The sequence below is a fragment of the Oryzias latipes genome, chromosome 3, assembly GCF_053564925.1.
Source record: "Oryzias latipes strain Hd-rR chromosome 3, Olatipes_Hd-rR_3.1".
Taxonomy (NCBI): domain Eukaryota; kingdom Metazoa; phylum Chordata; class Actinopteri; order Beloniformes; family Adrianichthyidae; genus Oryzias; species Oryzias latipes.
Genome location: NC_136239.1, coordinates 5,037,763 through 5,108,894, shown reverse-complemented (window position 1 = coordinate 5,108,894; position 71,132 = coordinate 5,037,763). Strand labels below are relative to the sequence as shown.

General features: G+C 39.4%; 2 long non-coding RNA genes across 2 annotated transcripts; both read left to right on the top strand.

The window, feature by feature from the left end:
* Positions 1-10,715: 10,715 nt before the first annotated feature.
* LOC144991140 (uncharacterized) lies at positions 10,716-26,995 on the top strand. The gene is made up of 2 exons (XR_013655060.1): positions 10,716-12,671; positions 13,698-26,995. It is a non-coding gene; the product is annotated as an uncharacterized LOC144991140 (long non-coding RNA).
* Positions 26,996-29,596: 2,601 nt separating this feature from the next.
* On the top strand, positions 29,597-45,876 carry LOC144991139 (uncharacterized). Its single transcript, XR_013655059.1, has 2 exons — positions 29,597-31,552; positions 32,579-45,876. It is a non-coding gene; the product is annotated as an uncharacterized LOC144991139 (long non-coding RNA).
* Positions 45,877-71,132: the final 25,256 nt, after the last annotated feature.

Below are 71,132 nucleotides of genomic sequence, written 5' to 3'. Positions count from 1 at the left end.
ACATTTCTACCCAGAATGCCTTGAGAATCTAGAGATTTCATTTTACTTTGCACAACTTCAAGACACCCTGTGGCAGATGCAGCAAAGCAGCCCCAAAACAGAACTGAGCCTCCTCCATGTTTCACAGTAGGGACCGTGTTCTTTTGGTTTTATGCTTCATTTTTGAGTCTACCAACATAGAGCTGATGTGCCTGACCAAAAAGCTCCAGTTTTGTCTCATCTGTCCAAAGGACATTTTCCCAGAAGCTTTCTGGCTTGTCAACATGCATTTTTGCAAATTCCAGTCTGGCTTTTTTATGATTTCCTTTCAACAGTGGTGTCCTCCTTGGTCGTCTCCCATGAAGTCCACTCTGGCTCAAACAACCACGAATGGTGCGATCTGACACTGATGTACCTTGATCTAAGAGTTCACCTTTAATGTCTTTGGAGGTTGTTTTGGGCTCTTGGATACAGTTCCAACTATCTGTCGCCTCAATTTGTCATCAATTTTCCTCTTCCGGCCACGTCCAGGGAGGTTGGCTACTGTCCCGTGGGTCTTAAACTTCTGAATAATATGTTCCACTGTGGTCACAGAAACTTCAAGCTGCTTAGAAATGGTTTTATAGCGCTTACCTTTACCATGTTTGTCTATAATTTTGTTTCAAATGTCCTGGGACAATTCTCTCCTTTGCTTTCTGTTGTCCATGTTCAGTGTGGTACATACCTTTTCACCAAACAGCAACGTGACTATTTGTCTCCCTTTAAAGACTGACTGATTATGGGTTTGAAAACAGCTGTGATGTCAATGAAAGGACATACCTGAGTTCATCATGACCCTCTGGGCAATTAGTTCTCAGTCTCTTATGGAGGGACCATCATTTTAGTCCAGCCCTATTTCATTAGTTTGTTTTTTAAAATAATTCTGTTAATCAACAACTCAAAAGTAATGGCTGATTTGATTATTTGATTTTCAATAAATTTTAATTAGGGCCCGAGCACGGAGTGCAAGGACCCTATTGTATCTGTTAGGTTTATTATTATTATTAGGGCCCGAGCACGGAGTGCAAGGACCCTATTGTATCTGTTAGGTTTATTAGGGCCCGAGCACGGAGTGCAAGGACCCTATTGTATCTGTTAGGTTTATTATTATTATTATTATTATTATTATTATTCTTCCGACTTTTCCGTCGCCTTTTTGAGGCCTTTAACATACCCCAAAACTCACCAAATTTTGTATACACATCAGGAGTCGCGAAAAATTTCATATTTTATAGGAGAACGGCATAGGTAAACAAAAATGGCTCGATAGCGCCACCTGCAAAATTTGTTTTCGCGAGCACCTCCATATGCTTTATAGTACAAACCTGATTTTAACAGGGCATGTTCATCGGATAGAAACCTACAAAAAAGTCTCTTGGGACCAAGCTGTCAGTCGCACAGGAAGTCTGATATTTTGATGACAATATGTCATTTTTGCTGTATTTTGGTCATTCGCAGGCCTCGCTCTAGAACGAACTCCTCCTAGAGATTTGAGAGTAATGACTCCAAACTTTGGTTTTGTAAACTATACACATGTCCGATGTTAAATTGCAAAGCTTTTAAGTTTTTATGGATGTTTGTGACCATGGCGGCGCGTCAAAATTGGAGGTCGTTTCGAAAACACGCCATGAAAAGAAAAATGGCCATTACTCAGCCATGCATAATCCAATCTGATCCAAAATTGATGTGCATGATTGTAGTCTGACTCTGAACACATCTGCAGTGAAAAAACCTGGAAAAAGTGTAGCGCCACCTGCTGGCAAGAGGAAATGACATGTTTTACTTGGAGCATCACTACTCCGAGTAGGATGAGCCGACACACCTGAAAATGACGTCCACCTGTTGAAAAGCCATTGAAGTTTACTCTGACAAAAAACCATAACTTTCAATGCGGGGGTGTGGTCGTGACAGAGCGGCAAAGTTGGGCATCTCGCTATGCACACAAAAGTTGCTCTCACGTGCACATTCCTTGTCCAATCTCACTGAAATTCAATGGATATGATGAAGCTTCTATTCTGAACCCATGGATATGACAATCTTGGACGAGCTCTATAGCGCCACCTAGTTATTGCATTGGGCACATTCTGCCCTGTATTTTCTCTTTGCTTTGTCCGATGTGCATGAAATTAAAACTGGAGATACTCAGAAGGGTCCTCTCTCATCATGTAAAGTTTCATGGGTGTACACCTGACGGTGCCTGCGTAACAGGAAGTGGTCGATTATGTGCACCCAAATAATAGAAATTTATTATAAATCAGCCGTTTGTCTCAGGAAGCTGAGATTTCAGAATTAGATGCCTTTAATAACCTCCAGCTTTGATATGTAACACTATAGGGTCTACGAGAAACTTCATCACTTGATTTTTTTAATGAAATTTTGGACTGAACAAAGATTTTTAGCATAAATTCTGTTTAGGTTATCAGCACCAAGAATTCAACTTTCATAGGCATTTATGTGCTACTGCTTCCTAAAAAAATTCAGAATGATTGAAGTTACAGGTGAACTTTTAGAGAACATTTCATCCAAAAAGGTCCGAAAACGTCTTTTTAGGCAAAACTACAAACACCTATTTTTTTTCATAACTTAATCATCATATATCAACACCATTTATTTTTTTAAATGTAGGGATCTGTGTTTGCTGCCTTCCATATTTTTTTCAGAAGTCCAGGTGAAACAGATGATTTTAAAAAAATCCTGATTCATCCCAAAACCTGTGCTTTTTCCGTCTGGACTCCAAACAAGTGTGTTTTAAAATTACTTATGCTTCAAATATCCACACCAAGTTTAACACGCATATAGTTGAACATGTCTAAATGCTTCTTGAATATTCTTTACAGATATAAAATGAACTGGTCAACTGTAGGATGTCATTTCCTCTTACATGGTTCAGTCTTTTTCTCATGCTGCAGCCTGCTCCTCAATCTTTCCTGTTGCTGGAGTCAAATTTCACCCCCCCCCCCCACACACACACACACCAGCTGCCTGTTTATATGCTAACTAACCCAGAAGTGAGGTGACAATAGTTTAGACACAAGAGGGAGGGCAGACTGCTTTTTCATTTGTTTTGTATGTCTTTCATAGATTTTTATGAATAATCATTGCTTTTCTAGTCATGTAAAATGCAATTAACTTAATATTTTATCTTTTTTTTTTTACAAACAAAACATATGAATGTGCTCCAAAACAAAACCCAACTCTCAGTACAGTTCTACAGATGTAACATAAGACTTAGACAGTAAATGTCTCTTTTATCCTTTTTTAATCAATGCTGCAACTTCTTTTCCTTAATATAAATCCAATGAAATTAAACTACAAAACCAAAAAACACAACCTATAGCAAATTTCTCTAAATAAATTATGTGTATATACAATATGTAGCACTTTTAAACAAAATAATAACAAATCCTTCCAATACAAGCACAGAAAAATGGAACACAAAATTTAAAACCCAAATTTGAAATGGCAATTTTAAAAAGATAATTTTTTCAGCCTGCTAAAAGTGCACAATTGTAAAAGCTCTTTTATATAGACAACTGTTTGGTTGCTTAGAGCTCTAAATATAAAAACAATGCCTTTATGGACGTGGCACGGATGGCACGGATGTTCAGCAGGGTAAACCCCAGGAAAGCGGCGGGACCTGATGGAGTTCCCGGAAAGGTTCTGCGGGCCTGCGCCGATCAACTCTCCCAGGTCTTCACAAAAATCTTCAACCTGTCGCTAGCTCAGGCTTTCATCCCTGCTTGCCTGAAGTCATCCACTATCATCCCGATACCCAAAAAGTCCTCATCCACAGCCTTCCTCACGGACTTCCGCCCAGTTGCACTCACTGCTGTAATCACAAAGTGTCTGGAGCGGCTGCTCCTGGGACACATCAAAGACTCCCTCCCTCCAATCTTCGTCCCCCACCAGTTTGCAGAACAGAACAGATCCACCCCCACTCTACATCGATGGAAACTGTGTGGAGAGGGTCCACAGCTTCACCCTCCTGGGCACCACCATCTCTGCTGACCTCACATGGTCTAACAACACCATGACTGTCATCAGGAAGGCCCAGCAACGCCTGCACTTCCTGAGAAAACTTAGGAGGAACGACGTCAGCCAGGAGCTGCTGGTAACGTTCTACCGCTCAACCATTGAGAGCATTCTGTCCTATGGCATCACAGTGTGGTTTTCCCACTGCACTGAAGCAGAACGGCAGAGTCTCCAGAGAGTGGTAAAGACAGCGCAGAGGATCATCGGCTGCCCCCTCCCCTCACTGAAGGACATTTACCAGTCTCGCTGCATCAGCAGAGTGACTAGCATCACCACTAACTCCACCCATTCTGCTTTCCCTCTGTTTGAACTGCTGCCCTCTGGAAGGAGGTACAGGTCCATCAGAACCAGGACAAACAGACTAAGAAACAGCTTTTTTCCATAGGCAATTATCATACGGAATGCACATACGTCCACCAACCACACCTCACTCTAATTTTACTACAATGCGTGCAATATCCTGACTGTCTAACCGGGTCACTGTGCAATAACTTGATATTTATTAAGCTGTGCTCACAGCAACTCATGTAATTCCTTTCTATTTTATTCACAAATATTTAATATTTAACAGTTTCTGTCCATATTGTTCATTTTTTGTTAAGAGTTGTAAATACAGTATTTCTTTTTCTATTCTATTTTTATTTTTATTTTATGTAACTCCTTCACTCCAAGGCTGCTGCAATTTCATTGTATCCCCATGTACAATGACAATAAACGATTCTGATTCTGATTATATCACTTAGACACAGATGGAGAACCATATCAACTGGATTGGTAACAGCAACAACCACCGACCAAGCCGGCAAGCCCTGGCAGAAAAGATCCCCACAAGAAACACTGCAGGCTGTTCCATAAAAAATATAGTTTTACCATTGCCTTGCAGATCACAGTTGAAGTGGTTTAGTTTTCCTAAAAAAATTCAGAATGATTGAAGTTACAGGTGAACTTTTAGACAACATTTGATCCAAAAAGGTCCGAAAACGTCTTTTTAGGCAAAACTGCAAACACCTATTTTTTTGCATAACTTATCTTTCAAATATCAGCACAAACAAATTAAAAACGGTAGAGATCTGTGTTTGCTGCCTTCCATATTTTTTTCAGACTTAAAAGTGTAACAGATGATTTATAAAAAATCCTTTTTCATCCAAAAACCTGTGTTAAATCTGTCTAGACTCCAAACAAACATTTTTTTATGGTAACTTATGTTTCAACAATCGACACCAATTTTCACACACCTATAGCTGAACATGTCCCATAGCTCCCTGAATATTTTCATAGATATACAATGAACTGGTCATTCTAACATCTAGCATTCTAACATCTAACATCTTACATGTCAAAGCCTCTCTCAGCCTGGCTCTGCTGAAGGAGTCGTGTTACAACCCCGCCCCCTCCTGCTGGGACCCCTGCTATGTAAATTAGCAAGCAGTGAACAGAGAGATGAGGAGTAAGAATGGCCATTACTCAGGCATGCATAATCCAAAGACAGCCAGTTAAACACTGAAAGACATATTTTTCGGTATGTCTTTCATACATCTTTAGTATTAAAAACTCTCCAAGATGAATGTGCCTGACTCCACCTGCAGGTGGATCACAGACTTCCTGACGGACAGACAGCAGTATGTGAGGCTGGGGAAGCTCGTCTCAGATACTCGGACCACAAGCACCGGATCCCCCCAGGGCTGTGTCCTTTCACCCCTGTTACTCTCCCTGTACACAAACAGCTGCACAGCTGGTCACCTGTCTGTCAAACTCCTGAAGTTTGCTGACGACACCACACTCATCGGCCTCATCTCTGACGGAGATGAGTCGGCCTACAGGAGTGAAATAGCCAGGCTGGTGTCATAGTGCAGCGCTAACAACCTGGAGCTTAATGCTCTGAAGACAGTGGAGATGACAGTGGACTTCAGGAAGGCCCCAGCCCCCCTCCCCCCTGTCATCCTCTGTGACTCCCCGGTGACCTCTGTGGAGTCCTTCTGCTTCCTGGGAACCATCATCAGCCAGGACCTCAAGTGGGAGCAGAACATCAGCTCCATCACTAAGAAGGTCCAGCAGAGGATGTACTTCCTGAGGCAGCTGAAGAAGTTTCACCTCCCTGAAAAGATGCTGGTAGACTTCTACGATGCCATCATCGAATCCACCCTCACGTCCTCCATCACAGTCTGGTTCGCTGCGGCCACGGCCAGAGACAAGGCCAAGCTGCAACGCGTCATCCACTCAGCAGAGAAGGTGATCGGCTGCCACCTCCCGTCTCTCCAGGAGCTGCACATCTCCAGGACCTGGAGGCGGGCAGCCAGGATTGTAGCCAACCCCTCTCATCCAGGACATAATCTCTTTCGGCCCCTCCCTTCTGGCAAGAGGCTCCGGTCCATCAGGACCAGGACCTCGCGCCACAAGAACAGCTTCTTCCCCACTGCAGTCAGCCTGCTGAACAGTACCCCAACTCCCCCAGGTGACCCCCCCCTCCCCCCCCCGCCCACCAAAGGACTGTCGGTGCCACTTACAGGCCCCACCATCCCAGCCCATCTGTGCTCCCACTTTAATTCACCTTACTCTACTGTATATAGTGTGTTGTTGTTGTTAACTTAATTTTTAACTTATTCTTAATTGCACTATACACCAAGTCAAATTCCTCGTTTTGTAAAGTGCGCTCTACTGAACCTGGCAATAAAACTTTTTCTGATTTCTGATTCTGATTCTGATTCTATTAATCATTGTTTTTTATTCATTCAAAATGCAATTAAATCAATATTTTATCTTTTTTCTTTTCCTTTTTCTTTTTTTTTATCTCTTATATCCTTTTTTATAATCAATGTTTGAACTTCTTTTCCTTTCTATTGTCATGGTTTCAGTTTGTTGTCTTGTTTTTCGCTTTAGTTCTTGTTCTGTCTTGTTTGGTTCTGTTTCCTGTTTTATTTTGAAAGGTTTCCTGTCTTGTCATGTTTCTTGAGTTTTACTTCCTTTGGTCCCCATCTGCCCTAATCGTGTTCACCTGTGTCTTGTCTGCCCTGTCTGTATATAAGTCTTGTCTCTGCCTTCCTCCTGTGCTGGTCCATTAACTTCTGCTCATGTTGATCACGTCTTCTTGTCTGGCGTCCATGTCCCTTGCCATGCCACAGTAAGTTTTTGTTTTTAGTTTTGTCATCCTGCTCTGCAGCGCTTTTTGTTAGTTAAATAAACCCACTTGCCCTGAACCCGTTTGCCTCCCGTCTCTGCGCCTGGGTCCTACCTGCTCTCGAGCCTCCCCCCCACACGACATCTATACATCCAATGAAATTAAACTACAAATCAACAAACACAACTGATAACAAATGTCTCTAAAAAATGATGTGTATATTTGCAGAACCTTAAAAACACCAAACAAATAACAAATGCTTCCCAATTAAAGCACAAAAAATGGAACACAAAATGTAAAACCCAAGTTAGAAATTGCAATTTGAAAAAGATACTTTTTTCAGCAGCTTTTCAAAATCAATCACCAATTCTACTCTTCTGTGGATGAAACAAAGAACTCCAGAACAATGAAGCCATTTCTCTAAGTCTCTCTCACCTTCAGTTTTAAACAAGGTCTGTGAAAATCCACCATACATTGGTCACATGAACTCAGAGACCTGCTAAAAGTGCACAATTGTAAAAGCTCTTTTATATAGACAACTGTTTGTTTGCTTAGAGCTCTAAATATAAAAAAAAATGCTTTTCTATCACCTAGACACAGATGGAGAACCATATCAACTGGATTAATAACAGGGTGGCATGTTTAGGTTTAAACTTACATCAAAAGACAACATGAAGCTGTCCATCACATTTTTGACCTAAACATGTAAACACATCCTTGGCTCTGCGGTTAGGAAATGGTATTTGGGAATCTCTTTATACCAGGAGCCAGCCTGGCCATTGGAACATCGCCACAGTGCCCATCCAGACTGGGACAGCAACGGGGTCCACTTCAGAGCCGTGAGCTGCTGTGTTTAACTCCAGCTGTCCCAGCAAGGGAAACAACTGCAGCAACATCCACTGACCAAGCTGACAAGCCCTGGCAGAAAAGATCCCCACAAGAAAAACACTGGCTCAGGCAGGCTGGTCAAAAAAAAATAGTTTTGCCATTGTCTTGCAGCTCGCAGATCAAGTGGTTTAGTTTTCCAGTAATGTCAGTCAAGAATGCAAGTTCAGATTCACAATGTTCATATTCACCATATTCAACAGACATCTCCTCCAATAGCACCTTAAAAATCCTGTGCTGTTTTGCTTTGCAGCTGAGGTTGTTTACGATTTTCAGATTAAGAGTCATTATATGTCCAGAGCCAATCACTTCTGCACATAAGGCCTGCTGGTGAATGACGCAGCAGTAATGCAGACATTTTGGAAAGTCTGGGTCAGCTTTACAGTGAGTGATGAAACCTGTTTGTCTATTGATCATAGCAGGAGTCCCATCTGCAGTCACTGCTACCAGCTTTTCTAATTGTACCTTTTTCTGCACAAAAACTCCTTCACCGTGTTATACATTTCAACTCCTCTTGTAGTTGTCTGTTAGGGCAGATGTGTCAGGAGTTCTTCTCTTGTGGAAACCAAAAGCTATGCTGTACTGTTGCCGTCCACAGACTCATCACACTGGACGTTAACCACCTGCACTTTGCAAGATCCCGGTCCAGCTAATTGGCCAAGTTATCAGACATAGCTGACACTCATCTAGACATTGTAGTGGAAATTGAATGAGTTCTATTGTTCTCATCCTTAGGGACAGTGATAGCAATTATCATCATTGCTTGAATTTTTTTCATGCTATATGCAAAAGTCTTTGTCCCTTAAGGCAACAGATTACAGCCCCCCCCCCCCCCCCCAGGCTGCTGTCGTATTAACATTAGCTTGGAGCTCCAGAATGGACAAGAAAAAACGACGAGAATGGCTCGAGCAGGGCGTTGCTCACGGGGCGGTCGCTCGTGCCATGCGGTCGCACGTGCTCGGGCCCGCTAAATGCTACTTGTAGCTTTAATTATTATTATTATTATTATTATTATTATTCTTCCGACTTTTCCGTCGCCTTTTTGAGGCCTTTAACATACCCCAAAACTCACCAAATTTTGTATACACATCAGGAGTCGCGAAAAATTTCATATTTTATAGGAGAACGGCATAGGTAAACAAAAATGGCTCGATAGCGCCACCTGCAAAATTTGTTTTCGCGAGCACCTCCATATGCTTTATAGTACAAACCTGATTTTAACAGGGCATGTTCATCGGATAGAAACCTACAAAAAAGTCTCTTGGGACCAAGCTGTCAGTCGCACAGGAAGTCTGATATTTTGATGACAATATGTCATTTTTGCTGTATTTTGGTCATTTGCAGGCCTCGCTCTAGAACGAACTCCTCCTAGAGATTTGAGAGTAATGACTCCAAACTTTGGTTTTGTAAACTAGACACATGTCCGATGTTAAATTGCAAAGCTTTTAAGTTTTTATGGATGTTTGTGACCATGGCGGCGCGTCAAAATTGGAGGTCGTTTCGAAAACACGCCATGAAAAGAAAAATGGCCATTACTCAGCCATGCATAATCCAATCTGATCCAAAATTGATGTGCATGATTGTAGTCTGACTCTGAACACATCTGCAGTGAAAAAATCTGGAAAAAGTGTAGCGCCACCTGCTGGCAAGAGGAAATGACATGTTTTACTTGGAGCATCACTGCTCCGAGTAGGATGAGCCGACACACCTGAAAATGACGTCCACCTGTTGAAAAGCCATTGAAGTTTACTCTGACAAAAAAACATAACTTTCAATGCGGGGGTGTGGTCGTGACAGAGCGGCAAAGTTGGGCATCTCGCTATGCACACAAAAGTTGCTCTCACGTGCACATTCCTTGTCCAATCTCACTGAAATTCAATGGATATGATGAAGCTTCTATTCTGAACCCATGGATATGACAATCTTGGACGAGCTCTATAGCGCCACCTAGTTATTGCATTGGGCACATTCTGCCCTGTATTTTCTCTTTGCTTTGTCCGATGTGCATGAAATTAAAACTGGAGATACTCAGAAGGGTCCTCTCTCATCATGTAAAGTTTCATGGGTGTACACCTGACGGTGCCTGCGTAACAGGAAGTGGTCGATTATGTGCACCCAAATAATAGAAATTTATTATAAATCAGCCGTTTGTCTCAGGAAGCTGAGATTTCAGAATTAGATGCCTTTAATAACCTCCAGCTTTGATATGTAACACTATAGGGTCTACGAGAAACTTCATCACTTGATTTTTTTAATGAAATTTTGGACTGAACAAAGATTTTTAGCATAAATTCTGTTTAGGTTATCAGCACCAAGAATTCAACTTTCATAGGCATTTATGTGCTACTGCTTCCTAAAAAAATTCAGAATGATTGAAGTTACAGGTGACATCTTAGAGAGCATTACATCCAAAAAGGTCCGAAAACGTCTTTTTAGGCAAAACTGCAAACACCTATTTTTTTGCATAACTTATCTTTCAAATATCAGCACAAAAAAATTAAAAACGGTAGGGATCTGTGTTTGCTGCCTTCCATATTTTTTTCAGACTTAAAAGTGTAACAGATGATTTATAAAAAATCCTTTTCATCCAAAAACCTGTGTTAAATCTGTCTAGACTCCAAACAAACATTTTTTTTATGGTAACTTATGTTTCAACAATCGACACCAATTTTCACAGACCTAAAGCTGAACATGTCCCATAGCTCCCTGAATATTTTCATAGATATAAAATGAACTGGTCATTCTAACATCTGGCATTCTAACATCTAACATCTTACATGTCAAAGCCTCTCTCAGCCTGGCTCTGCTGAAGGAGTCGTGTTACAACCCCGCCCCCTCCTGCTGGGACCCCTGCTATGTAAATTAGCAAGCAGTGAACAGAGAGATGAGTAGTAAGAATGGCCATTACTCAGGCATGCATAATCCAAAGACAGCCAGTTAAACACTGAAAGACATATTTTTTCGGTATGTCTTTCATACATCTTTGGTATTAAAAACTCTCCAAGATGAATGTGCCTGACTCCACCTGCAGGTGGATCACAGACTTCCTGACGGACAGACAGCAGTATGTGAGGCTGGGGAAGCTCGTCTCAGATACTCGGACCACAAGCACCCGATCCCCCCAGGGCTGTGTCCTTTCACCCCTGTTACTCTCCCTGTACACAAACAGCTGCACAGCTGGTCACCTGTCTGTCAAACTCCTGAAGTTTCCTGGCAGAAAAGATCCCCTCAAGAAACACTGCAGGCTGTTCCATAAATAAAATATAGTTTTGCCATTGCCTTGCAGCTCGAAGTTCAAGTGATTTAGTTTTTCAGTAATTTCAGTCAAAAATGCAAGTTCAGATTCACCAAATTCAAATTCACCATATTCAGCAGACATCTCCTCCAATAGCACCTTGAAAATCCTGTGCTGTTTTGCTTTGCCGCTGAGGTGTTGATTTTCACAATAGGAGTCATCATGTGTCCAGAGCCAATCACTTGTGCACATAAGGCCTGCTGGTGAATGAAGCAGCAGTAATGCAGACATTTTGGAAAGTCTGGGTCAGCTTTACAGTGAGTGATGAAACCTGTTTGTCTATTGATCATAGCAGGAGCCCCGTCTGCAGTCACTGCTACCAGCTTTACTAATGGTACTTTTTCTGCACAAAAACTCCTTCACCGTGTTATACATTTCAACTCCTCTTTTAATTGTCTGTAAGGGCAGTTGTGTTTTGAAAAATTTTTTAGACTTCTTTATATTTATAGATATGAAGATTTCTCAACTTAAATAAAGCAGCCGATTGAACTTCTAAGAAAAGTCCACCAGAGAGAGTCAAAGGGATTACAATTCGGCCTCTAGGTAGCAGGTGACCGTTAAGTATTTATGCTGTAAAAGATTTTGTTGTTCTTTGACAAAGTTCACATGCAGCAGGCTTCCCCCACCAGCAAAGCATCATGGGAAGTATGACGTCACAACCCCTGAATAGCAAACGTTTCTTGTGAGATGTATCTAACAGAATCACCCACAAAACATTTTTTTGAACACAGACATAACACAAAGAAGACAACACACCACCACTTTGGGATTGGAATGTAATTTTATTAGATTTTAACCCTTGGGATCAAACTAAAAACGGAGCTGTCTGATTGGTCCATGGGAGAACTCATGCCAATGGGGCACAAACCCAACAGCTACAATGTTCCCTAACGGACTAATGATCAATAAAATAATTACTATAAAATGTTCTACACATACATACGGAACTAAACGAAGTAGAACTTCTATTATTTCATGAAAGCAATAACATGTAATCAATCTACTTCATCAAATACGAACGATAAAATGCATGATGGGAAAAACCACAAGTCAAGCAGCTGGTCAAGCCATTGAAGGCAGGGCATTTTCGTCTGAGTACTCCCTCTGCTCGACCCCTGCTGGACGACTGGAGAATCACACCCCACAGAGAATTTCGCTGAAGCTTGCCGAATTTGAGCAAATCAGTTCTTTTCAGAACTTTCTCATTTCCTCTGCACTTCGATCTTCGACGCTCCTGACCAGCAAGGAAGACTACAGGACCCCCAGTGAGAAGAACTCGACCTTGCCAGACGCACTGCGCCGAGGACGCCTTCAATTTGACTCGAGGTTTGTCACGACCATTATGAATTTTCCCGCGACTTGTAAACGAACCATTACTTTAATCGACCATCGACACTTTTTTACATCGCCACAACGACTACTCACCTTCTGATTATCAATTTTATTGAATAAAAAACCGTAAAAGTTGCTTAAAATTGATTAGACGAACGCAAATAATTTGACCTTTTACTTCGTTGAACCGGAAGTGATGGCGGGCATTTTGTTTCGAACGTAATTTTAAAAAGACTTTTCAAAGCAAACCAACCGACGAATTTTCTTTTTAAACGGACACAAATGTACAAAATGACATGTAGAATCGATACTGGTCGACAAACAACAAGTTTCTATCAGTTTCAGAGATCGTTTTTTTTTGTAGTCTATCCACCATCTTTGTAGTTCTCAATTAAATATTCGAATGTAGTTTTTACGGTTTTTAAACCACATTAACCAGTGAAACTCCTTTCTAATTGATCAAATACATAGCAGTTCACATATAATACATTTTGAACGCGTGCCGACCCGTGAGTATTTCCACTGAAGATCAGTTCCAACCTATTTTGTACTTTTTAGGTTTTAAGTTAAATTTTCAGTGTTTAATAATTTCATAGGACACATGTTAAATTTATTTGTGTATAAATGTTTTCATATAATCTATAAGTGTGGCAGCCAGTATGAATATATTTGCAGGAACACACACAGATTTTAAAATGGCTGCTTGGCCTCCTGTTCGCTTTAGGATTGATAACGTTATTATTAGTTTATAAATGTTTTTATGGTCTTGGGCCTTCATATTTGTCTGATATGATTTTAATGTATGATCCCCTGTGGACCCTGAGGTCCTCTGATACAGGCCTTTTGGTTATCCCAAAAGTTAAAACACACGGCAAGGCCTCATTCAGTTTTAATGGACCTCCTCTATGGATTAGCCTCCCAGAGAGCATCTACCATTTCATGTCTATTAAAGTTTGTTTATGTATTTATTTTTGTTTGAATTAAATGTTTTTCCTTTTACATTTTTATTTGTAACTCCAGAGTTTTCCTCTGAGGGATCTTCCACACCAGTGACTAAACCTTTGTCTGGACAACAGAGAGAGGAGCTGTTTGCTGTTTTTTCCAGAGAACGTTGTGTTTTGTAAGCCATTAAAGAGTTTGGTAAAGGTAAGTTAAATTTGCAGTGTTTAATAATCTATTATAGCAGTGATCCCCAACCTTGTTTCAATAAACTTGATTGCACATTTTTTAAGTTAACGGACAGGTCTTTGAGATGTTGGTGGAGGATTACTGTAGCAACGCCACGCAGAAGGAGGAACAGATGTGTGACATCACACATCCCAGCTTTAATTTAGACACCCATGGATAGAACATTGCATGGCTCTCATCATCCTCCCCCCTTCTGCCACTCATGGTGCAAAAAAGAAAAATGTAGCTATTTTTTTCTGGAAGTAGAAGGCTCCTCTTCTGTCTCCTGGCTGGGCCTTTTCACCTATGCAAAAAAAACTTTCCAAAGACGTTTGTTTTTTACTCATTTTGCTAGCTCCTGGGTTTTATTTTAGCGATAACTTATCACGTGACTGAGAGGAGCACCTTGGTCTGTGTTACTATGGAAGCGATTCTGTAGCATTAATAAAAAGCAAAGTCAAAACCAGAAATGCCTTTTAATTTTCAAGATGAAGCTGCATTTTTTGACTCAAAAATAAAATGAAAAAGCCATCCACCAAAATGCTTTTTCATTTCCTTCTTCAACACTGATTATTCTGTCACTTAATTAAAATTAAAATGAAAATGGTATTTGACATTTCATTTTCAAGACGTTCCATGGTAAATGTGTAGCATAATTCATTTAGAAATGTCTAATTTGACATTTAAAATGGATTAATAGAAATGCTTTTTATTTTCAAAGTGAAGCTGCATTTTTTGACTCAAAATTAAAAAGAAAAAGCAATACTTCAAAATGCTTTATCATTTTATACTGCAACACAGCTTTTTTGTCACTTAATTAAAATGATAAAGAAAATGGTATTTGACATTTCATTTAAAAAAAGGTGCATGGTAAATGTGTAGCATAATTCATTTAGAAATGTCTAATTTGACAATAAAAATGGTTTAACAGAAATGCTTTTTAATTTTCAAAATGTAGCTGCATCAAATAGCTCAAAATTCAAATATAATAGCAATATTTCAAAATGCTTTTTCATTTTATACTTCAAACCGCTTATTCTGTGTCATAATTAAAACGAAAATGCAAAGAGGGGATTGCATTTGCATTTTAACATCCACCCTGCAAAACTTGGAGCAATATTCATTTCTTAAAAGCATTAGCAGAGGGGAGGCGGGGCGATGACGTCACTGCTTTCTCCGTGTGTCCGCCTGCTGAAAGACACACGCACCAGGAGCAGACTGTTAGTGGCAGAGAAGAGGGTTTTGTGATGGTTGTGAACTTCTGATGAGTTTGCACAGCTTCTCAGGACTAACTAGCAGCATGTCCGTCTTCTGCGGTCCTCCTCCTGACGCACGCAGACAAGCTTTTTATCTTCGGACCGCCAGCTGCCTTTTCATAGCGGAGCGCGAAGCTCCGATCGCTGAAGGCGGAAATGCTGCTACGATGATCCGAGAAACCATCATATGAATTTGTGTTTCCAGTGGTGTCCAGAACAAAATAAAAACTGATGTAATTCTCACATATTTACAAATTTATTTGCAGCTAAATTTGCTGTTTGACAGCTGGAGCTCCATCAACAGACAGATTTCTCCATGCTAAACGGTTGCTGGTTGGACCAAAAACACTCACTCAGCGTGAAGCTGCAGGAGACTATCTTCATAATGTGCTTTTATTACTGTTATGATTATTATTAAAGGCCTGCTCTGCTTGATCATATGTTTGTAAATCCGTGCGGTCAGACGACGCTGAAGAAGTTGGGTTGGGATTCACAGCTTCTGATTCAAGAGGGAGCTAAAGGAACATTCTGCTGCATTTCTCGCATTAAGATCCAGGAATCCAGGTTTGAGCAGGCCAGGTCCAGCGGTTTGTGAACAGGACCCAGTTTTAGGTGATCTTAATGCGAACACAGACACACCAGGTCTCTCAGCGACAGCGGCCGTACACACGGAGAAAGCAGTGACGTCATCGCCCCACCCCCCCTCTGCTAATGTGTTTAAGAAATGAATATTGCTCCAAGTTTTGCAGGGTGGATGTTAAAATGCAATCCCCTCTTTGCATTTTCGTTTTAATTATGACACAGAATAGGCGGATTGAAGTATAAAATGAAAAAGCATTTTGAAATATTGCTTTTATATTTGAATTTTGAGCTACATTTTCAAAATTAAAAAGCATTTCTGTTAATCCATTTTAATTGTCAAATTAGACATTTCTAAATGAATTTTGCTAGACATTTACCGTGGACCTTTTTTAAAATGAAATGTCAAACACCATTTTCTTTATCATTTTGATTAAGTGACAGAATAAGCTGTGTTGAGGAAGGAAATAAAGCATTTTGAAGTATTGCTTTTTCTTTTTAATTTTGAGTCAAAAAATGCAGCTTCATTTTGAAAATCAGAAAAGCATTTCTATTAATCCATTTTAAAGGTCAAATTAAACATTTCTAAATGAATTATGCTACACATTTACCAGAGAACGACTTGAAAATGAAATGTCAAATACCATTTTCATTTTAATTAAGTGACAGAATAAGCTTTGAGGAAGGAAAAGAAAGCATTTTGGGGGATTGTTTTTTCATTTTATTTTTGAGTCAACAAAATGCAGCTTCTTTTTGAAAATGAAAAAGCATTTCTGGTTTTAACTTTGCTTTTTATTAATGCTACTGAATCGCTTCCATACATTACTGGTGACATAGACGGGTGTGACAGTCACACAGAGAATCGGGCATCTTTTCAAAATAAAACATCTTTCAGATTCAGATATAAATAAACCGGAAGTAAAGTAAGTTATTTATTATTTGCGGCCCGGGGGTTGGGGACCACTGTATTATAGGACACATGTTACATTTATTTGTGTATAACTATTTTCCAATAGTCTGAATATTTAATTTTATGTTTTTGATTATTTGTCTGTGTGGTATAAATGTATTGCTTTATGTATACATAATAGAAATGAGAATTTTATTTTAATGGTGGTTTCATTTTTTTATTTTTTTTTTAGATGCCACGAAAGAAGGGATTTAATATGCGTCGCACCAAAGTGTGTAAGGTTCAGGAAGAAGGTAAAACTTCTGGTTGTGTTTGTCTGGAGCAAATACAGAGGCCTTTGATTTCTGGAATGAAAGTAAGATTGACAAATTCAAGTGATAGTACAACATCGCTTACATGTTGTGTTGTGGCTGCAATCAACCATGTTGTTGCTCCAGTGTGTACATGGAGGGACGCTGATGTTGATAATATTTGAAATGAAGGTGTGCAGTTGGTTTGTTCATTTAATGGAAGTGATGGATGTGTGAACAATTCCGAAAAGTTATTCAAGGTTTCTGAAAAGCTCAGTGTGTTTGGAAGAATTTGGGATGTTGCTATCAATGAGCCTGTGTATTCTGGTGATTCAAAGAGTGAAGATTTTTCACTGTTGTATGAAATGATGCAGGAGCGACTGATGGAGGAAGATCTGTGTTTGTTGGATTTGCAGGGTTTCGTTTGTGCTGTCATTCATCACAAAGAGTATTTTGTTGTGGTTGATTGTGGTGCACGAGATTCATCTGGAATGTTTTCTAATATTGGAACATCTGTGGCTGTCTTCAACAGTTGCTTTAATGACTTGATGTTGCACATTTGGAACTTGAAAAAGTCTTTGAATGCAGAATGGTTTGGCATTAGTTCAATGTTTGTGAAAGAAGCTTCTTGGGACGGGTGTAATAATACATTTGGTTTGGGAGCAGAGGATGCACGTGTGAATCAGTCAGTTTTGGGCAAAAGACAGACTGGTTTTATAAAAGAACATGTTCAGGAGTTAAATGACAAAATTGTGGTTGGCGATAAATGTAAAGTGTTAATGGAATGCAAAAATACATTGAAAATTGGAAAAAAGGGCAGTAATTTAAAAAAAAAATCATCTTCAGTGATTTTAAATGAAAACAATTGTAACAGATTTGACACAGAACGTTGTGTAAGGGGATCTTTTCATCAAGGAGATCGGCAGCTTCAAAACAGAGGTGTGCAGTGCATGGCAATAGCCCTGGTGAGTATGGCTAAACACACGCATCGTAGTGTTTTTGAGTGGGAGGCAACAGACTTGGACCATGTTGTGTTTCTTGGTGATCAGCTTTACTCCTCGGTGTGTGAAAACAAAATCATCCCTGGAAATTTGAAGTTTTTGTCAGTACCTGATTTGCCCATGGATTCTGAAATTGATGGTAAATTATTTAAGTTTGAGTATGGTGAATACGTTTCTGGGATTGTTAATGTGAGTAATGGTAAATTTGTTGACAGTGGTGAAGTGATAACTCTTAAAAAGGGACTGGAGCACATGCTTGTCAAGTATAAAACATGTTTTTTGACCATAGGCAGTAGTACTTGTGCTGTTATTTCAGAAAACGGCCATTATGCTGTGGTGGATTCACATGCACGCAGTGGTACTGGAATGGCAGATGTAAATGGAAGAAGTATTATCATGTACCTTCCTAGTCTTAATGATTTATACAATTATATTTGTTGCCTGAGTATTTCACTTGCAGGGAAAGAAATGGCTTTTGAAATTGCATCCGTTGCTGTTACTGACAATGATCATAGTGAGAAAAATAAACAAAGTGTGCTTGAGAAGGATTGTAAAACTGGATTAAATACTGGGTCACAGTTTGGTTTCGGGTGCAGTTTAGATGTTCAAACTGGTCCCTTACCGTTGCATGAAAGTAACAGAAAGCGTAAGCTTTCTACTGTGCAACGTGAATCAAAGAAGACAAAATGGTATGATGCTAATGAAGCTAGTTTGGATGTTGAGTTTCTTGATGTTTCATCAAAGAAACTTGAGTTTTACCCTGTTGATTTTGATGTTACACAAGCATTGTGTAAACAACTGAATGTGCATTGTGAAAACACTGCTTGTTCTAACCCTCTAGAGGTTGATATGTTGGGAATTCCATGTCAAACTGATCATATAGTAGCCGATGGCAATTGTTTTTTTAGGGCTGTGTCCAAAGTTATTAGTGGTACAGAGAAAAATCACATAAAGTTAAGACGTGCAGTTGTCACACATTTACAAAAGAATGTTGGAAATTATAGTTCTCTTTTGAGATCTGAAAATATGTCTGTGGATGAATATCTCAATGTTTCTAGAATGAGATTTTCTGGTAGTTGGGCTACAGAGGTTGAAATTCAAGCTACAGCTGACTACTTGGGTGTGAGTGTGTATACATTTCACAATGAACGTTGGTTGAAATATGCCTGTCAACGTAAGGCCATATCTAAACAAGGCATATATTTGCAAAATATAAATGAGTGTCATTATGAAGTTGTAACTTGCGTTGAAATGTTTCAGCAGCAGCGTTGTTTTGGGTTGTGTAAATCTATGGAAAAAAATAATTTGGGTCATAATATGAGGCAACGCAAAAGAGACTCAGAAATGCTGTCAGAAGGAGATTGCAAGAGTGTTAAACATGGCAGGTCTGAAGTTGGTGATTGTAATGAAGTTTTGTTTAGTGCATTGGTTAACAATGATCACCAAAACAGTGAAATTTATCAAAGTAACAATTTAGTTGAAAATGCTTTCAGTTTTTATCCATTGTCGTTTGAGAGTGCAGTTTTGTTGTCAAAACATATTGATTTAGATTTTGTGAAGCAGTATGAAGACATTCCAACTAATAATGTAACGCTTGGTTCTATTTGTAAGACAGAGGTCATATTAAATGATGGCAATAGTTTTTTTCGTGCTATTTCTCGAGTCATTAGTGGATCTGAAAATTGTCATAGAAGAGTTCGACTGGCTGTTGTTAAGTTTATGCTAAAGAACAGTGACATTCATATGAAGTTGCTGGAGAAAGGATATGCCACAGTGTCTGAGTACATTCAAAAGTCACGTATGAAATATGTTGGCAGTTTTGTATGTGAGATTGACATTCAAGCTACTTCAAATGTTTTGGGAGTAGAAATTTTTGTACACAATGGTAGCATATGGAGAAAGTATAACCCTGTAAATAAAATACTTGGAAATCAAGCAATTTATTTGCGAGAATGTGGTGAGAAATATTACGAGGTTGTTGTTTGTGTTCATTGTAGTGGTAAAATTGGGTGTGCCAATTGGTGTAAAAGCAATAGTATTTGTTCTGAGAAACCACTGTTAAGATGTCGTTCTTTTCAACCACATAATGTTAGTTGTGATTCAGTTGGTGAATCTTCCTTTTCAAAGTATCTAAAAAAAAGGAGATCTTTTTACCACAAAATGCAATATCAAACAAGTGAACTGCATAAACAGAAGAAAAAAGATATGAGTAAAAGGAAATATGCATCTGATTCTTTGCGTAGATCCAGAGCATTAGAATTGAGTAAAAATAAATATAGGGAAAATGCTATGCATAAAATGTGGGTTAAAGAACGTAGTTCTGCAAAATACAGAACTGATGATTTACACAGACATCGTGTTAAAAATGGGAGTAAAAGCAAGTATAAATTTGATTTGTTACACAAACATAATGTTAAGGAAATGAGTAAAAGAAAATATCAGATTAATGTTACTCATAGAGAAAATGTTAAAGCACTGAGTTCTAGAAAATATCAGAGTAATGTTACTCATAGAGAAAATGTTAAAGCACTGAGTTCTAGAAAATATCAGAGTAATGTTACTCATAGAGAAAATGTTAAAGCACTGAGTTCTAGAAAATATCAGAGTAATGTTACTCATAGAGAAAATGTTAAAGCACTGAGTTCTAGAAAATATCAGAGTAATGTTACTCATAGAGAAAATGTTAAAGCACTGAGTTCTAGAAAATATCAGAGTAATGTTACTCATAGAGAAAATGTTAAAGCACTGAGTTCTAGAAAATATCGTCAAGATCCTCACTTTAGGAAAAGTGTGTTGGATGGGATGAAATTGAAGCGACAATTGAATAAAAAACAGTTGGAAGAGTTTGATGTTGTTATGAAACAATTTTTGGATAAAGTTAAAGATGGACCTGGGTTTGTTTGTTGTGTATGTCATAGGTTGTTATTTGAACATCAAGTATTACATTGTAAAAAAGAGTTGTACAGTAATGCAGGACTTGGACTTATCGCTGATCAATGTATCACTTCTGGTTATTTGCATATCTGCAATGCAAACTGCTCAAAAAATTGTGAATGGATGAAAACATCAAGAAGCAAATTGTGGATTTGTTACACGTGTCATGCTAAAATCAAGAAAGGTAAAGTACCAGCTGAAAGTGTTAAAAATAACTTAGAACTTGAACCTATACCAGCGGAATTGGCATGTTTAAATCAATTAGAACAACATCTAATAGCGTTACATATTCCATTTATGAAACTGTTAGCATTGCCCAAAGGTGGACAGAATGGCGTGCATGGACCTATTACTTGTGTTCCTGCAAATACTGAACAAACAACTTATTTGTTACCACGCATGTCTATTGAGGGTTCTCTTGTGCCTGTGAAATTAAAACGGAAGCTTACTTATAAAGGACATTATGAATATCAGTATGTTGATACGGAACGTGTTAAGCAGGCTTTACAGTTTTTACAAACCCATAATTATTATTATAACAACGTGAAATTTAATAATGATTGGATTAATGGTTTTTGTAAAGAAACATCTGATGTGGTAGAAAAAGATGTTGAATGCACTGCAAATGTTGACGATTCAAATGTTTTAGGAGATGAACTTCTGCATGATAGACAGCAGCATTGCATGTTCCAGGACACTTGTCTAATGCCAGTAGACATTGGTCAAGAGGCTTTGGATCAATATTTTGATCACATTTTGAATGTAGCTCCCGCTGAAGGCAATAGTCCGGTGAAGTTGTTGTCCGATATTACAAATGAGGCTAAGTGTTTTCCTGTGTTGTTTCCTAAGGGTGGACCAACATATCATGATGGAAGACAACATCCTTTAACTCTATCACGATATTTTAACAACAGGATTCTTAATGCTGATTGTCGTTTTGCACAAAATGTGGAATATATTTTTTTTGCCCAATATATGACAGAATTAGAAAAGGTCGTTTCAAATGTTTCGATTGCAGTAAGAAAAGGTAAGTATAATTTTAAAAATAAACGAGTAGTTACTGGAGAGTTGTTGAAAAGTGATGATTCTATTAAAAGGATGTTGGAATTTGATGATGGGTACCGATTTTTAAAACCAATTAGAGGTACGCCAGCTTTTTGGCAGGCGGCCCAGAAAGACCTCATGGCTTGTGTGAGGCAGCTTGGAATCCCCACATGGTTCTGTTCATTTTCTTCAGCTGATATGCGTTGGAAGAATTTACTTTCCTGCATTCTGAAGCACGAAGGTAGAACTGAAACTGTGGAGCAGTTGGAATGGGCAGACAGATGTGAGCTTTTGCGTCGTAATCCTGTCACTGCTGCTCGGATGTTTGATTTTCGTTGGCATTGTTTTCTGAAAGAGGTTCTTATGTCGCCTGCATGTCCTATAGGAAAAATTAAGGATTATTTTTATAGGGTGGAGTTTCAGCAACGAGGCTCACCACATCTTCATTGCCTGTTTTGGATAGAGGATGCACCTGTAATTGACAGAAATACAGATGCTGAAGTGATTGCATTTATTGATCGTTATGTGACTTGTGAGTTACCATCAAATATTGACTTACTGGAAATTGTAACATCTGTGCAAAAACACTCTGAAACACATGCGAAAACATGTAAAAAAAAAGGAACTGTGTGTCGTTTTAATTTTCCTAGACCACCTTCTGCGCGTACATTCATATCACGTAGCACAAGTGCTGAAGAGACACAGTCTTGTCAATGTGTGTTATCACAGAAAGAGTCTTGCAACTGTAAAGAAAATGCACAGACACCGCAATTGAAGAAAAAAGAGGCTTCTGCATTGATTGCACACATTAAAGCTGCTCTCTCAACTGATGGGCCAACTTATGACAATGTTGAGGATTTGTTTGAATCTGTTGGGTTAAACCAAAGCACATTTGAAACTGCATATAACTGTTGTGCTCGGAAAACCCATGTTGTGCTGAAACGTCAACTTAAAGAAGTTTGGATTAATCAATATAGCAAGCCACTGTTAAAATGCTGGAATGCTAATATGGATATACAGTTTGTTGTCGACGCATACGCATGTGTTGTGTACATCATTTCTTACATCTCTAAATCAGAGAAGGAAATGGGTTTATTATTGCAGTGTGCACAAAAGGAAGCATGCAGGGATGGAAATGCTTCTGCCAAAGAGAGTCTAAAAACATTAGGCAGTACATATTTGCACAACAGAGATGTATCTGCTCAAGAAAGTGTTTATAGACTGACAAATGCACATTTGAAAGAGTGCTCTCGGAAAGTTGTGTTTCTTCCTGTTGGTGAAAATACTGTTAAAATGAGTTTACCGTTAAAAGTACTTAAAGAAAAAGCATCAAAGCATTCTGTTAGCACAGATGATATGTGGATGACAAACATTGTGGATAGATATAAGAACAGACCTAAGAGTGATGATTTTCCTTCAATGTGTTTAGCAGTATTTGCTTCCGAATTTCGTGTGTTGTCAAAAAATGAAAGTGCTGCTAAGCGAATAAAGTTGAACAACAACACTGGATATGTTGTAAAAAGAACCCGCACACAACCTGCTGTTGTACGTTACGTTAAGTTCTCTGAAACAAAACAGCCTGAATTGTTTTATCAAAGCAATCTGCAGTTGTTTTTGCCATACTACAGCGATAGCCAGCTGAAACCTCAAGGTTTTGAAACGTATCAAGACTTTTTTCATAAGGGCACGATAAGACTTGGTAATTCAGGTCTGCAGTTGGTAAAGTCCGTGGTAACATTAAACAGAAGTAAATTTGAAATTGATGGTGATAAATTGGTTAATGCTCAGCAAGGGATAGATAATGCTGGTGTAGTTGAAGATGCCTGGTGTGAATTATGCCCTGAGCAAGAATTGGAAAGACTTGAGTGTCAAGAGTTGTTGCAGAACCAAAAAAGTGTCGATGATGAACAGGAATTTGATATTCCTGATTTAAGAGTTTCTGCTCAACATAGCCATTTCTTTCAACTGAATAACACAAAAATGCCTCGTAGTGATGGCTTGGCTTTAATTCGCTCTTTAAATGAAATTCAGATGGATATTTTTTACCAAGTGAGAAAATGGTGTGTGGAAAAGGTTTTGGGAAAAAAGCCAGAACCATTCCACCTGTTCATAACAGGAGGTGCAGGGACTGGTAAAACTCACCTAATTAAAGCAATAAAATATGAATCAAATAGACTATTGTCTCCTCTTTGTCGTCATGTAGATGACATCTGTGTTTTGTTGACGGCTCCCACAGGAATTGCTGCGTTTAATGTACAAGCAAGTACTATACACAACACTTTTTGTATTGGTAAAGATGTCCGCTTACCTTACACACCACTGGGTGAGGAAAAATTAAATTCTTTACGTGCCATTTACAGCAGTTTACAGATTTTGATAATTGATGAAATATCCATGGTAGATCATAATTTATTAGCATATATTCATGGGCGTCTGAGGCAAATAAAGCAAACTGGTAACTCTGCATTGTTTGGAAATGTTTGTATTATTGCAGTTGGGGATTTCTTTCAATTACCTCCAGTGAGAGGAAAACCATTGTATGTAGAAAATGTGGGTATGGATCTTTGGTGTGGTGTGTTTGAAATTGTTTGCCTAGAAACCATTGTACGCCAAAAAGATCAGGAATTTGCCAAATTACTCGGCAGAGTTAGGACACGATGCAAAGGTACTGAAATGTTAAAAAGTGATATCCAACAATTGAAGTCACGTGAAACGGGAGAAGGCAGCTCTGCTTTACATATTTTCCCAACTAATGGTCAAGTAAATCAACATAATTTAACCCATCTACACTCATCCTGTCCAGAGTATGTAACTATTAAAGCTCAAGATTATGTAAATTGTAAGGAAACAGGTAGACAAGTGTTACTAAGTGGTAATCATTCAAATGCTAACAATACTTGTCTAGCAGAAAGACTTCTTTTGGGGAAGAATGCACGTGTCATGCTCTGTAAAAATGTTGATGTGGCAGATGGTCTTGTCAATGGTGCATGTGGAATTGTGACTGATATTGTCTATAGAAACTCTGACTTTCCACAAATTGTTTTTGTGAATTTTGATAATAAAGACATTGGAAGACAACGGAAGAAACAGTATGAAAATCATCCAGGGCTTGTCTCAGGTTCTGTAGCCATTGTTCCAGAAGAGGAACGAGTCACAGGAAGAGGTGGTCTGAGACGTCAGTTTCCTCTAAAACTTGCTTGGGCTTGTACTGTTCATAAAGTTCAGGGTCTTACCATTGATAATGTTGTTGTGTCTTTGAAAAAAACTTTTGCTCCTGGGCAGGCTTATGTTGCATTAAGCCGCGTAACAAGTTTGTCTGGTTTAATTATTCAAGATTTTAAGGAACAGGCCATTTACTGTAACAAAACAGTTTCTGAATATGTGGCAAACATGCCTCAATATCTGATAAATAAAGAAAATCTCACTTCTAGTTCATGTGAATTCAGCATTTTCCTCATGAATGTGCAAAATTTACAGTGGCATGTAAAGGACTTAGCTTTGTGCACAAAACAGTTACATGTTAACTGCATAGCTGTAACTGAAACATGGCTTCCAAATGCACCTTTAACTGATGCATTGAACATCAGTGGGTATAATTTTTATAGTATGCCACGCTCACTGTCTTATAGTGGAGTAGATCCTAGACTGAATGTGATTAAAGGCTTAAAACATGGTGGTGTTGGAATGTACACCGTTGAAAATATCCTGTTTGAACATGTAGAGATACAAAATGTAGATATTGAATGTTTAGTGCACAGATTTATTACATCAAACATAGTCGTGGCAGTTCTGTATCGTCCACCATCATATGCCATTTCATTATTTAGAGAGAACCTTAAGAAATTAGTTGATCTTTTGGAGCCCCTGGGTGATACCATTGCTATAATGGGTGATTTTAATGAAAACTTAGTAAACTCTAAGACAATAACTGATTTCATGGCACATAAAGGTTTCATTCAACTGGTTTCTGAAAACACAACGTTAAAAAATACGATAATCGATCATGTGTACTTAAAAACAACAAACTATAAAGTCGAATGTACAGTTGTACAAACATACTTTAGTGATCATGATGGGGTTCTTTGTCGTTTTACACATGTAAGTGACTGTTGATGATTGTGGCAAAGGAGAAAGGGAGAGATGGCGACATCTTTATCTCTTTTAAGTCACAAATGTCTGACTTAATATAAAACGTCAAATGTTGAACTCAATACATGCTGGTGTCAGTTGTTGTGGTGAAGGAGAAAGGGAGAGATGGCGACATCTTTATCTCTTTTAAGTCACAAACGTCTGACTTAATATAAAACGTCAAATGTTTAACCAAATACATGCTGGTGTCAGTTGTTGTGGCGAAGGAGACGGGGAGAGATGGTGACATCTTTATCTCTGTTAAGTCACAACGTCTGACTTAAATTAAAACGTCAAATGTTTAACCAAATACATGCTGGTGTCAGTTGTTGTGGCGAAGGAGACGGGGAGAGATGGCGACATCTTTATCTCTTTTAAGTCACAAACGTCTGACTTAATATAAAACGTCAAATGTTGAACTCAATACATGCTGGTGTCAGTTGTTGTGGCGAAGGAGAAGGGGAGAGATGGCGACATCTTTATCTCTTTTAAGTCACAAACGTCTGACTTGATATAAAACGTCAAATGTTTAACCAAATACATGCTGGTGTCAGTTGTTGTGGCGAAGGAGACGGGGAGAGATGGTGACATCTTTATCTCTGTTGAGTCACAACGTCTGACTTAAATTAAAACGTCAAATGTTTAACTAAATACATGCTGGTGTCAGTTGTTGTGGCGAAGGAGACGGGGAGAGATGGTGACATCTTTATCTCTGTTAAGTCACAATCCTCTGACTTTATGGAAATATGGTTTCTTTTCCTGCATCATGAATACATATAAGGCATTACAAATTTACATTTTTTTCTGTAGTTAGCAATTGAGTAAAGAATCAAAATCCTTTTTTTGCATATTTCTAAATTTCAAACCATCTGATTTACAAACATATTCCAAGTACTCAAAAAGTACTTCAGAAAGTAATTGAAATTTATGTATCTATTGCATTCCTATGGCCTAGTTATTCATGATGCAGGTTTTGCTTTCCTTGCCATGTGACTTCAAAAAAGCAAAAGACATTGGTAATGGTACTCCCAGTTACTGGGATGGGGTTCGATTCCCTACAATGTCCGTGTTCTGAGGTCACATAAACATTTTTTTAATGTCAGTGAATATATGTCTTCATGAATTAACTTTTTTAATCAGAGAAATTTCTATAAATCTCGCCATAGGAGAATCCCCACCGCACCCACCCAGACTAGAACATCAACGGGGTCCACTTCACAGCCGTGAGGCTGCAAAGTTAAACTCCAGCTTCCCCAGAAAGGGCAACAACCACAGACCAAGCCGACAAGCCCTGGCAGAAAAAATCCGCACAAGAAACACTGCAGTCTGTTCCAAAAAAATATATAGTTTTGCCATTGCCTTGCAGATCACAGTAAAAGTGATTTAGTTTTCCAGTAATGTCAGTCAAAACTGCAAGTTCAAATTTACCATATTCTTATTCATACTCACCATATTCAGCAGACATCTCTAATAGCACCTTGAAAATCCTGTGCTGTTTTGCTTTGCAGCTGAGGTTTTTTATGATTTTCACAATAGGAGTCATTATGTGTCCAGAGCCAATCACTTCTGCACATAAGGCCTGCTGGTGAATGAAGCAGCAGTAATGCAGACATTTTGGAAAGTCTGGGTCAGCTTTACAGTGAGTGATGAAACCTGTTTGTCTATTGATCATAGCAGGAGCCCCGTCTGCAGGTATGGCTACCAACTTTTCTAATGGTACCTTTTTCTGCACAAAAACTCCTTCACCGTGTTATACATTAAAACTCCTCTTGTAGTTGTCTGTTAGGGCAGTTGTGTCAATCATGTTAAATGTAGCTTGCAGCTCCAGAAACCAGAAGGAAGACTGAAGCCAAACGGTTCGAGCAGGGCGTTGTTCTTGGGGCGGTCGCCCATGCCAGGCGGTCGCACGTGCTCGGGCCCGCTAAATGCTACTTGTAGCTTTAATTATTATTATTATTATTATTCTTCCGACTTTTCCGTCGCCTTTTTGAGGCCTTTAACATACCCCAAAACTCACCAAATTTTGTATACACATCAGGAGTCGCGAAAAATTTCATATTTTATAGGAGAACGGCATAGGTAAACAAAAATGGCTCGATAGCGCCACCTGCAAAATTTGTTTTCGCGAGCACCTCCATATGCTTTATAGTACAAACCTGATTTTAACAGGGCATGTTCATCGGATAGAAACCTACAAAAAAGTCTCTTGGGACCAAGCTGTCAGTCGCACAGGAAGTCTGATATTTTGATGACAATATGTCATTTTTGCTGTATTTTGGTCATTTGCAGGCCTCGCTCTAGAACGAACTCCTCCTAGAGATTTGAGAGTAATGACTCCAAACTTTGGTTTTGTAAACTAGACACATGTCCGATGTTAAATTGCAAAGCTTTTAAGTTTTTATGGATGTTTGTGACCATGGCGGCGCGTCAAAATTGGAGGTCGTTTCGAAAACACGCCATGAAAAGAAAAATGGCCATTACTCAGCCATGCATAATCCAATCTGATCCAAAATTGATGTGCATGATTGTAGTCTGACTCTGAACACATCTGCAGTGAAAAAATCTGGAAAAAGTGTAGCGCCACCTGCTGGCAAGAGGAAATGACATGTTTTACTTGGAGCATCACTGCTCCGAGTAGGATGAGCCGACACACCTGAAAATGACGTCCACCTGTTGAAAAGCCATTGAAGTTTACTCTGACAAAAAAACATAACTTTCAATGCGGGGGTGTGGTCGTGACAGAGCGGCAAAGTTGGGCATCTCGCTATGCACACAAAAGTTGCTCTCACGTGCACATTCCTTGTCCAATCTCACTGAAATTCAATGGATATGATGAAGCTTCTATTCTGAACCCATGGATATGACAATCTTGGACGAGCTCTATAGCGCCACCTAGTTATTGCATTGGGCACATTCTGCCCTGTATTTTCTCTTTGCTTTGTCCGATGTGCATGAAATTAAAACTGGAGATACTCAGAAGGGTCCTCTCTCATCATGTAAAGTTTCATGGGTGTACACCTGACGGTGCCTGCGTAACAGGAAGTGGTCGATTATGTGCACCCAAATAATAGAAATTTATTATAAATCAGCCGTTTGTCTCAGGAAGCTGAGATTTCAGAATTAGATGCCTTTAATAACCTCCAGCTTTGATATGTAACACTATAGGGTCTACGAGAAACTTCATCACTTGATTTTTTTAATGAAATTTTGGACTGAACAAAGATTTTTAGCATAAATTCTGTTTAGGTTATCAGCACCAAGAATTCAACTTTCATAGGCATTTATGTGCTACTGCTTCCTAAAAAAATTCAGAATGATTGAAGTTACAGGTGACATCTTAGAGAGCATTACATCCAAAAAGGTCCGAAAACGTCTTTTTAGGCAAAACTGCAAACACCTATTTTTTTGCATAACTTATCTTTCAAATATCAGCACAAAAAAATTAAAAACGGTAGGGATCTGTGTTTGCTGCCTTCCATATTTTTTTCAGACTTAAAAGTGTAACAGATGATTTATAAAAAATCCTTTTCATCCAAAAACCTGTGTTAAATCTGTCTAGACTCCAAACAAACATTTTTTTTATGGTAACTTATGTTTCAACAATCGACACCAATTTTCACAGACCTAAAGCTGAACATGTCCCATAGCTCCCTGAATATTTTCATAGATATAAAATGAACTGGTCATTCTAACATCTGGCATTCTAACATCTAACATCTTACATGTCAAAGCCTCTCTCAGCCTGGCTCTGCTGAAGGAGTCGTGTTACAACCCCGCCCCCTCCTGCTGGGACCCCTGCTATGTAAATTAGCAAGCAGTGAACAGAGAGATGAGTAGTAAGAATGGCCATTACTCAGGCATGCATAATCCAAAGACAGCCAGTTAAACACTGAAAGACATATTTTTTCGGTATGTCTTTCATACATCTTTGGTATTAAAAACTCTCCAAGATGAATGTGCCTGACTCCACCTGCAGGTGGATCACAGACTTCCTGACGGACAGACAGCAGTATGTGAGGCTGGGGAAGCTCGTCTCAGATACTCGGACCACAAGCACCCGATCCCCCCAGGGCTGTGTCCTTTCACCCCTGTTACTCTCCCTGTACACAAACAGCTGCACAGCTGGTCACCTGTCTGTCAAACTCCTGAAGTTTCCTGGCAGAAAAGATCCCCTCAAGAAACACTGCAGGCTGTTCCATAAATAAAATATAGTTTTGCCATTGCCTTGCAGCTCGAAGTTCAAGTGATTTAGTTTTTCAGTAATTTCAGTCAAAAATGCAAGTTCAGATTCACCAAATTCAAATTCACCATATTCAGCAGACATCTCCTCCAATAGCACCTTGAAAATCCTGTGCTGTTTTGCTTTGCCGCTGAGGTGTTGATTTTCACAATAGGAGTCATCATGTGTCCAGAGCCAATCACTTGTGCACATAAGGCCTGCTGGTGAATGAAGCAGCAGTAATGCAGACATTTTGGAAAGTCTGGGTCAGCTTTACAGTGAGTGATGAAACCTGTTTGTCTATTGATCATAGCAGGAGCCCCGTCTGCAGTCACTGCTACCAGCTTTACTAATGGTACTTTTTCTGCACAAAAACTCCTTCACCGTGTTATACATTTCAACTCCTCTTTTAATTGTCTGTAAGGGCAGTTGTGTTTTGAAAAATTTTTTAGACTTCTTTATATTTATAGATATGAAGATTTCTCAACTTAAATAAAGCAGCCGATTGAACTTCTAAGAAAAGTCCACCAGAGAGAGTCAAAGGGATTACAATTCGGCCTCTAGGTAGCAGGTGACCGTTAAGTATTTATGCTGTAAAAGATTTTGTTGTTCTTTGACAAAGTTCACATGCAGCAGGCTTCCCCCACCAGCAAAGCATCATGGGAAGTATGACGTCACAACCCCTGAATAGCAAACGTTTCTTGTGAGATGTATCTAACAGAATCACCCACAAAACATTTTTTTGAACACAGACATAACACAAAGAAGACAACACACCACCACTTTGGGATTGGAATGTAATTTTATTAGATTTTAACCCTTGGGATCAAACTAAAAACGGAGCTGTCTGATTGGTCCATGGGAGAACTCATGCCAATGGGGCACAAACCCAACAGCTACAATGTTCCCTAACGGACTAATGATCAATAAAATAATTACTATAAAATGTTCTACACATACATACGGAACTAAACGAAGTAGAACTTCTATTATTTCATGAAAGCAATAACATGTAATCAATCTACTTCATCAAATACGAACGATAAAATGCATGATGGGAAAAACCACAAGTCAAGCAGCTGGTCAAGCCATTGAAGGCAGGGCATTTTCGTCTGAGTACTCCCTCTGCTCGACCCCTGCTGGACGACTGGAGAATCACACCCCACAGAGAATTTCGCTGAAGCTTGCCGAATTTGAGCAAATCAGTTCTTTTCAGAACTTTCTCATTTCCTCTGCACTTCGATCTTCGACGCTCCTGACCAGCAAGGAAGACTACAGGACCCCCAGTGAGAAGAACTCGACCTTGCCAGACGCACTGCGCCGAGGACGCCTTCAATTTGACTCGAGGTTTGTCACGACCATTATGAATTTTCCCGCGACTTGTAAACGAACCATTACTTTAATCGACCATCGACACTTTTTTACATCGCCACAACGACTACTCACCTTCTGATTATCAATTTTATTGAATAAAAAACCGTAAAAGTTGCTTAAAATTGATTAGACGAACGCAAATAATTTGACCTTTTACTTCGTTGAACCGGAAGTGATGGCGGGCATTTTGTTTCGAACGTAATTTTAAAAAGACTTTTCAAAGCAAACCAACCGACGAATTTTCTTTTTAAACGGACACAAATGTACAAAATGACATGTAGAATCGATACTGGTCGACAAACAACAAGTTTCTATCAGTTTCAGAGATCGTTTTTTTTTGTAGTCTATCCACCATCTTTGTAGTTCTCAATTAAATATTCGAATGTAGTTTTTACGGTTTTTAAACCACATTAACCAGTGAAACTCCTTTCTAATTGATCAAATACATAGCAGTTCACATATAATACATTTTGAACGCGTGCCGACCCGTGAGTATTTCCACTGAAGATCAGTTCCAACCTATTTTGTACTTTTTAGGTTTTAAGTTAAATTTTCAGTGTTTAATAATTTCATAGGACACATGTTAAATTTATTTGTGTATAAATGTTTTCATATAATCTATAAGTGTGGCAGCCAGTATGAATATATTTGCAGGAACACACACAGATTTTAAAATGGCTGCTTGGCCTCCTGTTCGCTTTAGGATTGATAACGTTATTATTAGTTTATAAATGTTTTTATGGTCTTGGGCCTTCATATTTGTCTGATATGATTTTAATGTATGATCCCCTGTGGACCCTGAGGTCCTCTGATACAGGCCTTTTGGTTATCCCAAAAGTTAAAACACACGGCAAGGCCTCATTCAGTTTTAATGGACCTCCTCTATGGATTAGCCTCCCAGAGAGCATCTACCATTTCATGTCTATTAAAGTTTGTTTATGTATTTATTTTTGTTTGAATTAAATGTTTTTCCTTTTACATTTTTATTTGTAACTCCAGAGTTTTCCTCTGAGGGATCTTCCACACCAGTGACTAAACCTTTGTCTGGACAACAGAGAGAGGAGCTGTTTGCTGTTTTTTCCAGAGAACGTTGTGTTTTGTAAGCCATTAAAGAGTTTGGTAAAGGTAAGTTAAATTTGCAGTGTTTAATAATCTATTATAGCAGTGATCCCCAACCTTGTTTCAATAAACTTGATTGCACATTTTTTAAGTTAACGGACAGGTCTTTGAGATGTTGGTGGAGGATTACTGTAGCAACGCCACGCAGAAGGAGGAACAGATGTGTGACATCACACATCCCAGCTTTAATTTAGACACCCATGGATAGAACATTGCATGGCTCTCATCATCCTCCCCCCTTCTGCCACTCATGGTGCAAAAAAGAAAAATGTAGCTATTTTTTTCTGGAAGTAGAAGGCTCCTCTTCTGTCTCCTGGCTGGGCCTTTTCACCTATGCAAAAAAAACTTTCCAAAGACGTTTGTTTTTTACTCATTTTGCTAGCTCCTGGGTTTTATTTTAGCGATAACTTATCACGTGACTGAGAGGAGCACCTTGGTCTGTGTTACTATGGAAGCGATTCTGTAGCATTAATAAAAAGCAAAGTCAAAACCAGAAATGCCTTTTAATTTTCAAGATGAAGCTGCATTTTTTGACTCAAAAATAAAATGAAAAAGCCATCCACCAAAATGCTTTTTCATTTCCTTCTTCAACACTGATTATTCTGTCACTTAATTAAAATTAAAATGAAAATGGTATTTGACATTTCATTTTCAAGACGTTCCATGGTAAATGTGTAGCATAATTCATTTAGAAATGTCTAATTTGACATTTAAAATGGATTAATAGAAATGCTTTTTATTTTCAAAGTGAAGCTGCATTTTTTGACTCAAAATTAAAAAGAAAAAGCAATACTTCAAAATGCTTTATCATTTTATACTGCAACACAGCTTTTTTGTCACTTAATTAAAATGATAAAGAAAATGGTATTTGACATTTCATTTAAAAAAAGGTGCATGGTAAATGTGTAGCATAATTCATTTAGAAATGTCTAATTTGACAATAAAAATGGTTTAACAGAAATGCTTTTTAATTTTCAAAATGTAGCTGCATCAAATAGCTCAAAATTCAAATATAATAGCAATATTTCAAAATGCTTTTTCATTTTATACTTCAAACCGCTTATTCTGTGTCATAATTAAAACGAAAATGCAAAGAGGGGATTGCATTTGCATTTTAACATCCACCCTGCAAAACTTGGAGCAATATTCATTTCTTAAAAGCATTAGCAGAGGGGAGGCGGGGCGATGACGTCACTGCTTTCTCCGTGTGTCCGCCTGCTGAAAGACACACGCACCAGGAGCAGACTGTTAGTGGCAGAGAAGAGGGTTTTGTGATGGTTGTGAACTTCTGATGAGTTTGCACAGCTTCTCAGGACTAACTAGCAGCATGTCCGTCTTCTGCGGTCCTCCTCCTGACGCACGCAGACAAGCTTTTTATCTTCGGACCGCCAGCTGCCTTTTCATAGCGGAGCGCGAAGCTCCGATCGCTGAAGGCGGAAATGCTGCTACGATGATCCGAGAAACCATCATATGAATTTGTGTTTCCAGTGGTGTCCAGAACAAAATAAAAACTGATGTAATTCTCACATATTTACAAATTTATTTGCAGCTAAATTTGCTGTTTGACAGCTGGAGCTCCATCAACAGACAGATTTCTCCATGCTAAACGGTTGCTGGTTGGACCAAAAACACTCACTCAGCGTGAAGCTGCAGGAGACTATCTTCATAATGTGCTTTTATTACTGTTATGATTATTATTAAAGGCCTGCTCTGCTTGATCATATGTTTGTAAATCCGTGCGGTCAGACGACGCTGAAGAAGTTGGGTTGGGATTCACAGCTTCTGATTCAAGAGGGAGCTAAAGGAACATTCTGCTGCATTTCTCGCATTAAGATCCAGGAATCCAGGTTTGAGCAGGCCAGGTCCAGCGGTTTGTGAACAGGACCCAGTTTTAGGTGATCTTAATGCGAACACAGACACACCAGGTCTCTCAGCGACAGCGGCCGTACACACGGAGAAAGCAGTGACGTCATCGCCCCACCCCCCCTCTGCTAATGTGTTTAAGAAATGAATATTGCTCCAAGTTTTGCAGGGTGGATGTTAAAATGCAATCCCCTCTTTGCATTTTCGTTTTAATTATGACACAGAATAGGCGGATTGAAGTATAAAATGAAAAAGCATTTTGAAATATTGCTTTTATATTTGAATTTTGAGCTACATTTTCAAAATTAAAAAGCATTTCTGTTAATCCATTTTAATTGTCAAATTAGACATTTCTAAATGAATTTTGCTAGACATTTACCGTGGACCTTTTTTAAAATGAAATGTCAAACACCATTTTCTTTATCATTTTGATTAAGTGACAGAATAAGCTGTGTTGAGGAAGGAAATAAAGCATTTTGAAGTATTGCTTTTTCTTTTTAATTTTGAGTCAAAAAATGCAGCTTCATTTTGAAAATCAGAAAAGCATTTCTATTAATCCATTTTAAAGGTCAAATTAAACATTTCTAAATGAATTATGCTACACATTTACCAGAGAACGACTTGAAAATGAAATGTCAAATACCATTTTCATTTTAATTAAGTGACAGAATAAGCTTTGAGGAAGGAAAAGAAAGCATTTTGGGGGATTGTTTTTTCATTTTATTTTTGAGTCAACAAAATGCAGCTTCTTTTTGAAAATGAAAAAGCATTTCTGGTTTTAACTTTGCTTTTTATTAATGCTACTGAATCGCTTCCATACATTACTGGTGACATAGACGGGTGTGACAGTCACACAGAGAATCGGGCATCTTTTCAAAATAAAACATCTTTCAGATTCAGATATAAATAAACCGGAAGTAAAGTAAGTTATTTATTATTTGCGGCCCGGGGGTTGGGGACCACTGTATTATAGGACACATGTTACATTTATTTGTGTATAACTATTTTCCAATAGTCTGAATATTTAATTTTATGTTTTTGATTATTTGTCTGTGTGGTATAAATGTATTGCTTTATGTATACATAATAGAAATGAGAATTTTATTTTAATGGTGGTTTCATTTTTTTATTTTTTTTTTAGATGCCACGAAAGAAGGGATTTAATATGCGTCGCACCAAAGTGTGTAAGGTTCAGGAAGAAGGTAAAACTTCTGGTTGTGTTTGTCTGGAGCAAATACAGAGGCCTTTGATTTCTGGAATGAAAGTAAGATTGACAAATTCAAGTGATAGTACAACATCGCTTACATGTTGTGTTGTGGCTGCAATCAACCATGTTGTTGCTCCAGTGTGTACATGGAGGGACGCTGATGTTGATAATATTTGAAATGAAGGTGTGCAGTTGGTTTGTTCATTTAATGGAAGTGATGGATGTGTGAACAATTCCGAAAAGTTATTCAAGGTTTCTGAAAAGCTCAGTGTGTTTGGAAGAATTTGGGATGTTGCTATCAATGAGCCTGTGTATTCTGGTGATTCAAAGAGTGAAGATTTTTCACTGTTGTATGAAATGATGCAGGAGCGACTGATGGAGGAAGATCTGTGTTTGTTGGATTTGCAGGGTTTCGTTTGTGCTGTCATTCATCACAAAGAGTATTTTGTTGTGGTTGATTGTGGTGCACGAGATTCATCTGGAATGTTTTCTAATATTGGAACATCTGTGGCTGTCTTCAACAGTTGCTTTAATGACTTGATGTTGCACATTTGGAACTTGAAAAAGTCTTTGAATGCAGAATGGTTTGGCATTAGTTCAATGTTTGTGAAAGAAGCTTCTTGGGACGGGTGTAATAATACATTTGGTTTGGGAGCAGAGGATGCACGTGTGAATCAGTCAGTTTTGGGCAAAAGACAGACTGGTTTTATAAAAGAACATGTTCAGGAGTTAAATGACAAAATTGTGGTTGGCGATAAATGTAAAGTGTTAATGGAATGCAAAAATACATTGAAAATTGGAAAAAAGGGCAGTAATTTAAAAAAAAAATCATCTTCAGTGATTTTAAATGAAAACAATTGTAACAGATTTGACACAGAACGTTGTGTAAGGGGATCTTTTCATCAAGGAGATCGGCAGCTTCAAAACAGAGGTGTGCAGTGCATGGCAATAGCCCTGGTGAGTATGGCTAAACACACGCATCGTAGTGTTTTTGAGTGGGAGGCAACAGACTTGGACCATGTTGTGTTTCTTGGTGATCAGCTTTACTCCTCGGTGTGTGAAAACAAAATCATCCCTGGAAATTTGAAGTTTTTGTCAGTACCTGATTTGCCCATGGATTCTGAAATTGATGGTAAATTATTTAAGTTTGAGTATGGTGAATACGTTTCTGGGATTGTTAATGTGAGTAATGGTAAATTTGTTGACAGTGGTGAAGTGATAACTCTTAAAAAGGGACTGGAGCACATGCTTGTCAAGTATAAAACATGTTTTTTGACCATAGGCAGTAGTACTTGTGCTGTTATTTCAGAAAACGGCCATTATGCTGTGGTGGATTCACATGCACGCAGTGGTACTGGAATGGCAGATGTAAATGGAAGAAGTATTATCATGTACCTTCCTAGTCTTAATGATTTATACAATTATATTTGTTGCCTGAGTATTTCACTTGCAGGGAAAGAAATGGCTTTTGAAATTGCATCCGTTGCTGTTACTGACAATGATCATAGTGAGAAAAATAAACAAAGTGTGCTTGAGAAGGATTGTAAAACTGGATTAAATACTGGGTCACAGTTTGGTTTCGGGTGCAGTTTAGATGTTCAAACTGGTCCCTTACCGTTGCATGAAAGTAACAGAAAGCGTAAGCTTTCTACTGTGCAACGTGAATCAAAGAAGACAAAATGGTATGATGCTAATGAAGCTAGTTTGGATGTTGAGTTTCTTGATGTTTCATCAAAGAAACTTGAGTTTTACCCTGTTGATTTTGATGTTACACAAGCATTGTGTAAACAACTGAATGTGCATTGTGAAAACACTGCTTGTTCTAACCCTCTAGAGGTTGATATGTTGGGAATTCCATGTCAAACTGATCATATAGTAGCCGATGGCAATTGTTTTTTTAGGGCTGTGTCCAAAGTTATTAGTGGTACAGAGAAAAATCACATAAAGTTAAGACGTGCAGTTGTCACACATTTACAAAAGAATGTTGGAAATTATAGTTCTCTTTTGAGATCTGAAAATATGTCTGTGGATGAATATCTCAATGTTTCTAGAATGAGATTTTCTGGTAGTTGGGCTACAGAGGTTGAAATTCAAGCTACAGCTGACTACTTGGGTGTGAGTGTGTATACATTTCACAATGAACGTTGGTTGAAATATGCCTGTCAACGTAAGGCCATATCTAAACAAGGCATATATTTGCAAAATATAAATGAGTGTCATTATGAAGTTGTAACTTGCGTTGAAATGTTTCAGCAGCAGCGTTGTTTTGGGTTGTGTAAATCTATGGAAAAAAATAATTTGGGTCATAATATGAGGCAACGCAAAAGAGACTCAGAAATGCTGTCAGAAGGAGATTGCAAGAGTGTTAAACATGGCAGGTCTGAAGTTGGTGATTGTAATGAAGTTTTGTTTAGTGCATTGGTTAACAATGATCACCAAAACAGTGAAATTTATCAAAGTAACAATTTAGTTGAAAATGCTTTCAGTTTTTATCCATTGTCGTTTGAGAGTGCAGTTTTGTTGTCAAAACATATTGATTTAGATTTTGTGAAGCAGTATGAAGACATTCCAACTAATAATGTAACGCTTGGTTCTATTTGTAAGACAGAGGTCATATTAAATGATGGCAATAGTTTTTTTCGTGCTATTTCTCGAGTCATTAGTGGATCTGAAAATTGTCATAGAAGAGTTCGACTGGCTGTTGTTAAGTTTATGCTAAAGAACAGTGACATTCATATGAAGTTGCTGGAGAAAGGATATGCCACAGTGTCTGAGTACATTCAAAAGTCACGTATGAAATATGTTGGCAGTTTTGTATGTGAGATTGACATTCAAGCTACTTCAAATGTTTTGGGAGTAGAAATTTTTGTACACAATGGTAGCATATGGAGAAAGTATAACCCTGTAAATAAAATACTTGGAAATCAAGCAATTTATTTGCGAGAATGTGGTGAGAAATATTACGAGGTTGTTGTTTGTGTTCATTGTAGTGGTAAAATTGGGTGTGCCAATTGGTGTAAAAGCAATAGTATTTGTTCTGAGAAACCACTGTTAAGATGTCGTTCTTTTCAACCACATAATGTTAGTTGTGATTCAGTTGGTGAATCTTCCTTTTCAAAGTATCTAAAAAAAAGGAGATCTTTTTACCACAAAATGCAATATCAAACAAGTGAACTGCATAAACAGAAGAAAAAAGATATGAGTAAAAGGAAATATGCATCTGATTCTTTGCGTAGATCCAGAGCATTAGAATTGAGTAAAAATAAATATAGGGAAAATGCTATGCATAAAATGTGGGTTAAAGAACGTAGTTCTGCAAAATACAGAACTGATGATTTACACAGACATCGTGTTAAAAATGGGAGTAAAAGCAAGTATAAATTTGATTTGTTACACAAACATAATGTTAAGGAAATGAGTAAAAGAAAATATCAGATTAATGTTACTCATAGAGAAAATGTTAAAGCACTGAGTTCTAGAAAATATCAGAGTAATGTTACTCATAGAGAAAATGTTAAAGCACTGAGTTCTAGAAAATATCAGAGTAATGTTACTCATAGAGAAAATGTTAAAGCACTGAGTTCTAGAAAATATCAGAGTAATGTTACTCATAGAGAAAATGTTAAAGCACTGAGTTCTAGAAAATATCAGAGTAATGTTACTCATAGAGAAAATGTTAAAGCACTGAGTTCTAGAAAATATCAGAGTAATGTTACTCATAGAGAAAATGTTAAAGCACTGAGTTCTAGAAAATATCGTCAAGATCCTCACTTTAGGAAAAGTGTGTTGGATGGGATGAAATTGAAGCGACAATTGAATAAAAAACAGTTGGAAGAGTTTGATGTTGTTATGAAACAATTTTTGGATAAAGTTAAAGATGGACCTGGGTTTGTTTGTTGTGTATGTCATAGGTTGTTATTTGAACATCAAGTATTACATTGTAAAAAAGAGTTGTACAGTAATGCAGGACTTGGACTTATCGCTGATCAATGTATCACTTCTGGTTATTTGCATATCTGCAATGCAAACTGCTCAAAAAATTGTGAATGGATGAAAACATCAAGAAGCAAATTGTGGATTTGTTACACGTGTCATGCTAAAATCAAGAAAGGTAAAGTACCAGCTGAAAGTGTTAAAAATAACTTAGAACTTGAACCTATACCAGCGGAATTGGCATGTTTAAATCAATTAGAACAACATCTAATAGCGTTACATATTCCATTTATGAAACTGTTAGCATTGCCCAAAGGTGGACAGAATGGCGTGCATGGACCTATTACTTGTGTTCCTGCAAATACTGAACAAACAACTTATTTGTTACCACGCATGTCTATTGAGGGTTCTCTTGTGCCTGTGAAATTAAAACGGAAGCTTACTTATAAAGGACATTATGAATATCAGTATGTTGATACGGAACGTGTTAAGCAGGCTTTACAGTTTTTACAAACCCATAATTATTATTATAACAACGTGAAATTTAATAATGATTGGATTAATGGTTTTTGTAAAGAAACATCTGATGTGGTAGAAAAAGATGTTGAATGCACTGCAAATGTTGACGATTCAAATGTTTTAGGAGATGAACTTCTGCATGATAGACAGCAGCATTGCATGTTCCAGGACACTTGTCTAATGCCAGTAGACATTGGTCAAGAGGCTTTGGATCAATATTTTGATCACATTTTGAATGTAGCTCCCGCTGAAGGCAATAGTCCGGTGAAGTTGTTGTCCGATATTACAAATGAGGCTAAGTGTTTTCCTGTGTTGTTTCCTAAGGGTGGACCAACATATCATGATGGAAGACAACATCCTTTAACTCTATCACGATATTTTAACAACAGGATTCTTAATGCTGATTGTCGTTTTGCACAAAATGTGGAATATATTTTTTTTGCCCAATATATGACAGAATTAGAAAAGGTCGTTTCAAATGTTTCGATTGCAGTAAGAAAAGGTAAGTATAATTTTAAAAATAAACGAGTAGTTACTGGAGAGTTGTTGAAAAGTGATGATTCTATTAAAAGGATGTTGGAATTTGATGATGGGTACCGATTTTTAAAACCAATTAGAGGTACGCCAGCTTTTTGGCAGGCGGCCCAGAAAGACCTCATGGCTTGTGTGAGGCAGCTTGGAATCCCCACATGGTTCTGTTCATTTTCTTCAGCTGATATGCGTTGGAAGAATTTACTTTCCTGCATTCTGAAGCACGAAGGTAGAACTGAAACTGTGGAGCAGTTGGAATGGGCAGACAGATGTGAGCTTTTGCGTCGTAATCCTGTCACTGCTGCTCGGATGTTTGATTTTCGTTGGCATTGTTTTCTGAAAGAGGTTCTTATGTCGCCTGCATGTCCTATAGGAAAAATTAAGGATTATTTTTATAGGGTGGAGTTTCAGCAACGAGGCTCACCACATCTTCATTGCCTGTTTTGGATAGAGGATGCACCTGTAATTGACAGAAATACAGATGCTGAAGTGATTGCATTTATTGATCGTTATGTGACTTGTGAGTTACCATCAAATATTGACTTACTGGAAATTGTAACATCTGTGCAAAAACACTCTGAAACACATGCGAAAACATGTAAAAAAAAAGGAACTGTGTGTCGTTTTAATTTTCCTAGACCACCTTCTGCGCGTACATTCATATCACGTAGCACAAGTGCTGAAGAGACACAGTCTTGTCAATGTGTGTTATCACAGAAAGAGTCTTGCAACTGTAAAGAAAATGCACAGACACCGCAATTGAAGAAAAAAGAGGCTTCTGCATTGATTGCACACATTAAAGCTGCTCTCTCAACTGATGGGCCAACTTATGACAATGTTGAGGATTTGTTTGAATCTGTTGGGTTAAACCAAAGCACATTTGAAACTGCATATAACTGTTGTGCTCGGAAAACCCATGTTGTGCTGAAACGTCAACTTAAAGAAGTTTGGATTAATCAATATAGCAAGCCACTGTTAAAATGCTGGAATGCTAATATGGATATACAGTTTGTTGTCGACGCATACGCATGTGTTGTGTACATCATTTCTTACATCTCTAAATCAGAGAAGGAAATGGGTTTATTATTGCAGTGTGCACAAAAGGAAGCATGCAGGGATGGAAATGCTTCTGCCAAAGAGAGTCTAAAAACATTAGGCAGTACATATTTGCACAACAGAGATGTATCTGCTCAAGAAAGTGTTTATAGACTGACAAATGCACATTTGAAAGAGTGCTCTCGGAAAGTTGTGTTTCTTCCTGTTGGTGAAAATACTGTTAAAATGAGTTTACCGTTAAAAGTACTTAAAGAAAAAGCATCAAAGCATTCTGTTAGCACAGATGATATGTGGATGACAAACATTGTGGATAGATATAAGAACAGACCTAAGAGTGATGATTTTCCTTCAATGTGTTTAGCAGTATTTGCTTCCGAATTTCGTGTGTTGTCAAAAAATGAAAGTGCTGCTAAGCGAATAAAGTTGAACAACAACACTGGATATGTTGTAAAAAGAACCCGCACACAACCTGCTGTTGTACGTTACGTTAAGTTCTCTGAAACAAAACAGCCTGAATTGTTTTATCAAAGCAATCTGCAGTTGTTTTTGCCATACTACAGCGATAGCCAGCTGAAACCTCAAGGTTTTGAAACGTATCAAGACTTTTTTCATAAGGGCACGATAAGACTTGGTAATTCAGGTCTGCAGTTGGTAAAGTCCGTGGTAACATTAAACAGAAGTAAATTTGAAATTGATGGTGATAAATTGGTTAATGCTCAGCAAGGGATAGATAATGCTGGTGTAGTTGAAGATGCCTGGTGTGAATTATGCCCTGAGCAAGAATTGGAAAGACTTGAGTGTCAAGAGTTGTTGCAGAACCAAAAAAGTGTCGATGATGAACAGGAATTTGATATTCCTGATTTAAGAGTTTCTGCTCAACATAGCCATTTCTTTCAACTGAATAACACAAAAATGCCTCGTAGTGATGGCTTGGCTTTAATTCGCTCTTTAAATGAAATTCAGATGGATATTTTTTACCAAGTGAGAAAATGGTGTGTGGAAAAGGTTTTGGGAAAAAAGCCAGAACCATTCCACCTGTTCATAACAGGAGGTGCAGGGACTGGTAAAACTCACCTAATTAAAGCAATAAAATATGAATCAAATAGACTATTGTCTCCTCTTTGTCGTCATGTAGATGACATCTGTGTTTTGTTGACGGCTCCCACAGGAATTGCTGCGTTTAATGTACAAGCAAGTACTATACACAACACTTTTTGTATTGGTAAAGATGTCCGCTTACCTTACACACCACTGGGTGAGGAAAAATTAAATTCTTTACGTGCCATTTACAGCAGTTTACAGATTTTGATAATTGATGAAATATCCATGGTAGATCATAATTTATTAGCATATATTCATGGGCGTCTGAGGCAAATAAAGCAAACTGGTAACTCTGCATTGTTTGGAAATGTTTGTATTATTGCAGTTGGGGATTTCTTTCAATTACCTCCAGTGAGAGGAAAACCATTGTATGTAGAAAATGTGGGTATGGATCTTTGGTGTGGTGTGTTTGAAATTGTTTGCCTAGAAACCATTGTACGCCAAAAAGATCAGGAATTTGCCAAATTACTCGGCAGAGTTAGGACACGATGCAAAGGTACTGAAATGTTAAAAAGTGATATCCAACAATTGAAGTCACGTGAAACGGGAGAAGGCAGCTCTGCTTTACATATTTTCCCAACTAATGGTCAAGTAAATCAACATAATTTAACCCATCTACACTCATCCTGTCCAGAGTATGTAACTATTAAAGCTCAAGATTATGTAAATTGTAAGGAAACAGGTAGACAAGTGTTACTAAGTGGTAATCATTCAAATGCTAACAATACTTGTCTAGCAGAAAGACTTCTTTTGGGGAAGAATGCACGTGTCATGCTCTGTAAAAATGTTGATGTGGCAGATGGTCTTGTCAATGGTGCATGTGGAATTGTGACTGATATTGTCTATAGAAACTCTGACTTTCCACAAATTGTTTTTGTGAATTTTGATAATAAAGACATTGGAAGACAACGGAAGAAACAGTATGAAAATCATCCAGGGCTTGTCTCAGGTTCTGTAGCCATTGTTCCAGAAGAGGAACGAGTCACAGGAAGAGGTGGTCTGAGACGTCAGTTTCCTCTAAAACTTGCTTGGGCTTGTACTGTTCATAAAGTTCAGGGTCTTACCATTGATAATGTTGTTGTGTCTTTGAAAAAAACTTTTGCTCCTGGGCAGGCTTATGTTGCATTAAGCCGCGTAACAAGTTTGTCTGGTTTAATTATTCAAGATTTTAAGGAACAGGCCATTTACTGTAACAAAACAGTTTCTGAATATGTGGCAAACATGCCTCAATATCTGATAAATAAAGAAAATCTCACTTCTAGTTCATGTGAATTCAGCATTTTCCTCATGAATGTGCAAAATTTACAGTGGCATGTAAAGGACTTAGCTTTGTGCACAAAACAGTTACATGTTAACTGCATAGCTGTAACTGAAACATGGCTTCCAAATGCACCTTTAACTGATGCATTGAACATCAGTGGGTATAATTTTTATAGTATGCCACGCTCACTGTCTTATAGTGGAGTAGATCCTAGACTGAATGTGATTAAAGGCTTAAAACATGGTGGTGTTGGAATGTACACCGTTGAAAATATCCTGTTTGAACATGTAGAGATACAAAATGTAGATATTGAATGTTTAGTGCACAGATTTATTACATCAAACATAGTCGTGGCAGTTCTGTATCGTCCACCATCATATGCCATTTCATTATTTAGAGAGAACCTTAAGAAATTAGTTGATCTTTTGGAGCCCCTGGGTGATACCATTGCTATAATGGGTGATTTTAATGAAAACTTAGTAAACTCTAAGACAATAACTGATTTCATGGCACATAAAGGTTTCATTCAACTGGTTTCTGAAAACACAACGTTAAAAAATACGATAATCGATCATGTGTACTTAAAAACAACAAACTATAAAGTCGAATGTACAGTTGTACAAACATACTTTAGTGATCATGATGGGGTTCTTTGTCGTTTTACACATGTAAGTGACTGTTGATGATTGTGGCAAAGGAGAAAGGGAGAGATGGCGACATCTTTATCTCTTTTAAGTCACAAATGTCTGACTTAATATAAAACGTCAAATGTTGAACTCAATACATGCTGGTGTCAGTTGTTGTGGTGAAGGAGAAAGGGAGAGATGGCGACATCTTTATCTCTTTTAAGTCACAAACGTCTGACTTAATATAAAACGTCAAATGTTTAACCAAATACATGCTGGTGTCAGTTGTTGTGGCGAAGGAGACGGGGAGAGATGGTGACATCTTTATCTCTGTTAAGTCACAACGTCTGACTTAAATTAAAACGTCAAATGTTTAACCAAATACATGCTGGTGTCAGTTGTTGTGGCGAAGGAGACGGGGAGAGATGGCGACATCTTTATCTCTTTTAAGTCACAAACGTCTGACTTAATATAAAACGTCAAATGTTGAACTCAATACATGCTGGTGTCAGTTGTTGTGGCGAAGGAGAAGGGGAGAGATGGCGACATCTTTATCTCTTTTAAGTCACAAACGTCTGACTTGATATAAAACGTCAAATGTTTAACCAAATACATGCTGGTGTCAGTTGTTGTGGCGAAGGAGACGGGGAGAGATGGTGACATCTTTATCTCTGTTGAGTCACAACGTCTGACTTAAATTAAAACGTCAAATGTTTAACTAAATACATGCTGGTGTCAGTTGTTGTGGCGAAGGAGACGGGGAGAGATGGTGACATCTTTATCTCTGTTAAGTCACAATCCTCTGACTTTATGGAAATATGGTTTCTTTTCCTGCATCATGAATACATATAAGGCATTACAAATTTACATTTTTTTCTGTAGTTAGCAATTGAGTAAAGAATCAAAATCCTTTTTTTGCATATTTCTAAATTTCAAACCATCTGATTTACAAACATATTCCAAGTACTCAAAAAGTACTTCAGAAAGTAATTGAAATTTATGTATCTATTGCATTCCTATGGCCTAGTTATTCATGATGCAGGTTTTGCTTTCCTTGCCATGTGACTTCAAAAAAGCAAAAGACATTGGTAATGGTACTCCCAGTTACTGGGATGGGGTTCGATTCCCTACAATGTCCGTGTTCTGAGGTCACATAAACATTTTTTTAATGTCAGTGAATATATGTCTTCATGAATTAACTTTTTTAATCAGAGAAATTTCTATAAATCTCGCCATAGGAGAATCCCCACCGCACCCACCCAGACTAGAACATCAACGGGGTCCACTTCACAGCCGTGAGGCTGCAAAGTTAAACTCCAGCTTCCCCAGAAAGGGCAACAACCACAGACCAAGCCGACAAGCCCTGGCAGAAAAAATCCGCACAAGAAACACTGCAGTCTGTTCCAAAAAAATATATAGTTTTGCCATTGCCTTGCAGATCACAGTAAAAGTGATTTAGTTTTCCAGTAATGTCAGTCAAAACTGCAAGTTCAAATTTACCATATTCTTATTCATACTCACCATATTCAGCAGACATCTCTAATAGCACCTTGAAAATCCTGTGCTGTTTTGCTTTGCAGCTGAGGTTTTTTATGATTTTCACAATAGGAGTCATTATGTGTCCAGAGCCAATCACTTCTGCACATAAGGCCTGCTGGTGAATGAAGCAGCAGTAATGCAGACATTTTGGAAAGTCTGGGTCAGCTTTACAGTGAGTGATGAAACCTGTTTGTCTATTGATCATAGCAGGAGCCCCGTCTGCAGGTATGGCTACCAACTTTTCTAATGGTACCTTTTTCTGCACAAAAACTCCTTCACCGTGTTATACATTAAAACTCCTCTTGTAGTTGTCTGTTAGGGCAGTTGTGTCAATCATGTTAAATGTAGCTTGCAGCTCCAGAAACCAGAAGGAAGACTGAAGCCAAACGGTTCGAGCAGGGCGTTGTTCTTGGGGCGGTCGCCCATGCCAGGCGGTCGCACGTGCTCGGGCCCGCTAAATGCTACTTGTAGCTTTAATTTATTGTTACTTTTGAACGTTTCAAGTCGTTTCATTGAGCATTGTGGACTTTCTTTCTTTAACTGAGGGGTACCAACAATTTTGTCCACCACTGTATAAACCAGCTCTTTTACCAGCTAATGATCATCTGATCATTTTGAGCATCTGGACTGCTCAAACCTGGATTAAATTTTGATTTAGATAGTAAAGAATACATTAAAACCATTTCTGATTTGTGAAAATGTGAAATAATATCATAATAGCATAATCCTATTATCATCCTAAATTTTAATATAGGTGGTTTTTATTGTCATTTTTTTTCTAGCTACTTTTAGAAGATGACAGCGCTGTGACCTTGGAGGAAGTGTTAATGTTTGCTGCAGGTGTGCCACGTGTTCCTCCTGCTGGAATGAGTCCTCTGCCACATCTTCACTTCCTATGTTCCTCAACATCAAGATAACCAATGGTGAATACCTGTGCCAACATTTTAAAGATTCCTCTTTTGGACTCCTATAGTGCCTGTAAAGCCAACATGGACTTTGGAATCAATCAAGAAATCAAGAATTCCCCTGCCTTTGGGTGCTTTTAGACCAATGATTTTTTTGTTGTTGTAAAAGTTAATGTTGCCACACCCAGTAATATTTCAGGGCTACAGCATCTGTTATACTTTCTGTTACACTTTGAAACACAAGTTCTAATGCAACATTTTTATGTACAGTAATGCTTTGTCAGCTTGTTCTGTAATAAAAAAATACTGAACTACAGACATTTTTGTAAAGTGTAAAGTACAGAAAGACCACTTAGGAAGCTGTGTTCACGCCGAACGTGATTCGCGGGGCAAATTTTCGTCTACCGCCTCTCCTTTGCCGTGCGGCAAAGTCTCTGCTCGCCGTCAGTCTAAAAAATGTCTTTCAGAGCTTGTAGCTACTAGTTGCACACACATGTGGGAGAAGCTTTAAGCTAAAGTTTTTAGCCTGATGGCTATATAATGGACCGGTGTCTGTGTTTATCATATCTCGATTACAATGCGTGGGAGACGCAGGTGGTGTTGAGAGATCATGGTCATTTATTATGAAGAGTTCTACAAAAGCATTGGCAATCACGTCATTCATTCAGGGTTCATGAGCCAGGGAGCTCCATCAGCTCCATCAGCTTCCGGGCTGCTTGGTGGCTGGCAGACCGTCATGGAGAGCTGCCTGACCGCCGCTTCTGGTTCTGCGTGTTTTTAATTGTCGCTATGAAAATATGAAAAATATTTGTACGTTCGGGTTTACGGGATGTCACAATGATCAACCACTGAAGTGTTCTAGGTATAGTTTTAAAGGTAACGCAGATATATGCGTAGCTGCAGCAGAAGACATAGAAATTTGCTTTTTTCATTATTACTGGATGAGAAACAGACGTGGAGGACACAGCTGCTCAAACTGTGAGACGTGAGGAGCTACAGACCCTCAAAGTCTTTATTCGGATTATGACGAGAGAGGATCCATTATTTATTGTTTTTTTGTGTGTTCTTTTTTAAATGTATCAGTATATTTTTCCTGAATTTTTGTCTTTGAAAATCATAGTGTTATTTGGTCATTGCTTTATTTCATAAATAATGTTATTTATTTTATTAAAAGGATCATGAATGAATGAAACTTTATTCATACAGCACTTTCCAACTCCTTGAAGGTACCAAAAGGCTTCACGATAAAAAAGAGATCTAAAATGGGAACAAAATTTTTAAACTCAAAATTCTAGAGTATTCTGTTTTAGAATATAATAGCAGGTATCCCGGGTGTCTCCATCTATCTGGATGATGTGGTTGTACACGCACCCACCATGACACTGCATGACGCTCGTCTGGCGCAAGTTTTTCAACGTTTTGAGCAGCATGGCGTTAAACTAAATGCTGGGAAGTGCGTGTTTGGTGTTACAGAGGTTGAGTTTTTGGGTTTCAGGCTCTCACAGGCAGGAATAGCTCCCATCATGTCTCACACGGAAGCCATTCTGTCTTTGCCAGATCCTCAGTCACCAGCCCAGCTGTCCTCTTTCTTGGGGATGGCTGCCTACTACCTTAGATTCATGCCACATTTCTCAGACTCAACAGCTCCTTTACGTGGCTTGCTTCGGAAGGACGCACGCTGGGACTGGACCCCAGCCTGCCACGAGGCTGTGCGCGTCATAAAACAACAGCTCACCTCTCCTCCCACTTTGACCCATTTTAGCCAGATGGCACCCACGTTGGTCACCTGTGACGCCTCTGGTTTGGCTCTTGGTGCTGTGCTGTCCCAGATCCACGAGGGGGTGGAACGACCAGTGGCGTTCGCTTCCAGGGCTCTTACTCCAGCTGAGCAGAAGTACTCGGTGGGGGAGAGGGAAGCACTGGCTTGCCTGTGGGCATGTGAACGCTGGCATGTCTATCTGTATGGTAGGGCTTTCACCATACGCACAGACCACCAGGCTCTGACGGCATTGTTGGCGACTCAGGGGTCTGGACACAAACCCATGAGATTGCTGAGGTGGGCTGACCGGCTAAACCAGTACAACTTCCGCTTGGAGTTTATGCCAGGGCGTGCTAACACGGTGGCAGACCTTCTGTCCAGAGCGGTGTCGGTGACAAAGGAAGCAGGCGAGGTCACTCGAAACACAGAAAATGATGACGACTTGGTGCACATTCTGCACGGGCCCCTCAGCTCCGTAGTTACCTTGACTGAGCTGCAAAAGGCCTCTGCTGACGATGAGACTTTTGCAACTCTCCGCATTTACATCCAGGATGGGTGGCCAGCCAAGGTGGATGATAACCTACTCCCCTACTACCGTTTTCGGAATGAGCTTTCCTGCTGGGGGACAGTGTGCCTGGCTCGCGGCCATCGAGCAGTTGTCCCTGAGACCCTTAGATCTAGAGTGCTTCACATGGCGCACGAGGGGCACTTAGGGGTGGTCAAAGTGAAGCAACGGTGCCGCGATACAGTGTGGTGGCCTCACATAGACTTAGATGTTGAGGAGCTGGTACGTAACTGTGCCTGCTGCCTGCTGAGTGGGAAGACTGGTCAGCCAGCTACGGCACCACTCAACCCAGCCCCGTGGCCTTCATCACCTTGGGAACACATCCAGATAGATCTCTGTGGAGAACTCCATGGTGCACCTGCTCATGCCCGTTACCTCCTGGTTGTGCATGACCTGCATTCCAAATGGCCGGAGGTTTTTCAGCTTAGTTCCGTTACCACACACACCATCATCGGCCGCCTGGAAGAGCTGTTTGGACGGTGGGGGCTTCCCAGCGTGGTTACTACAGATAATGGGCCGCAGTTCATCTCAGCTGAGTTCACCGAGTTTCTGAAACAACGCTCCATCAAGCACATCAGAACAGCAGCGTATCATCCGGAGAGTAATGGAGGGGTGGAACGGCTTAATAAAACCCTCAAAAATGGGATTCGTGCCTGCATGGAAGAAGGGAATGTTTTCAGCGAGGCCCTCAACCAAACTCTTTTGAGCATTCGAGCGTCAAAGCACTCCACCACTGGGGTATCTCCGGCTCTGCTCATGATAGGACGCGAACTGAAGCAACCTCTGGACTGTTTGAGGGCACAGCCTGTCCCTCCACATGGCACTCAAGGTTTGCAGAAAGTCAGGGCCCGGGTCATAAGTTCACAGGCTCGGATGAAGAGGCAATTTGACGACACACATCGAGTGCAGACCCCTTCACTAGCTGTTGGGGATTGGGTTAGGATTAAACGGGCCAACCGCCAGCACAAATTGCAGTCGTACTGGTCAGACCCTCTCCGGGTCACTCAGAAGCTGGGTTCAGTCACCTACAGACTAGAAAACGGGACGCGGTGGCACTCAAACCGTCTGCACAAAGTCCCAGCCCCGACAACACCTATGTCATCTCCCGCAGCAACCTTGGTTTGGCCGGCTGGGCCGGGGACCAACCGGCCTCAGGGAGGTGTGCCACTCAGGCCTGAAGCGGAAGTTCAGCCAGCACGGCCACAGAGGATAAGAGGCCCACCTATCTGGCACAGAGACTATGTGACTGGGTGATGGTGACATTGGGGTGGGAGAGTTGGAGTTTTCGTTCCAGTGAAGGAGGGGAAGAAATGTTATGTCTGAAAGTGTTCAGATTAATGTCATGTTGGTTGCTGTTAAAGCAACGTTAATAAGAAGTGAGTTACTGCGCCTTTAAGAGCTGAAGCTCTTTGACTGCAAAAGTTGAGATAAAGATGTTGGGGGGTTGGGGGTTAAAATAAAGGAGTTTGGAGCAGCAACGCGGCGTGATCCTTGTCTCGATGCAGACGCAACAGTTACGAACTAAAATTTAATACAGTCCTTTCTAGAAAATCCAGTTTCTTCACATTTGGTCCTTCTGAGCCGGCCGACTGACGCCCTGGACATCGCTGGAACCCCTGGGGGGGGTTGCCTGAAAACCGCATGCGGTCTGAGATCACAGCCTCAGCATTGACACATCCGCCTTCAGGATCAGCGGCCCTCGCCCCGGATCCAGTTTTGCCCTCGGCCACGTCGGACCCTCATCAAATAACGAGGTTCATTGCTTGAAGTGAGTACGCCACACAGAAAGTCTGTCCTCTCTTTACTTGTTAGGGCCTTATGTTGACTGTGTCTGTGTCTTTGTGTGTGCGTGCATCGACTTTGGGGGAAGAATAGAGACACGGCTGCAGCCTGACTGCTGCGCGGGCACGCTGAACAGAGCGGCGCTTGCAGTCAGGGTGCTGCGCGTGCCCGAGTCTGAAGTGTAGGTACCGCCGCGTGTACCGACTAATAGAGCCTTCAGTAGGCTAAACGTCCTGTGTGGACGAAGAAGGGACTGTGTGTCCAACGACAGGACTGTGTGTCCAAAGAAAGGACTGTGTGTCCAAAATTTTTGCGTTAAAACGTCTTGTGTAGACGAAGGAAGGACTGTGTGTCCAACGAAAGGACTGTGTGTCCAAAATTTTTGCGTTAAAACGTCTTGTGTAGACGAAGGAAGGACTGTGTGTCCAACGAAAGGACTGTGTGTCCAACAACAGGACTGTGTGTCCAAAATTTAGTGCTGAAGGTCCTGTGTGGGCCGCACATGGAATAAGCGGAGCTCCGGGGAAAATATGTGTGTGTGATGCTTCTCATGCCTCTCTGTCTGTGTCTGAGTGTGCTCTCTTCGACAGCTCCTGTGGTGTGTGCTCACTTTGATTAATGCCTCGTTCTAAAACAAACATAGTGACTCAGTTGACAAATAATTAGGTTTCTTTTCTGATTCTCCAAGCTTTTTCTGCTGATTAGATTCAGCGCTGGAGAATCCATAAAAAGGGTTACTGGGGTGGGAACTCTGGTTTGTGATTGAAATTGAGACGCTGGTTCTCAGGACAGCCACATCCGCAAGGGATTTAGCTCTTGTAGAAGCATGGTGTGGTCTATGAATCCCTGAGAACGTTGTGGCTGATCGTCGATCAAAAACCTCAAAAAGATGGGTGGGACTCATTCACAAAATCTCACTAAAAAGAAAGACGGCACATTGGTCAGGTCCAGAAAACTTTTCATAAAGTTTGGAAGTATGTGGAAAGTGAGGATCAGACATTAATCAAGTATTTTGATAAATTGGTTAAAGATTATGGATTTCATGGAAAGTTAAGCAGCTTCAGAGTGCAGGACAGAGCAGAAGGGGGAGCAGCTTCTCAGATCAGAGTGCGCGTGCCCGAGCCTGCAGACAGGCTGATGAGAACTCGCAGAAAGGAGGGGTGATTTCTCCGTTGTAAGCAGGTGTAACAGCTTTCTCTGCTCTCCGAATAATGATAGGACGTGTTTTAGTGTGTATTTTAGTGTTTAGGACATGGACAAGGGTAGATGTTCAGAAAAAGCAATAGAAAGTATCATTTCTTACAAAGCAGATGTGGATCATTTTGTGGAGGACACACCTCCCTCTTGTATAAACATGATCAGACTCGGATGGCTGGTGCTTTATTTTTTAATTTTTATTTATTTTATTTTTTTCCTGATTTTTTTTTTTTTTTCTACTCTCATGCCTGGCTCTACTGACACCATTGATGATTTACATGATTGTTTGAAGAAAGCTGTGAGAACAAAGGAAAACATTGAGTCTGCCTCCAGCTCTCCTCCCCACAGACTCTGCATCCTGACCAGAAGGCCCCTGTTGGTGACCTGCTTTACTCGAAGGCCATTCAACGGACTGATTGGTCACAACGGTAGTGGACAGGACCCTTCAAGGTTCTCCTCCTCATGCCAACTGCAGTACACATTGCTGACTGACCCTTCTGGATTCACGTAAGCCACTGTAAATTGCTGACAGCCTATGAGACTGACATTTTGAGACGCATCCCTGGTTGAAGTCCAACTACGAAGCCGCTGCAGTGTGACACTACTCCTGGCGAGGGGAGCTCCCTGGTGTGTTTCCTCTAGCGCTCCTCTCTTCCAGCTACAGTGAGCTTCGAACCAGCTAACATGGGTCCAGCTGTTGCTCGTGGTTGAAACTGGTCTTTACAGATTTATTTTATTGTTTTCCTTTTGTTTGATTTGATTTTTTTTTTTATCTTCTTTATTTCTTAATTTGTTTCTTGTTCTATGTAAATTTAATTAATGATTTTGTGCCGAGGTTTGGACTGGTGATGCATGCGTATCCTTAGTGATGGCTGCTGAGGGGCACAGAGCCGTTGATGAGTTTTGCCCTCCCTGACTGCCCAATGAAGGTTTCCTACAGATGGTATAAGTTTAGCCCTGGAGGTTTTCGCATCAACACTCATGTATCACCTACCGCCTCTGATATGCTCATTTATTCACGCTGATTTTATGTTTTCTTTTGTAATTACATGTACCTCTACACTTTTGTTTTCGATGCAGAGCCGATATGCTGCCTATACTTAAAATCTTCGTGAAATGGTATATGGTTGATGATGACAGGAGTTCTGCTGACTTTCCATATATAATTTTGATATGACAAACAGGGGGGTATGTGAAGAATAGTTAGAAACTGCCTTTAACTTTTATTATACTAATGGTTTGAACTTAATTCACTGAGCATGTATTGTCATCTCAAAATTATATTACATTTGAAGAAAGCACAGCCAAGCTATTGTTTTCACAGTTTATTCTCATCCTCCCTTTTTCTGTGACTGTGTGATCTGCTGAGCAGGCCTCAGACTTATCTTCACTTTAGCCTTGGAGCTTCTCTCCACCAGTAACCTGTGGGCGTGTTTTTCACACGAGGTCCATCGGACGATCTTCTGAATATGCAAATGCAGGGTTTTTATACCAAGCCCATCCCTGAGCTCGTTGGTTCGGACTTTGAATGTACCATGTTCATGTCTGTCCCCTTCGTGTTTGTGCGAAGTAAAACCTCCACAAAAGCTAAGTTTTGTCTCTGAGTCGTTATTCATTATTTCTGTGTGTAAGAAACTGACGGGGTTACGAACTAAAATTTAATACAGTCCTTTCTAGAAAATCCAGTTTCTTCACAGGGTCAGATAAGATAGCACAAGGGTTAAAAGAGCTGGTTTATATGTGCTCATGGGGGAGGAGTCAGACCTGAAACTGCATCTACAGCAGTGTTCTGAGACTCAAACAAACCAAACCAGTTTGACTTCGGTCGTTAATGGCTGAAAGAGATGATCAGGTTGGGGAGGGTAGCCACTGTCTCCCCAACTCCAGCTGAGAACAAAGGACTCTTAACGACCTGAAACCAATGTAGTCTACGGAAACAATACTATCCAGCTTCAGGTCTGACTCCTCCCCCATGAGCGCATACAGTGGTGGACAAAATTGTTGGTACCCCTCAGTTAAAGAAAGAAAGTCCACAATGTTCACTGAAATGACTTGAAACGTTCAAAAGTAACAATAAATTAAAATTTATTGAAAATTAAATAATCATAACAGGGCTGGAGAAAAATGATGGTACCCATAACTTAATATTTTGTTGCACAACCTTTTGAGGCAATCAATGCATTGAAACGGTTTCTGTATTTGTCAATGAGCCTTCTGCACCTGTCCACAGATATTTTGGCCCACTCCTCATGAGCAAACTGCTCCAGTTGTCTCAGGTTCTCCAAATGGCATGTTTCAGCTCCTTCCACTGATGTTCAATGGGATTCAGATCTGGGCTCATAGAAGCCACTTCAGAATAGTCCTACGCTTTTCTCTCAGCCATTCTTGGGGTTTTTTGTCTGTGTGTTTTGGATGGTTGTCCTGTTGGAAGACCCATGACCTGAGACTGAGACCAAGCTTTCTGACACTAGGCAGCACATTTCTACCCAGAATGCCTTGAGAATCTAGAGATTTCATTTTACTTTGCACAACTTCAAGACACCCTGTGGCAGATGCAGCAAAGCAGCCCCAAAACAGAACTGAGCCTCCTCCATGTTTCACAGTAGGGACCGTGTTCTTTTGGTTTTATGCTTCATTTTTGAGTCTACAAACATAGAACTGATGTGCCTTACCTAAAGGCTCCAGTTTTGTCTCATCTGTCCAAAGGACATTTTCCCAGAAGCTTTCTGGCTTGTCAACATGCATTTTTGCAAATTCCAGTCTGGCTTTTTTATGATTTCCTTTCAACAGTGGTGTCCTCCTTGGTCGTCTCCCATGAAGTCCACTCTGGCTCAAACAACCACGAATGGTGCGATCTGACACTGATGTACCTTGATCTAAGAGTTCACCTTTAATGTCTTTGGAGGTTGTTTTGGGCTCTTTGGATACAGTTCCAACTATCTGTCGCCTCAATTTGTCATCAATTTTCCTCTTCCGGCCACGTCCAGGGAGGTTGGCTACTGTCCCGTGGGTCTTAAACTTCTGAATAATATGTGCCACTGTGGTCACAGAAACTTCAAGCTGCTTAGAAATGGTTTTATAGCGCTTACCTTTACCATGTTTGTCTATAATTTTGTTTCAAATGTCCTGGGACAATTCTCTCCTTTGCTTTCTGTTGTCCATGTTCATTGTGGTACAAAACTTTTCACCAAACAGCGACGTGACTATTTGTCTCCCTTTAAAGACTGACTGATTATGGGTTTGAAAACGGCTGTGATGTCAATGAAAGGACATACCTGAGTTCATCATGACCCTCTGGGCAATTAGTTCTCAGTCTCTTATGGAGGGACCATCATTTTAGTCCAGCCCTATTTCATTAGTTTGTTTTTTAAAATAATTCTGTTAATCAACAACTCAAAAGTAATGGCTGATTTGATTATTTGATTTTCAATAAATTTTAATTTATTGTTACTTTTGAACGTTTCAAGTCGTTTCATTGAGCATTGTGGACTTTCTTTCTTTAACTGAGGGGTACCAACAATTTTGTCCACCACTGTATAAACCAGCTCTTTTACCAGCTAATGATCATCTGATCATTTTGAGCATCTGGACTGCTCAAACCTGGATTAAATTTTGATTTAGATAGTAAAGAATACATTAAAACCATTTCTGATTTGTGAAAATGTGAAATAGTATCATAATAGCATAATCCTATTATCATCCTAAATTTTAATATAGGTGGTTTTTATTGTCAATTTTTTTCTAGCTACTTTTAGAAGATGACAGCACTGTGACCTTGGAGGAAGTGTTAATGTTTGCTGCAGGTGTGCCACGTGTTCCTCCTGCTGGAATGAGTCCTCTGCCACACCTTCACTTCCTATCTTCCTCAACATCAAGATTACCAATGGTGAATACCTGTGCCAACATTTTAAAGATTCCTCTTTTGGACTCCTATAGTGCCTGTAAAGCCAACATGGACTTTGGAATCAATCAAGAAATCAAGAATTCCCCTGCCTTTGGGTGCTTTTACCAATGATTTTTTTGTTGTTGTAAAAGTTAATGTTGCCACACCCAGTAATATTTCAGGGCTACAGTATCTGTTATACTTTCTGTTACACTTTGAAACACAAGTTGTACTGCAACATTTTTATGTACAGTAATGCTTTGTCAGCTTGTTCTGTAATAAAAAAATACTGAACTACAGACATTTTTGTAAAGTGTAAAGTACAGAAAGACCACTTAGGAAGCTGTGTTCACGCCGAACGTGATTCGCGGGGCAAATTTTCGTCTACCGCCTCTCCTTTGCCGTGCGGCAAAGTCTCTGCTCGCCGTCAGTCTAAAAAATGTCTTTCAGAGCTTGTAGCTACTAGCTGCACACACATGTGGGAGAAGCTTTAAGCTAAAGTTTTTAGCCTGATGGCTATATAATGGACCGGTGTCTGTGTTTATCATATCTCGATTACAATGCGTGGGAGACGCAGGTGGTGTTGAGAGATCATGGTCATTTATTATGAAGAGTTCTACAAAAGCATTGGCAATCACGTCATTCATTCAGGGTTCATGAGCCAGGGAGCTCCATCAGCTCCATCAGCTTCCGGGCTGCTTGGTGGCTGGCAGACAGTCATGGAGAGCTGCCTGACCGCCGCTTCTGGTTCTGCGTGTTTTTAATTGTCGCTATGAAAATATGAAAAATATTTGTACGTTCGGGTTTACGGGATGTCACAATGATCAACCACTGAAGTGTTCTAGGTATAGTTTTAAAGGTAACGCAGATATATGCGTAGCTGCAGCAGAAGACATAGAAATTTGCTTTTTTCATTATTACTGGATGAGAAACAGACGTGGAGGACACAGCTGCTCAAACTGTGAGACGTGAGGAGCTACAGACCCTCAAAGTCTTTATTCGGATTATGACGAGAGAGGATCCATTATTTATTGTTTTTTTGTGTGTTCTTTTTTAAATGTATCAGTATATTTTTCCTGAATTTTTGTCTTTGAAAATCATAGTGTTATTTGGTCATTGCTTTATTTCATAAATAATGTTATTTATTTTATTAAAAGGATCATGAATGAATGAAACTTTATTCATACAGCACTTTCCAACTCCTTGAAGGTACCAAAAGGCTTCACGATAAAAAAGAGATCTAAAATGGGAACAAAATTTTTAAACTCAAAATTCTAGAGTATTCTGTTTTAGAATATAATTTTCAATCCAAATGTTTTCATGTTTGAAAAATTCCAAGATGGTGTAGTAGAAGGACCGTTTGCTTGAGGCTCCTCCTGGATTCATAAAATTGCTCTCTAAGACCATACACAGGACTATATTTGAAAAAATTCAGCATTTTCTGCATTTTTCCCTCGACAAAAGCAGACAATGCCGCCCAAAAACTAAAGAAATAGCCAATACAGTGATCCCTCGCTATAACACGGTTTACTTTTCACGGTTTCGCTACTTCACGGATTTGCATCGTGCATTGTGTTCTGCATTCTGATTGGCTAAAGAGTCACTCCGCTTCTTCTCTACCTGTGCCTCAATAACGTTGCAGTTTAATATGTACACGTACGTAAAACAGCTTGTCAAATTTACAACACGTACGTGCAAATCATCTTGCAATTTCGAGTTTCTCTAAAACCCAAAGAAAAAAGAGCGACAACTGCCTATCACTATGTTCTTTTCCTGAACAAACACAGCTCCACTGCGGGCTTTCACCGCTGAAGAGCAGTGAAATACACCTGAGTCACTATTTGTCCCACTGTACTTTGTATTTTTTTTAATTATCATTTTAAATTTTCTCCCGTTTAATTCAATTACTCTCGGGTCGCGGTGGGCGGGGCTAATCTCCGCGATTTGAAGCCTTCTGTTCACATTGATGATTAAAATTATTATTTGACAGTAAAGTACAGAAGTTATTTGTTGAAAAAAACGTTTCTAAAGTACTTTGATTTGTGAAACAAATGCTTGAGCCTGTAAAATGGTTTGTTCTTTCTTTTCAATGTAAAATTGAGTATCTAATTGGAAAAAAAAATAGAGGTTTCTACTTCACGGATTTTGCCTATCACGGGTTCTTTTTGGAACGTAACCCCCGCGAAAAACAAGGGTTTACTGTACACTGTCTGTCCCTGATGATGAAGAGGTCGCAGCTGGCGAGCTGACTGTGGCGTCACTTGAAGCTTCCCTGCAAAAGTTTTTTGCTGTAGCGGATAAAAAAGCCAATGAATGCTTTGAACGCTTAGAAAAACAATGAAGCGCAATTAACGAAACTTTAGTGCGCCATTCACAGGAGTTACAAGTGCAGTAAAAACAACAACACGTCTTTACAAGTACAAATGAAAGCAGCTGAGGCCACAATAGCTAGGCATGATGAAACTCTGAAGCAACTTCTGGATAAAATGACATCAATGGAAGATCGGATGAGGAAAGATTACCTACGTATTGTCAACGTGAAAGAGGGAGAGGATCAGGGGAACGTCTTGTCCTACCTGAAGCGGAACCTCCTGAACTGGAGCTGATGCGGGCTCACCGCTCTGGCCCTCTGCGCAAAACTTCGGAGAGGCCAAGGACCATCATTCTGAAATGTCTACGCTTCACGGACAGAGACCGCATTTTGCAGTGCCAGGAAGACAGAGGTGAGAAGTGACGGCAACATCATCCGTTTTACCCCGGATTACAGCGATGCTACGGCCCAACGTAGGCACTTATGCTACTCAGTTATGGAACAGGCTTGTGCTTTGGGCTTCCACGCCTTCCTGCTGTATCCTGGTGTCATCAAACTGACCCGGGGGTCCATCCAGCATTTATTTGAGGAGGCAAAGGACGCAGCAAAATGTATTGACTCCTGTGAACCAGTAACTAATAATAATACCAATTAGTAATAATTTTGCTGATTTATTTCATCGGAGACATACTGCTTTGTGTACTTCCGCATTTTCAACGTATGACGTCAGCAACGATAGAATAACTGACTGACGTTATCGATAACAGGATAATTTGAGAGCGCAAGTATTGTGAGCTATTAATTTGCATCACCTTAGCTGATATATCCTAAGTTTAATCTAAAATGCATCACCCCAGGAGAGCCTAAAGGCATTTGTGTTTATTCTAAGTAACTGTATGGGGTGTATGAGTGCCCAAATGGGTTTGGGGGTGTGGTGTGACTGTTTATGTTCCTTGTGTCTCTGTTTGATTGTATGTAGCCCTTGCTCTCTGACCGCTCACCTGCTCTTCCTGCATTCATGTTATTGAGAGAATCAACTACTATGCATAACTTCAGCGACACTTCATCCTCATCAGAAGAGATGAGGATCTAGATTTTCCCCAGCTGTTTAATTATAGATATCAAAACAGGTTGAATGACAGATCCAGATAGTAACATTTTGAAAAATAGCAATAAATGTGCCTATATTACTGACACTATATTTAAAGAAACAATATAATTGGACAACAGGTTATCAATAATTCACTTCAACAGTAGGAGCTTATACAGTAATTTTGAAAACATTAAGAACTTGTCTCACTTTGAGACATCTTTCAATATAGTGGCTGTCTCAGAAACATAGATAAATGAAGACAAAGGTACTGATTTTCAAATGTTTGGCTATGAAATGTAGACAATGCAAGAAAGGGGGGGGGGGTGGCCTTATATGTTGATAAAAACATGGATTGTCAAATTATCCTTTTACAACTGGGATTCCATTTATGAGTCAGATGTAAACACAGCTTACAACTCCTTTAAAGAAATTTTCATTTCATGTTTTAAATACTCCATGGTTAACAAATGGACTGATAAATGGATGCAAAAAGAAAAATTACCTATACGTTGAAATACAGGACCATTGAGGCTGAACTGAAGTATAAAAAAATTCAAAGATAAATTAACTCATATTTTGAGGTAAAGGAAAAAAAAGAGTACTCTAAATGACTTGACAGTAACAAAGTCAACATTCAGGGTATTTGGAAGACATTGAATAATAATATAAAACATTTCATCTTATCCAGAGTATTTTGTGGATGATGGCATGGTTTTTAGTGACAAAGAAGAAACTGCAGATAGATTTAACAGTTTTTTTGTTAATATTGGACCTGAACTATCCAGAAAGATTGAAACTGTTGATGAATCTCCATGTGATTTTATTGAGACAAATTCAAATACAGTGTTTCTCATACCTACAAATGAGAAGGAGGTATTAGAGACCATTAGGACATGTAGTAGTAAAAAATCCCAGGATGCGGATGGTGATTATATGAGAAAAATTCAGAATGTTGCTGAAGCTATTATCAAACCAAATTTTCAATTTGTCATTTAAATGTGGATAGTTTCCAACCAAAATGAAAACTGCCAAAGTAATTACTTTATTTAAAACAGGAGATAAGCAAATTACAAATTACCGTCCAATTTCTTTATAGCCTCAGCCTTTAAAAACATCTACATCATTTCCCTTAATCAAACTTCTGGAAGAGATTACTAACTGTATTGAAAAAAATAAATTAATCATTGGAATTTTAATTGATCTACAGAAAGCCTTCAATAAGATTGACCGTCATATTTTACTGAATAAATTGGTAAAGTATGGAATCAGAGGAGTAACACAAAACTGGTTAAAGAGCTACCTGGAAGATAGACAGCAGTTTGTACAGATTGGTAATACTAAATCTAGAAATAGGAAAATCAAATGCAGTGTACCTCAAGGTTCAATTCTTGGACCAAATCTGTTTTTAATTTATATTAATGATATATGCAGATTATCAAAAATTATGAAATTCATACTTTTTGCAGACGATACCAGCATTTTATATTCAGGGCAGAACTTAGTGAAACTTCTAAGTGAAAAAACTCAGGAATTTTACAAGTTAATATATTGGTTTAATAGGAACAAATTATCTTTGAATCCAAAAAAAGACTACATTTTATGCTATTTAGGAGGGAGAGTAAGGACGTGCCAGTGCAAATTATTATTAATGATACACCAATTGAGAGAGTGCAAAAACATGTGTTTTTGGGTGTAATTATTGATGATAAGCTTTGTTGGGAATCCCATATACATTATTTACGTTCAAAAGTGGCTAAATGTTTTGATTTGATTAAAAGATGTAGCTTAATGCTTGATCAATCCGCTTTATTTATTTTGTAACATTCCTTCCTAATGGCGTATTTGAATTACTGTATAGAAGGGTTGGGAAACAAACAAATTTGCATCCTTTAATTATACTCCAAAAGCGAGCCATCAGATTAGTTCACAAAGTTAAATATAATGAACATAATCAACAAATTCTGTCAACCTAAAGAAAGGACAACCTGAAAATCAATGTGTATCTCAGTAAAGGGTGTCACTGTCACGGTGGAGGGGTGGCTCGAGAGCAGGTAGGACCCAGGCGCAGAGACGGGAGGCAAACGGGTTCAATGGCAAGGGGTTTAATTATAACAAACAAAAGGCGCTGCAGAGCAGGATGACAACAACAAAACAAAACTCACTGTGGCGTGGAACAAGAAACGAGGAACATGGCATGACAAGGACAACCAGGACAGGAATAATGGACCAACACAGGAGGAAGGCAGAGACAAGACTTAAATACAGACAGGGCAGACAAGACACAGGTGAACACGATCAGGGCAGATGGGGACCAAAGGAAGTAAAACTCAAGAAACCAGACAAGACAGGAGACTTTCAAAATAAAACAGGAAACAGAAACAAGACAGAACAAGGACCAAAAACAAGACACAACAAACTGAAACCATGACAGTCACACTCTGGAACAATTTATTCCAACTGTTTTTCATTGAGTTTTTAAAACATATTATCATACAGAGCATGTTTTCAGAAGGTAAACGTGTTCAAACGACAATACAGCTCTGTTTAGCCATATCCCTCCCACCCGAACACATAACATTCCCATATCCAGGTCATGTGTACACACACTCTGCACACATACACACAAGACATAATAGAGATCCAGTCTCTACTTATGTGCACCTATACAAGAACACACGCACAAAAAAATAAAGAAAATAAAATAAATAAGTAAAAATTAAAGGGGGGAGGGGGAGTTATTTGTATGATTATTGGATTGAAATGCTTACATGGGAAGGGAAAACAAAACAAAAAGAGAAGGTAAGATATTGATGATAAGAAGAGAAGAAGAAAAAAAAAGGGGGGGGGGGCGGTTAGTCAGTTACTGCCTCTAGGAGCTATGTAAGTGTATCTGCTAGTGATAAAAATGGATGCCACGTCTCTTTAAACTAACTTAGAGATCCTTTAAGTGAGAACCTCAGCTTTTCAAGTTTCAGGTTGTATAGCACCTCCTTTACCCAATAGTCATGTGAGGGGGGGTCAGAGAGCTTCCATCTAAGCAGAATCAATCGTCTGGCCAACAAGGTGAAAGCTAGTGCACGTGTGCAAGGTCCAGAGAGATTCATGTCAACTGCAAAACCAAAAATAGCGGACACTGGATTAGGCAATAGCCTTGTTCCATATGCCTGGCTGAGAGTGTTAAAAACATGTGTCCAGAAAGGTCTTAATTTTGGAACAGGCCCAAAAAATATGGGTATGATTTGCTGGCGAGTGTCCACAATGGTTGCACTTATCAGAGACGGATGTGTAGATTCTGGATAGTTTTGCATTTGTGTAATGTATCCTGTAAAATACTTTGTACTGGATCAAGGCACGTCGGGCACATATAGAGGACAAATGTATCAACTTTAAGGCTGTGTCCCATTGTTCTTCAGATAAAGTCATATGTAATTCCCCTTCCCAGGTGGTTTGCATGAAGGAAATTGACCTACTGACTATTGTATCAATCATTCCAGTCAGAACTGAAAGGTGTCTACAAAAGCCTCGGGGGGGCGGTTAGGGTAATGAGGGAATTGTTTCTTCACGAAATCTCTTGCCTGGAGGAAACGGAAAAAATGTGAATTAGGCAAGTTATATCTGGCTGAAAGATTAGCAAAGGTTCACTCTGGAACAATTTATCGAACAACATGAAAACTTGTAAAAATCTTGTTCATTTTAAAGGTATGTTTAAAAGATACATAATGACTACGTACCAAGATGCAATGTAACAATGAGGAGTATGTGTATTCTTCTAGACTGTTGAATGATCAATACCAAAGTTTTTGGTTTGTTTGTTCTTGTTTCTTTTTTCAGCTGGGGCATCTTGTTGCCTTCTTTTTTAAAGAGGGTTTGGTGTTTGGTCTGGGTTTTTGGGCGTGTCTGTCTGTCGTCGTCAGGTGTTTCTCGTATGTTAGCGTTATTATGTCAAATGTTTAATTTTGTTGTTTTGTTATGAGTGTTGTTGAGTTGGGGTTTGGATTTTCATAAGCATAAGTTTCTTCCTTTCCCCTTTCAAATCCTATTTTCCAAGTTGTGTAGACTTATTTTTTCATGTAAATGTTGATTTGATTTGAAATAAAAATTGGTAATTAAAAAATTAAAAATCTACATTCCATGTTATATCATTTTCACTCCACGCATCTTCTCCTGGTCCGGCCCTTCTATCCAATTTTAGAACCCAATGTGGCCCGCGGGTTAAAATAATTGTCCACCCCTGGTCTAAGAGCTTCTTTGCAGTGGGAATCAGCTATTGAGAACTAGATCACTCTAACATGGCTGCTCTGTAAAACCTTTACGGTCATATTTGCACTGTAACTAAACCAGGGGATCCCAAAACCAGCAGTAAGCATACTCTCAAGACCTGGATTTAGGTACCCAGAACTAATCTAATACAACCTTTTTTATTTATGGTATTAGCTATATGTCATTTTCCTCTCTCTCGTGTCATTTCATGTGTCAAATAAAGTTTTCTATGCCTGAAAAAGACTTTACAAAAATGTCTGTAGTTCAGTATTTTTTTTATTACAGAACAAGCTGACAAAGCATTACTGTACATAAAAATGTTGCAGTACAACTTGTGTTTCAAAGTGTAACAGAAAGTATAACAGATACTGTAGCCCTGAAATATTACTGGGTGTGGCAACATTAACTTTTACAACAACAAAAAAATCATTGGTAAAAGCACCCAAAGGCAGGGGAATTCTTGATTTCTTGATTGATTCCAAAGTCCATGTTGGCTTTACAGGCACTATAGGAGTCCAAAAGAGGAATCTTTAAAATGCTGGCACAGGTATTCACCATTGGTAATCTTGATGTTGAGGAACATAGGAAGTGAAGGTGTGGCAGAGGACTCATTCCAGCAGGAGGAACACGTGGCACACCTGCAGCAAACATTAACACTTCCTCCAAGGTCACAGTGCTGTCATCTTCTAAAAGTAGCTAGAAAAAAATTGACAATAAAAACCACTGTTAGAGTTAAATAATTATCATTTGCTTGCACACTATATCTCCATAATATGATTGTCTCATTTCTATCTTTCAGTAAGAAAACAATGACCTGAAAAGTTGTGATTATACGAGAATATGATGTTCTTGTTGTTTCTGATTAAATGACCCACATTCATGTCTGCAACCTTCAGTTTTCAATAAAAGAAGGCTCCATGCACTAGGATGACAGAACTCCTCTGTGACAGTTCGCGCTGTCACAGACCGATTCTCCTTCTGCAGAAGTCTAGCAAAAGTTCTCATCTCGTGTGTGGTTCTTCTCATTATTAAGGAAAAAGTCAGAACCCTGACATCTTGGTGCCGTGACCCTGATCTCAACATACCCACCGGTGGTGGACTGAGGATGACGCGCTGAAGCCGTGCGCACGCCCGGACAAAATAGGCTGTCCGGAAGAAAGTCCCGGGAGGTGAATTCTTCGCCGGGCCAGCGTCATAGGTCTAACCCTCATCTGCCAGCGGTGGCTTGACGAGATCCGACCGGAAATGATGAACCACAGGACTGAGTGAGTTTTGCATACGATCACAGTGTTGAGAATAAAATAGCAGAAAAGGTTTCTGGCTAAAACGGGTAACTAGTCCCAGCATGCAAAAGAAAAGTAGCAGAAAAGTTTCTTCTGGCTACGGGTAACCAGTCCCAAGCGCAAAGAAAAAATAGCAGAAAAGTTTTCTGGCTAAAACGGGTAACCAGTCCCAAGCGCAAAGAATAAAATAGCAGAAAAGTTTTCTGTCTAAAACGGGTAACCAGTCCCAGCATGCAAAAGTAAAAAAGAAGGAGAGGTATTTTAGAGACCCTCTCTGGAGTACTCCTGTAAAAAGGCAGTACAGGTGGCAGGGGACATTAAAAAATAAAAATAAAAATTTTAAAAGTGAAAAATATATAAAATGGTATTACTATATACACACTCATATTTATAGATGCATTTTATTTCCATTTTTTTTCTTCTTCCTTCCGCATAAATATCAAAGTGACCTTGGTGTCGGAGATTCGAGCTAGTTCGATCTCCCTGGACCAGGAACTCGGGACATAGCGTGCCATACCTCCTGGTTGGCCAAGGTCACCAAAGTAATCTCGGATTGTTTGCATCTTTTTCCTGTCATTGTATAATAAATTGATATATTTTCGCATAAATATCCAAGTGACCTTGGTGTCGGAGTTTCGAGCTAGTTCGATCTCCCTGGACCAGGAACTCGGGACATATCGTGCCATACCTCCTGGTTGGCCAAGGTCACCAAAGTAATCTCAGAGTTTTTGCATCTTTTCGACAACCTCAAAAGTGTGGACTGCAGACGGTTAAAATTGATTTGTGTTTAAATTCAACGGCCTACAGTTGTGACTATGGGTATTAACTTGAGTAAATCCCCTGACGGGGCTCCTTTACAGGGGGACGAAAAATATATATGGTGCAAAAACACCCAAAACAGCCTACAATATATGTTAAAATAAAAGATAAAGTATGGTGTGAAAGGACAACTAAAAATCGAAGAATAGAAAAAAGTAGTTGTTAAACTAGAGACAGTATGAGTGAGATAATGCAGCTGCGTGTGCCTGAGTGAAATTCTGTTGTTGCAGTAGGTGTGCATGTGTGTGTGTGTGTGTGTGGGTGTGTGCGCGTGTGTGTGTGTGACCATGAGAGAGAGAGAAAAGAGGAATACAAATAAAATAAGGAAAACATGACTAGTATTTGTGTACTTTCATGCCGTATGCTTCCCACAATACAGGTCTCCGTCCAGGCAATATCACCAGAAGACAACAAGATTGCCTGTATGAACTCAGCACACACCCTGGCTACAACTGAACTAACAGGAGGACATTCAACTCCTGGAGAAAAAGGAATTACTTTGAGCGGTTTTGGGTTCCTCACAATAACCCCCGTGGATCAGGTGGCCCAATGAGAGACCTGTTGCCACTACCACAAGACCCCATTAAGCTCCCGGAGGTGATATCTTTGTTCGATCTAACTACTCAGCTTGTATGCAGAAAACCAACAGGATCAGAGGAAGCTGTGGATTATTCCTGATCAAACGGACATTTGACATAACAAACCAGACCAAAGGTAGGCAAAACCTAGCAGGTTGCAGTACCATAGTGCCTGGGGACCGAGGATCCAGGGTCCTAGCTGATTGGTACTTCCTGTGCGGACACACTGCCTATGCATCCCTTCCTCCAAACTGGGGAGGCCTTTGTGCTCTGGTCCCTCTGGTTCCACCTGTGTTCTCATGAACAGAACCGTCCGAACACCCCACCCCGCACGACGGAAACGTGCTGCACCGGAGTTCCACATGAACGCCCTACAAATGACTACCAATACTGGAGTCCCATGGGAGTTCCGCATCTGGGGTGGAGGAGGTAAGTTCGGACAATCACTCCTTCCATGGATCGGAGTGGCAGAAGTAAGAGACCACATCGAGAGCAACAGGTACGCATTGCTGAGACTCCTTAACACCACCTACAAGTTTTCCAATGCATCGGCAGCAGAGATGTCGGCCATAAGAACTATGGTTCTGCAAAATCGACTCGTGCTCGACCTCCTAACTGCATCATCTGGAGGTGTGCAGAATGGTTGGAGACACCTGCTGCACTTTCATCCCGGACGGTACCAGTGATGGACAGGACATTTCTACCGCACTGCACGACTTAACAGGGCTGCAAGCCTATGTTAAATCTGCGACTGGTGTTTACTCATGACGTGTTTGAAATGATAAAAAAGGGAGGGATGTTAGAGTTAAATAATTATCATTTGCTTGCACAATATATCTCCATAATATGATTGTCTCATTTCTATCTTTCAGTAAGAAAACAATGACCTGAAAAGTTGTGATTATACGAGAATATGATGTTCTTGTTGTTTCTGATTAAATGACCAGCATTCATGTCTGCAACCTTCAGTTTTCAATAAAAGAAGGCTCCATGCACTAGGATGACAGAACTCCTCTGTGACAGTTCGCGCTGTCACAGACCGATTCTCCTTCTGCAGAAGTCTAGCAAAAGTTCTCATCTCCTGTGTGGTTCTTCTCATTATTAAGGAAAAAGTCAGAACCCTGACAACCACCTATATTAAAATTTAGGATGATAATAGGATTATGCTATTATGATACTATTTCACATTTTCACAAATCAGAAACGGTTTTAATGTATTCTTTACTATCTAAATCAAAATTTAATCCAGGTTTGAGCAGTCCAGATGCTCAAAATGATCAGATGATCATTAGCTGGTAAAAGAGCTGGTTTATACAGTGGTGGACAAAATTGTTGGTACCCCTCAGTTAAAGAAAGAAAGTCCACAATGCTCAATGAAACGACTTGAAACGTTCAAAAGTAACAATAAATTAAAATTTATTGAAAATCAAATAATCAAATCAGCCATTACTTTTGAGTTGTTGATTAACAGAATTATTTTAAAAAACAAACTAATGAAATAGGGCTGGACTAAAATGATGGTCCCTCCATAAGAGACTGAGAACTAATTGCCCAGAGGGTCATGATGAACTCAGGTATGTCCTTTCATTGACATCACAGCTGTTTTCAAACCCATAATCAGTCAGTCTTTAAAGGGAGACAAATAGTCACGTTGCTGTTTGGTGAAAAGGTATGTACCACACTGAACATGGACAACAGAAAGCAAAGGAGAGAATTGTCCCAGGACATTTGAAACAAAATCATAGACAAACATGGTAAAGGCTATAAAACCATCTATAAGCAGCTTGAAGTTCCTGTGATGACAGTGGCACATATTATTCAGAAGTTTAAGACCCACGGGACAGTAGCCAACCTCCCTGGACATGGCCGGAAGAGGAAAATTGATGACAAATTGAGGAGACGGATAGTTGGAACTGTATCCAAAGAGCCCAGAACAACCTCCAAAGACATTAAAGGTGAACTCTTAGATCAAGGTACATCAGTGTCAGATCGCACCATTCGTGGTTGTTTGAGCCAGAGTGGACTTCATGGGAGACGATCAAGGAGGACACCACTGTTGAAAGGAAATCATAAAAAAGCCAGACTGGAATTTGCAAAAATGCATGTTGACAAGCCAGAAAGCTTCTGGGAAAATGTCCTTTGGACAGATGAGACAAAACTGGAGCTTTTTGGTCAGGCATATCAGGTCTATGTTGGTAGACTCAAAAATGAAGCATCCAACCAAAAGAACACGGTCCCTACTGTGAAACATGGAGGAGGCTCAGTTCTGTTTTGGGGCTGCTTTGCTGCATCTGCCACAGGGTGTCTTGAAGTTGTGCAAGGTCAAATGAAATCTCAAGATTATCAAGGCATTCTGGGTAGAAATGTGCTGCCTAGTGTCAGAAAGCTTGGTCTCAGTCTCAGGTCATGGGTCTTCCAACAGGACAACGATCCAAAACACTCAGCCAAAAAACCCCAAGAATGGCTAAGAGAAAAGCGTTGGACTATTCTGAAGTGGCCTCTATGAGCCCAGATCTGAATCCCATTGAACATCAGTGGAAGGAGCTGAAACATGCCATTTGGAGAACCTGAGACAGCTGGAGCAGTTTGCTCATGAGGAGTGGGCCAAAATATCTGTGGACAGGTGCAGAAGGCTCATTGACAAATACAGAAACCTTTTCAATGCATTGATTGCCTCAAAAGGTTGTGCAACAAAATATTAAGTTATGGGTACCATCATTTTTGTCCAGCCCTATTTCATTAGTTTAAAATTTTTTTTTCTCAACAACTCAAAAGCAATGGCTGATATTGATTATTTAATTTTCAATAAATTTTAATTTATTGTTACTTTTGAATGTTTCAAGTCATTTCAGTGAACATTGTGGACTTTCTTTCTTTAACTGAGGGGTACCAACAATTTTGTCCACCACTGTATGCGCTCATGGGGGAGGAGTCAGACCTGAAGCTGGATAGTATTGTTTCCGTAGACTACGTTGGTTTCAGGTCGTTAAGGGTCCTTTGTTCTCAGCTGGAGTTGGGGAGACAGTGGCTACCCTCCCCAACCTGATCATCTCTTTCAGCCGTTAACGACCGAAGTCAAACTGGTTTGGTTTGTTTGGGTTTCAGAACACTGCTGTAGATGCAGTTTCAGGTCTGACTCTGGCACACCTGCAGCAAACATTAACACTTCCTCCAAGGTCACAGCGCTGTCATCTTCTAAAAGTAGCTAGAAAAATAATTGACAATAAAAACCACCTATATTAAAATTTAGGATGATAATAGGATTATGCTATTATGATACTATTTCATATTTTCACAAATCAGAAACTGTGTTTAATGTATTCTTTAGAATCAAATGCATAATTTAATCGAGGTTTAAGCATTCCAGGTCCTGTGGTTTTTGAACAGGATGCGGTTTTAGCTGATCTTAGTGCGAAAAATACAGTGGAATGCTCCTTTAATGCCCTTGCAAAGGGCTAAAGCTGTGAATCGGAGGCCAACTTCAGCGTCGTTCCACCATGTAGCCATCAGGCTAAAAACATTAGCTACAAGCACTGAAACACATTTTTTAGACTGACGTCCAACAGAGACTTTGCCGCGCAGCAAAGGAGAGGCGGTGGACGAAAATTTGCCCGTGAATCATTTCGTTCGTCGTGAACACAGTTTGCTAAGTGGTCTTTCTGTACACTGGACTGGGTGTGTCTGCGCGTTAGCAGAATAAAACCTAGGGCTACCTCTCTCAAACCAAATAACATCAAATTTACACATAGTAACATTTAACACCAACATTTTCACTGACTTCCCTTTCTTGTTCAGTTTCCGAATCATCATACTCCTGCATTCCTCCTTCTTTTCAAAGCGGTGTGTGTAGCAAAAGCCAATCTACTTCTGATGTACATTCGGCAACTGACCCCCGACCTGTTGTGGCGTCACTTCCGTGGTGATGTCACTTCCGCTAAGGCTTTCTTTTTATTTGCAGCTGTTTTCCTAGATGCACCGCTTTTTTATGTTTTCATTTCATTTATTTTTTTTGCATCACTTTTTTTTCTTTTTTTTCCGTGACAGTATTTATTTTTTATTTGCATTTCATTTTATTTTTGTTTGCAGTTGCTTTTTTTATTTTTGCTTCTCTTTTTTTTTGCTGCAATGGCGGTTCTTGGCAACCGTAGATCAGCCCTCCACGTCCCCCAATAATTTTTTAGAACAAACACCATCCAGCTCTATCCCTTACATAGATAACTGTTTACACAGACACCAAGACGCGCACTGAAAGTGATGGAAGAGACATTTTCAGATGAATTTTCAGCTTTACTCTGAACAACGAAAGTGCAAGAGAGCAGAGAGCTGGGAAAATAAAATCCAGATTTTTCCAAACAACAATTTT